General features: G+C 38.6%; 4 protein-coding genes and 1 long non-coding RNA gene across 9 annotated transcripts; 3 read left to right on the forward strand and 2 right to left on the reverse strand.

Annotated features, from left to right (window-relative positions):
* Positions 1-649: 649 nt before the first annotated feature.
* LOC113061759 (sialic acid-binding Ig-like lectin 13) lies at positions 650-24,531 on the forward strand. The gene is made up of 8 exons (XM_026231173.1): positions 650-848; positions 1,005-1,069; positions 1,472-1,834; positions 13,910-14,218; positions 14,318-14,575; positions 23,261-23,354; positions 23,437-23,458; positions 23,643-24,531. The coding sequence occupies exons 2-8, from the start codon at positions 1,015-1,017 to the stop codon at positions 23,802-23,804; spliced, it is 1,263 nt and encodes a 420-aa protein (XP_026086958.1). The 5' UTR covers positions 650-848; positions 1,005-1,014; the 3' UTR covers positions 23,805-24,531.
* Positions 24,532-31,526: 6,995 nt separating this feature from the next.
* LOC113061782 (uncharacterized) lies at positions 31,527-39,643 on the forward strand. 5 transcript variants are annotated; one of them, XR_003278423.1, is made up of 11 exons: positions 31,527-32,022; positions 32,744-32,785; positions 33,250-33,453; positions 34,528-34,642; positions 34,761-35,123; positions 35,267-35,333; positions 35,502-35,666; positions 36,149-36,215; positions 37,730-37,842; positions 37,905-37,992; positions 39,554-39,587. It is a non-coding gene; the product is annotated as an uncharacterized LOC113061782 (long non-coding RNA). The 5 variants fall into 5 exon arrangements; XR_003278422.1 differs by lacking the exon at positions 39,554-39,587 and adding an exon at positions 39,606-39,643 and having other exon boundaries at positions 34,528-35,123; XR_003278421.1 differs by having other exon boundaries at positions 34,528-35,123.
* Positions 39,644-51,114: 11,471 nt separating this feature from the next.
* Positions 51,115-53,813, forward strand: LOC113061776 (myelin-associated glycoprotein-like). Its single transcript, XM_026231210.1, has 8 exons — positions 51,115-51,181; positions 51,303-51,354; positions 51,514-51,876; positions 52,320-52,628; positions 52,730-52,987; positions 53,158-53,251; positions 53,342-53,363; positions 53,568-53,813. Exons 2-8 carry the CDS (start codon positions 51,312-51,314, stop codon positions 53,673-53,675), a joined length of 1,197 nt encoding a protein of 398 aa, XP_026086995.1. The 5' UTR covers positions 51,115-51,181; positions 51,303-51,311; the 3' UTR covers positions 53,676-53,813.
* Positions 53,814-57,240: 3,427 nt separating this feature from the next.
* On the reverse strand, positions 57,241-58,843 carry LOC113061774 (N-acetyllactosaminide beta-1,3-N-acetylglucosaminyltransferase 2-like). Its single transcript, XM_026231207.1, has one exon. It carries the CDS (start codon positions 58,556-58,558, stop codon positions 57,293-57,295), a length of 1,266 nt encoding a protein of 421 aa, XP_026086992.1. The 5' UTR covers positions 58,559-58,843; the 3' UTR covers positions 57,241-57,292.
* A 7,365-nt stretch (positions 58,844-66,208) lies between these two features.
* LOC113061239 (alpha-soluble NSF attachment protein-like) lies at positions 66,209-68,235 on the reverse strand. Its single transcript, XM_026230276.1, has 4 exons — positions 68,146-68,235; positions 67,986-68,054; positions 66,629-66,679; positions 66,209-66,463 (listed from the first exon to the last, which is right to left on the reverse strand). Exons 1-4 carry the CDS (start codon positions 68,233-68,235, stop codon positions 66,209-66,211), a joined length of 465 nt encoding a protein of 154 aa, XP_026086061.1.
* Between the last annotated feature and the right edge of the window lie 3,854 nt (positions 68,236-72,089).

Raw genomic sequence — 72,089 nt, forward strand, 5'->3', positions numbered from 1 at the left:
CATCATCTGTTAAATAATTTGACTTTTTCTTCTGTTTTATTTTCTTCATAAAATCATGCTTGAATCTCCTTTTCTCTGCTCTTGAAATTGTGTGTGGGTAGTGTTTTTTTTTTTTTTTTATTGTGGGGGCAAAACCCAACCACATTAAAGTCAAAGTAAACAAAGCGCAACATTCATTACATTCTCACCAACAGCTTCCTGTGTAAGTTGTGTTTTTAAGCTGTTGTTGCAAGGACCACAGCTGGGCTTTTTCCCCTCAGAAGCCCCTCAGTATTAAACAGTTTAAAACAAGAGCAAGTTCAGAGTAAAGCAATATTAATTTATGCATAATTACTAATGTTACACTAATGTTTATTAATCTGAAATACAAGTATTAACATATTTAGCTACAATGTATCATATTATAGGTTATTTTTCATCCAGCTATGTGTATCTTTTTCAGGTTTCTTGTTCTTCCTGATGTTTTTATTTCTTTAAATGGGGACCCTTGTTCTTACGCAAACAATTTAATTAATAAAAAAATTCATGCCTGAAACCCAAACATTATTATCAGTTATTATTTTTTTTTATTATTACATTGTATACAATTGTTTAATAGGTTGTTTAGAATAACATTTTACTTTACTTCTGCTTTTTGGATTTAAGACCAAATCTAATCACAATCTAACATAGATTTTAACATCTTTCACTTCTTCATTAGATATGCTGCTGGTAATAAAATTAGTTGTATTGGTGGTAAGGGGCAGATGTTGAACTGCAGTTTCCGTTGAGACACTGTGACTCCACCACAACTGAAGCAACAGGTCACTGTCTGTGCTGCTGTTAAGTCTCATGAAAAACTATTGAAGGTAAAATTCCATAATTGTTTGAAATTTGAAATTTATTTAATTGTAAAGTGCTCAAATAAATTTACGACAGACAATCAATTAATAAATGTTTATATAATGTCATCATGTACATTTAAACTAATTTCTAACTAATTAAACTGATTTCTAAATACACAGCTCACTTCAGATGACTCTCAGAATGTTTGCTGCAGATCTTCTTGTATTCAGCTCTATTATATCAGGTTGGGCTTTTATTTCTTGTTTGACAACCATGAAGTTAATTTTATTCATTTTATACGTAAACACATACACCTATATACCTATATACCTATATATATATATATATATATATGTGTGTGTGTGTGTGTGTGTGTGTGTGTGTGTGATCCTTTACCACAAAACCAGTTTTAAGTCGCGTGGGTATATTTGTAACAATAGCCAAAAATACACTGTATGGGTAAAAAAACAGTTTTTCTCAATGTTTGAAAATTTTTGCACCCTCAGATTCCAGATTTTCAAATAGTTGTATAGGTATGTGTTTGTGTGTAAAATGAATACAATTAAATTAACTTATTTAAATGTGTGTGTGTATATATATATATATATATATATATAAGTCTAAATATAGCACATTTGTATTCCAGCTGCTTGGTGTCAGTCAGCCCTGAAAGTATCGATCCCCAAATCCCTCAACACCACCAGTGGCTCTTGCCTTCTGATTCCTTGTCTATTCAACATTTCAAAGGAGAGAGAAAACATTCTTGAAAGTTCACCAGAAGTAACATGGAGACGAGGATCTCTGTGGTCACTCTACGACACAGATGGTTTCACCATCGATCAACGTCAGAAGGAGCCTGTGATGGAAGTGGTGGGTGACCTACGAAATAAAAACTGCACTTCTGTCATGAGGAACCTCACCAGCCTGCATTCAGATCGTTACTTCTTCAGGATTCAAGCTAAGAACTTCCAAGTGACTGAAACAAAAGCTGTGCAAATAAGTGTGTCAGGTAAGGCAGAGCAAATGTTTTAATAATACACCAAGATATTACCAAAAACCAAAAGTCTTTGAGTGGCATCAAATCTTTGTGTTTTGACACTATCAAAGAAAGGATTTTTAGAAATCTTGGCCAACTAAAAAGTATGAAAATGAAAAGTATGAGCCTGTACGGCACTCAATACTTAGTTGGGCTCCTATTGCCTGAATTACTGCAGCAATGCAGCTTGGCATTGAGTTGATCAGTCTGTGGCACTGCTCAGGTGTTATGAGAGCCCAGGTTTCTCTGATAGTGGCCTTCAGCTCTTCTGCATTCTTGGGTATGGCATATCACATCTTCCTCTTCACAATACCCCATAGATTTTCTGTGGGGTTAAGGTCAGGCAAGTTTACTGGCCAATTAAGAACAGGGATACCATGGTCCTTAAAACAGGTACTGGTAGCTTTGGCACTGTGTGCAGGTGCGAAGTCTTGTTGGAAAATGAAGTCTGCATCTCCATAAAGCTGGTCAGCAGCAGGAAGCATGAAGTGCTCTAAAACTTCCTGGTATACAGCTGTGTTGACCTTAAACCTCGGGAAAACACAGTGGACCAACACGAGCAGATGACATGGCACCCCAAACCATCACTGACTGTGGAAACTGGACCTCAAGCAACGTGGGTTGTGTGCCTCTCCTCTCTTCCTCCAGACTCTGGGACTCTGACTTCCAAAGGAAATGCAATATTTACTTTCATCAGAGAGCATAGCAGCAGTCCAGTCCTTTTTGAAGTCTTCTGACTCTGTCTGTTGTTCAAGAGTGGCTTGACACAAGGAATGCGACAGCTGAAACCCATGTCTTGCATATGTCTGTGCATAGTGGTTCTTGAAGCACTGACTCCAGCTGCAGTCCACTCTTTGTGAATTTCCACCACATTTTTGAATGTTTTTTTTTTTTCATAATCCTCTCCAGGGTGCGGTTATCCCTATTGCTTGTACACTTTTTTTCTACCACATAAAAGTGTTCCTGTAGCTCAGTTGGTAGAGCATTGCGGTATTAAGCACAAGGTTGGGGGGTCGATTCCCCGGGAACACATGATAGGTAAAAATTTAAAGCCTGAATGCACTGTAAGTGACTTTGGATAAAAGCGTCTGCTATATGCATAAATGTAAGTGTAATTTTCCTTCTGTTCGCCTCTCTATTAACGTGCTTGGACACAGCTCTACAGCTGTCACATTCCTAGAACCAAGCCACTCCTGAACCAGAAAACACGTCAGAAGCATCTCACCTGGGGTAAGGAGAAAAATAACTGGACTGTTGCTCAGTGGTCCACAGTCTTCTTTTCAGATGAAAGTAAATTTAGCATTTCCTTTGGAAATCATGGTCTGGAGTCTGGAGGAAGACTGAAGAAGCACATAATCCAAAGTCCAGTGTGAAGTTTCTGAAGTCAGTGATGATGCCGTGATGTCTGCTGGTTTTGGTCCATTGTGGTTTATCAAGTCAATACAGCCATCTACCAGGAGATTTTGGAGCACTTTATGGTTCCATCTGCTGACAAGCTTTATGGAGATGCTGATTTCGTTTTGCAGCAGGACTTTAGCACCTGCCCACAGTGCCACAACCATTTCCAAGTGGTTTGCTGACCATGATTTTACTGCGCTTGATTGGCCAGCCAACTCACCTGACCTGAACCTCACAGAGGATGTGACTATGGGGTATTGTGAAGAGGAAGATAAGGCACAACCTGATTTTACCAAGTGAGACATGTTCCTGGGACAACATCGTTGTTGACCCTGGAACAACATTGTGATTAACCAATCAGATTTGAAGAACCAGTTTATAGATTTTGGGAAGTTTACGCTTAAAATCAGTGTTTGGTGCTTGTACATCAGTGTCATTCATCTATCATTTCCTGTGATTTTAGGGATTACTCATGGTTAAGGTTAGGTTTAGGTGTAGGGATATGGTTAAGAATATATTTTTGGAGTAAAATGTTGTTCCAGGGTCAACAAAATATGTTGACCTAGGAACACATCGAACTTGGCAAAATCAGGACGTGCGAAGATAAGAAACATCTGACAAACAATACAGAGGAGCTGAAGGCCACTATCCAAGCAACTTGTGCTTCAATGATGCCTCAGCAGTGCCACAGGCTGATCGCCTCCATGCCACACTGAAGCAGTAATTCATACAAAAGGAGCCCCAACCAAGTATTGAGTGCATAATTAAACCTACTTTGGAGATCTTGAACATTTCTGTTTTGTAAATCTTTTTTTTTTTTTTTTTTTTTTTTTTTTTTTTTTTGATTGATCTTTGAATTCTTTTTTTTTTACATTTTTTTTTGAGGTACTGAATGTTTTATTTTTCTAAGCTGTAAGTCGTAACCATCAGAATTAAAACAAAAAACTCTAGAATCTAGAATATAAGAAAGTTTGCTTTTTACAAATAAATAAAATAAAATTTTTGAGATGCACCTGTATATGATCACTATGGTTACCGATATAGCCACAATTGCGGCAGCTACCAGCTCCTCGTTGGACCCCAGGGTCAGGAGTCGTAGCACATAAACACACTTAGAACATAAACATCGTCATATTTGTTTACTGACAACAGAACAGTGTGTAGTGAGAACGTGGGTGAAGTAATGGTTCGATTATTATTGTGGTTCAGCCAGACCCAATTCTTTAGCACCAAAATAAACACGGCGATACACCAACAGGACCTGCTACGACGGCCGAGAGCTAAACGTGCTGCAAATGACAAAAAACATATGCAAATTAAGAGAACATCTTCATCAATTTGACAACTTGCACTATAAATACTCACAACACAAGAAAAGAAAGAAACATGCTAAAAAAAAAACAGACTACATCGGAAATATTTAAGGGAACCGTAAAGTGACAAACATGGCTGGGACATATTTAATCAGTTTTTGCTCTGAAAAGATCTTTGTTTATTTTAATATCCTGGTCATACGATTCCTTAGCCTTTTTTTTTATAAATTAACCATGGATTTACTACTCTAACCATAGTTTAACCATGGTATTTGAACAACTGTGGTTATACAAATGGTAATCAATATGCAAAAAAGAGAAAAAAGAAAAAAATGTTTTGTTGGAGTAATTTTGTTTGTGTTCAGTATTTGCAGCTTGTTTTTGTATTTCGTCGTGTTGTGAGTATTTGCAGCACTTGTGCTGTCAAACTGATGAAGATGGTTTCTTAATTTGCTGGTGCTTTTTCTATTTGAATATGTTTTGTGAAGTTGGAGCGCATTGAGCTCTCTCAGCCATCGTACCTCGCCCCTATTTTGAAATCTTCACCCCACATGTATATACGCAACCTTGGCATTGACGATTGCGGGAAAAAAGTGAAGATGATACACAAGCATATTCAAACAAAAACCAACATGGATGGGTTGTGTGAAACAAAGCAAAATCAACGTTACTCACTTATCAAAAAGAAAAAAAGCAACCTCGGCGTCTGATTCAATCCCTTCCCACCACTGGAAAGCTCCTCCGATATTTACGAAGTTCCTACATCTTGCCTGATCATAAACCTTCTTTTTAATGTTTTGTTTCTCAAAAATGTTACGCTTTTCTCTCAAAATTAGTCTAATATGCTAATGATAAAAGCATCTGCTAAATGACTAAATGTTAATGTTATGTAAAATGCGTTCTGTGCACTCAAATTGAGCGCTCTATTCACGCTATCAGGACAAGACACACCCCTTACTGCTGATTGGCTACAAGTATGTTTAGGGACTCGGTCAGACACTGCAGTCAAAAGCGTGTTTCTAAAATCACTTAGTGCACGTTTAAGGAGCAGCGGGCCGGGTCACCACTATTTAGACTAATATACATTGCGGAAACCCTGATTAATCCTCTGTTTACCATTAGAGCCTTTCATCAAGACAGTGAGGGGGATGGATCAGATTACTTTGAATCTGGGGGGGGGGGGGTTATGTAGATTAGGTCATGAGATCAGATTGGGTTGAGGGTCGAGGGTCGAGGGTGATTGTTTTTAACAAGGCGGTCTATGCTGTAGGAAGTAGGGCAATGTATCACCAACAAAGTCATGATATGATAGATATCACGATACAGGACTGCACTGAATTTGTTTACCTCAGTAGAATTTTGTAAAACAGCTGTTTATGAAACACTGAATACTTTAGGGCCAGTGCTATACGCAATTGACCTCTGCAATATGAAGGGCCTCCATAACTATACCACAGTACAATATAGATAATGGGATATGTTTAATGTTTAAAATGGGCACTCCCCACCACGTACAACATTCTGATTGTTTGCATTCTGTTTTTAAGCCCATAAATAATAATTTACTCATTCTTATAATTTTCTATTGTAATGTACTCCTATTAATATATATAAACATATTAACATTGATGGTAGGTTATTATTGCACAAATTAATGCACTCTCTACTTATACACTACTTGGTTCTAAACTAACTTTTTTGTATCTCTCACACACACACATGCTCAGTCACACGCCTTGTGTGCAATCAGACATTCAGGAACAAACTTTTTAGCACTGCCCTGCATATTTTTATAAACTATAAATAGCTTAATCGCTCAAGAGCTACATTATCTTTTTCAACAAGGAGCTGGTAACATCATTGTTTCTAAAGGAATTAAAGCCACAGCTTCACTGTTAATAGAGAAATGCGACAAAACGGAGGTAATCCAGATGTGCACAGCCTCTCTCCTTTCTTTCTCTCTCTTGTGTGAATAAACACCTGATGAATTACAATGTTCGGAGAATAGAATATTGAAGTGGAGATCGCTAAACTGCAAGCTAACAGGTGTTTTCAGAAAGCTTTTAATTTCTTTTAGTAATTTCTTTTTTTTATTCACACCTAGATTTTGTAAGCTTCAACACAAACATACAATGCAAATGCAAAGTACACACACAAATATAAAATCACAAATACACACACAACATAAGCATACATGGAAACATACACTAGAAATGCAAACAAGTACACACACACACAAACATATAATCACCATAAGCATACATGCAAACAAACACAAACTAACAAATGCAAATATACAGACTAAAAATTACAAACAAACACAAATATGCACCCAAACTAAAACAAAACTAAAACAAAAAGTACACAAACAGACGAACTAATGTACAAACACAAACATACACGTAAAAACAAACTCACACACACACACAAACATATATACATATATATATATACACAGACATATATATACAACCACAAACATATATAAACATGCATACACACAAACACAAACATACAGCAAAACCACAAGCAAAAAGATATCGACTGACATACATGCAAACACAAACAAACACGCAAACGTGCACAAACACACACAAAAAAAGGAAACATACACACACGCACAAATAAACAACCCCTGCACTTAAACATTTCAGCTTTTATGGTGTCGCATACAAAACTTTTACAAATAAAAACTTTTAGCCTCACATTAGGTCTCTACAAGATGATGGAGAGCATCTTTACAACAGATTATTACTCATTTTAAAACGGTATTGTTATCCACAGCGTTTAAATGCAGCACATTTATTTTTCACAGTATAATGTTTTATTTTATTAATAAAATATCTGGTCTATATAAGTTTAGATTTGATCAAATAATGGACAGTTGAAATAATAAAATAATCAATAAGTCCTACTTATCATCCCCAAGCTGATGTGTCTGATGGTTTTTGACAAATATCTTACTGATACAGATGTGTTAAATATGTGTAAAGTACAATATAATTAAAAATAGTTTAATAGTCTCATAAAAAACATTTAGGTACAAATAAAAATGTTTAGCATCACTATAAGATGATGGAAAGTAGTATGATTGAACAATGATGTACCTTTTGTTTTAACAAATAAGTTAAATAATCTTTCAAACCTAAAACCATGATGCTCTAAAGCAAAGATTAGAAGCAGTCCAAATGTTTACAATGATTTAAACAAATAATTGATATAACAAACAATTAAATATTTAGTCCATCTGATCACCCCAAGCTGATGCATCTGACGGTTTGTAATGACATTGATATCTCACTGATGCAGACGTGTTAAGATTTTAACTACGTGTTAAATATGTGTAAATTTCAACATTACTGTTTTCAAAATGCATTATAAAACAAAACCTATAATACATTGTATCATCTCATAAATATTCATAAGAACATTTTTTTTAAATATAATATTTACTTATTAGTGGTTATAGCTTTTAACAGTATGATGATTTATAACACAATGAACAGATTGCATCCACTTTTACAATGGATTATATTTCTCATAGTTATAATGTATTATAAGTCTCATATCTTGCCATTTTTCTGATGCTACTTAAAGCGGTCAAAGAGCAGTTATAAGTAATAATAATAATAATAATTTAAAAAAAATATATTTCAAACAGCCATAAGATCAAATATCAGATCAGAGGAATGTGTAATTTGACACGTTTGCTTTGAAAACTTTTTTATTGTAATATATCAGTTTGATTATTTTGATTGTACGCTTTATACAAATGATGATAAGTAACTCTGCAATTATATATCATCTAGCAGTCATTAGAGTATTAGTATGTCTGCTACTGTAAATATATGCCAACACTTTATTTTGATGGTCACAGATAAACTGGCTGTACTGTAAGTGTCTTTGCAAATACGTCAACTTATTGAGCATATTCTTGAGCATAATAATACTCTAATGAGAGTTATATGGCATGTAGTTGCTATGACAGTTTTTTTAATACCTTTAACAAGTTTCCTAAACTTTTAACACAGTTAGCACAACATCCGTCTGTGCAGGCTATACATTTAACACATTTCTTGTTGCTTTGATACAAAATGCATACAGTAAACACACATTTAAAATTTGTGAACTTCTTTTACAGACATGTTCAACCAAGACCAAAACAATGTAATTTTACAGTCAAATTTACACATGCCTTCACACTGTATGTCAGAACAGATAACATCATGTTCTAAGACTAACTTACAACTAACTTACAAACTTAGAAGTTTGGGCAGATTAGACCACATTTATTTATTTACTTTTTATTCTAATGTGGCTTTTTCTGTTCTGTAAATTTTGTATTTTCACATAATGACATAAATTATAAATAAATGACAAATTTATTTACTGCAGCAATTCTGTTTCTGTATTTTATTTTATTTTTTTACACAAACTGTACATTTTATAAAGCTACTCTGAGATGGTCATTAATTTTTTGTATTGAATTTCTGCAGCAAAAGAAACAAAATGCATGCATTTACTAAACTAAACAAAAGTTCAGAACAAAAATGTAGAGAGGCTTCAAAAGAAACTACAGTGCAAAACACAATCTATGATCAATACAATATACTGTCTATTGTATAAGGGCAGACATGACACATAAAATAATGCAGTTTCTGTAATTTCAGCTTATATTTATTTATATTTATGCAGACTTAAATGTTCCTGTTGGAAGAGAACGTGTGTTAGTGTTTTGAATAATTATTTGATTTTGAAACAAGTTTGCAGTGTTTTGTTAGACATAGTGTATTGTGTTAGTTTATTATTGTATTTGGAAGATTAGTTTTGGGGTGTAGTTTACAATGTGTGATTTTGAGCATGAAATTAACCGTTTAACCGTGTTTTAGGTGTGTTGGTGCGTTAAGAGTTTAGGAAACTTGTTAAATGTATTGAAAAAAACAGTCATAGCTATTGTTAAGAACTGTAAATCTGGTGTTTTATATTCACTCTTGTCTGATAATTTTCCGATATTGCATTATTCTGTAATTAGGGTTAAAGGGTTAAACTCTCAAAAGAACGACAGCAAAAGAATGGATTTTTATTGATCAATGAAATGGCAGTCGTTCTACGAGTTCCTCCTTAAGACTAAACAAATTATAGATCTTTTTGGTCATCTTTTTGGCCTGTCTAAAAATTGGGGAATAACACGGTACCATAAACCAAACATGAAATTATTTTAAAAGTATTTGTGTTTTTCTGTTAGCTATGCAACTATTACACTTCAAACTTTTCTAACAAGACTCTGATAAGGCATTTCAAGTGAAAGGTGTGATGATTTGTGTCTTTTTAATTCAGTCCACACCAATACTTTGATACCGGTGTTTTAGACATCTGTCTTTTAAGTCTGATCCAGCAAACACGTCTTAATATTTTGTTCTTCTTTTTATGAAAATGCTCGGTAAGCAGTTTTTGTCCGCATGTATAGAAATATGTTTTAACATCATAAATTCCAATAGTTAGTTAGCAAATGTGAATGTTTATTACAGAGATAGGTCACATCAGAGCCGCATTCTAAATCGAATATTATATATTGAACGTTCATCTACCGTCATATTTAATGGTGCTACTGTGTCATTGTGAGATATAAAGAGTAACATTTTTCATAACCTTATGCTTTAAAACCAGAACAATTGTATATGTTTCCATGACTGCTTACTCTTTTCTTTTTGAATTTGTTTACTGCGGTTTCACCATTCTCATCTTATTTCCCCCCCTAATTGTAATTGTTAGGCCTTATGCTTTGTCTCCTAGTTTTTACTGTCATGTTAGTACCTCTAGTCTGTGTTTGCATTTGTATGTTTGTGTGCATGTTTATATCTTCTGTGTATGAAGTGAGTGAGTGAAGTGACATTCAGCCAAGTATGGTGACCCATACTCAGAATTTGTGCTGTGCATTTAACCCATCCGAAATGCACACACACAGAGCAGTGAACACACACACTGTGAACACACACCCGGAGCAGTGGGCAGCCATTTATGCTGCGGCGCCCGGGGAGCAGTTGGAGGTTCGATGCCTTGCTCAAGGGCACCTAAGTCATGGTATTGAAGGTGGAGAGAGAACTGTACATGCACTCCCCCCACCCACAATTCCTGTCGGCCCGGGACTCGAACTCGCAACCTTTCGATTGGGAGTTCGACTCTCTAACCATTAGGCCACGACTTCCCCCAAAAAAATAAATAAATGAATAAATAAAAAATGAGCATATTGAAAGTGACGTGACATTCAGCCAAGTATGGTGACCCATACTCAGAATTTGTGCTCTGCATTTAACCCATCCGAAGTGCACACACACAGAGCAGTGTACACACACACACACACACTGTGAACACACACCCGGAGCAGTGGGCAGCCATTTATGCTGCGGCGCCCGGGGAGCAGTTGGGGGTTCGATGCCATGCTCAAGGGCACCTAAGTCTAGTTATTGAAGGTGGAGAGAGAACTGTACATGCACTCCCCCCACCCACAATTCCTGCCGGCCCGGGACTCGAACTCACAACCTTTCGATTGGGAGTCCGACTCTCTAACCATTAGGCCACGACTTCCCCTCGAAAAAAAAAAAACATCATGGTAAATGGACTGCATTTATATAGCACTTTCAACAGACCACATGGGCATCCAAAGCGCTTTTACAATTTGCCTCACATTCACCCATTCACACTCTCATTCACACACCGACTGCGGTGTCAGCCATTCAAGGCGCCATCCAGCTCATCGGGAGCAGCTGGGGTTAGGTGTCTTGCTCAAGGACACCTCGACACTTGGTCAGGTGGAGCCGGGGATCGAACCACCAACCTTCCGGTTTGTAGACAACCTACATGAACCACTAAGCCACTGCCGCCCCTAAATCACCATGTATGTTTGTGTGTGTATGTATGAGTGTTTGTTTTTGCATGTATGTTTTTGTACCTTTGTTTATTTGTGTACTTGTTTGAGTTTGGGTGTATATTTGTGTTTGTTTGTTTGTAAGTTTAAGTCCGTATTTTTGCAATTGTATGTTTGTGTTTGTTTGCATGTATGTATATGTTGTGTGTGTGTGTTTGTTTGTGATTGTATGTTTGTTTTTGTGTACTTGTTTGCATATGCAGTGTGTTTATTTTGAGGCTTGAAAAATCTAAGCGTGAATAAAAATAAATGTAACTAAAGAAAATAAATCAACAAAAATAAAACATCTTCCTACAGCATAGACCGCCTTGTTAAAAACAATCACCCTCAACCCTCGACCCGATCTAATCTCAACCTGAACATCTGTGAAATCCCATTCACCAGCTCTATATTATATATTTTTTAAAAACACGTATAAAAATATTATCTTCAAGAACTTTATCTAACAATCCACCCGATGCCCCTATGTAAATTCTCCAGATGTTTGTCATTAAAAAAGGTTCAAGAGGTTTCACATCCTTTTCACCAGTCATTGATCTTTTGGCTAAACTTTATCAAAGTTCACACTTGTCATAAAATAGTTTAAATTGATACCCTTTGATCACTGAACATGATCTGTTTTTAACCACTGGACTTTAGCTGACACACAAAACCAAAGTTCACAATGCAAGATCCCTCAAAACTCATTATCCTGCAAATGAGTTACAACCCCAGAAAACCCTTTATATGTTTTACTTTTTTGTTTTAAAATACGGTAAGATAAGTCACTATTTTTCTTTTCTAACTAGTAACAAACTCTTAAATATTTTTTCAATTGCAATGACAAGATTTTGACTGTCACGTACTGTTTAACAAACATATCTGATACTTTTTTGTTAGTTTGTTTTAGATAGATGGTCAGTACCCTACTTTTCTTTTTATTTAACTTGTAACCAACTCTATCTAGTTTCTAAATTGTTTTAACAACACTTAAATACATACCTCGACCCGTTTTTACTCTTTTCTGAAAAAAAAAAAAAAAGTTTCTATTTCCTTTATGTTTTAATGTTTTTCTGGAAATGTGTTGTGTATGTAAAAACTTTAAATAAAAACTTCCCTTATCTCCTTTAATAATCTTACCAGGTTTCACATTTTAGTTTAAAGCACTTTTTGAACAGTTTTCAAAGGCCCCCACAAAAAAAAAAAAAAGAAAAGAAAAAAAAAGAAAAACACATTCCCCAACAAACATAAATTCCTTTAGATCATTGGGATGGATAAACAGGAACAGGTGTTTATTGCCATAGCATTACACATTTATAGTTGTATGCATTAATAAAGAACCCTTTTCATTAGTAAGGTATCTTTACATGTAAGTAAAAAGGTTTTTAAAAAGCAGTCTTATGTGGACTAATTTCGTTTTCTCCCACCCTCTCTGACACACACACACACATACATCACATGCACACAGACTTACTTATAAAGTCAGTTTCATAAAATGGTAGATTTGTCTAATTTGAATCTGAAAAGTAAGACTGATAACCACTTGGTTCACTGTTAATCAAATTAGCTCTTAAAGACACTCTTAACATAATGGCCATTTTTATTAAACTGACCCCAGCTCAGTAAACTTTCACAGAAGACTATTATGATTTATTTGTGTCTTGATTTTGATTAAATTGATATTTTGTAGTTAAAATGTATTGTAATACATGTAATTAATTAACCAAATGTAATTAATCATGGATGTTACTTGATTTCTTTTTCATTTACTATTCTTAGTTTTTATACAGCCAGTTTAACTTATTTAAGACCCTGTCTGTAAACAAATAAAATGAGATTAAAAAAAAATTGCAAAATTATATTTAAGAATGATTTTAATTACATTTTAATGAATGTGACAATTGCCTCTGTGGACTGTTGCAGCCGTCCCTATTATGGGGTTCGCTGCAACATTTGACTGTCTATTTAAGAGTTGTTGTATATTATATATTGTATATTATGACACATGTTACAGCAGTTTGGGTGAGTAGCTGAAAGATGTGGCTTTACTGTATAAACATTTTGGCTTTCCAATAAAAAATGCCTCTGAGAATCTGAAGGAAATGCAAAACATGTTTCAATCATCCCCACTCTCCACTAAATTTTTACCTTCTGCTGCATTATGTATCTTAAAGTATGGAAGCTTGATAGCACAGGATTTAAAAAAATCTGACCATTTTCTCACAATCTTAAATTTATATATATCATGATTAAAAAAAATTACAACAAACAATAACTAAAAAACTTTTGATTTTGGTTATACTGCAGACATGCAATAAAGTTAAAACATCTGTGACAACTGCACTTACAGTTAAGAGAATGTTAAGACTGACTGGAAAAAAGCTTTCTATAAATGAATACCATTACTATGTTCTCCTCTCAATATTCTGGTAGATTCCTTGGCTGAGCCGGATGTGACTGTGCCGGTGCTCAGGGAGGGTGAGGAGGTGAATCTGACCTGCACTGTTCCCGCTCCCTGCCCCAGTCACCCTCCAAATGTAATCTGGGATCCTGCATTAGGTGGGAACGTAACACAGAGGACACAGATGAATGCTGATGGGACTCAGAGTGTTTCTGCCATCTTGAATTTCATCCCATTGTTACACCATCATGAGCTGAAAGTGAACTGTGTTTCTATTCAAAATCTACACAGAGAGGACAGACCCCTGCTCAGCCACAAGATGGTCATCCTCAGTGTGGAGTGTGAGATTTTAACCAAACACAGTTTGTAGCTTTTTTCTTTTTATTGTTGTTTGTTTTGAAAATAGCCTACACACTGTTTCTTTTTTTTTCCTGGCCCAGATCCTCCGAAGGACACATGGATCTCTCTCACAGACTTGGTCTGGCTTGGTGATAATGTGACCCTCACCTGTCAAAGTAAAGCCAACCCTCCTGCGGTCCACAGATGGTTCATGAAGAGAGCAGGTTTAGAGGAAGAATTGGGCATCTCACATGTGATTTCTTTCACTGCTTCCCATGATAACACTGGGGAATACATTTGTGAGGCACAGAATCTATACGGTGCAATGAACTCCACAAACTTACAGATCAATGTCCTAGGTCAGTCTGTGCTTGAAACTATAGAGTTTCACCATTATTACACTTCAGTTTTTCTCAATCATTTTGTCCCAAGTCTTGAATCAGAACACTTTTTCAGTAAGTTTAGATCTCTCCAAAATTGTTAATTTTAACAGTTTTTATGTTTATGATCACTAGACACATTTCTTAAATTCATCACATCGTGAGCACAAAAGCAGTCTATGTGGGATAAAATCTGGATCATTAAATAACAATAATAATTGTAAAATGACAATGGAGGCAAATGATGTCCAAGTGGTGATAAAAAATATTAAAGGGCTTAATATCGGGCCCTGAGGAACACCAGTGAATACAAAACTGTTCTCAGACCTGTTACCACCCAAATGAACTGGTGATGGTCAGTAACATTTTATTTTAGATTTAAATCAGTTTAAGGCTGTCCTCAAAAAGCACTATCAAGATAAGAAAGTAAAAGTCTATGATCCTATTGAAAGAGGAACTGAGATAGAGAAGGAGGAGGACAGATATTGAGCCAGAATGAGATGCCATTAACAAGTCTTTGGTAATTTTGTGCTTACTAGTTAACTGTGGCAAAACAGAGAAACAAATAGAGACATAATTAGCGTAGCTGCCGTTCCAACCAAATAAAATTAATTAGTTTAACACAAGCTAAAGAATAATAATGTGCATTTGATCAGATATGACTGCAGTCACAAATTATGAGATGCATTATTTGAATGCTTGGTGAAAGAGATGTGTTTTTAATCAAGATTTAAACAGAGAGAGTGTGTCTTAACCCCAAACGTTATCAGGAAGGCTATTGCAGAGTTTGGGAGGCAAATGCAAAAAAGCTCTACTTCCTTTAGTGGACTTTGCTATCCTAGGAACTACCAAAAGTACAGCGTTTTGTGACCTTAGGGAGCGTGATGGATTGTAGCGCGGTGAAGGCTAGATATGTATGCAGAATCTAAACCATTAAGGGCCTTATAGGTAAGTGTTGTGAGTTCGTATGGGTAAGGAAGAGGACAAGGGGTCGGCTGGACTGCTGACGTATATTTATTAACAGAAATTAAACAAACGTTTTCAAACACCATATGGTGACTTCTATTTTGCTGCGTTCACTCGGTGCTTTCGCTTTCCGGCTTCCGGTTTCGACTCCCGTCAGCAGTCCCGCTCTCTCTCACTTGCTTCCGTCTCTCCTGGCGTTTTATACCCTCTCCACGCCAATTACTAGAACAAGAAACAGGTGATAATAATTTCTGCCCAAACCACTCACTTACCGCTCGTCTCCTGATCCTCTCTCCCGCTGCAAACTTCGCTAAACCACGCCCCCCCTGCCACATATCCCCCACCGCCCGACTCAGGCCGGGGAGCCGTCCGGCCTGCAGCCCCCCCCCTCCCCCCATTCCTGGAGAGGAAGTCAGCCACCGCCATCTGAACACCCGGCCTGTGGATCACCTTGAATTTAAAAGGCTGAAGAGCTAGATACCAACGAGTGATCCGCGCGTTGGTATCCTTCATGCGGTGGAGCCACTGCAGCGGAGCGTGGTCTGAACAGAGGGTGAACTCCCGTCCCAGGAGATAATAGCGGAGGGTGAGGACGGCCCACCTGATGGCCAGGCATTCTTTTTCAATGGTGCTGTACTTAGCCTCTCTCTTTGAGAGCTTGCGGCTAATGTACAGCACCGGCCGTTCCTCCCCCTCTATCTCCTGGGACAGGACTGCCCCCAGCCCCCTGTCCGACGTGTCTGTCTGCAACAGAAAAGGGAGAGAAAAGTCAGGAGAGTGTAATAACGGCCCGCCACATAGAGCAGCCTTGACCTGGGTAAAAGCCTGCTGACACGGCTCCGTCCACTGGACCGTATCTGGCACCTCCTTTTTAGTGAGGTCAGTCAAGGGGCTGGTGAGGTCCGAATAATTAGGAATAAACTGCCTATAATATCCCGCCAGCCCCAAGAACTGCCTCACCTCCTTTTTGGTCTTGGGACGTGGGTAGGTCGCAATAGCGGCTGTCTTATCAATTTGGGGACGCACCTGTCCATGCCCCAAGTGGAAGCCCAGATACCTTACTTCCACTCGCCCAATCGCACACTTCTTTGGGTTGGCCGTGAGGCCCGTTCCTCTCAGCGACCTTAGAACAGCCCTCATATGCTGCATATGCCGCTGCCAATCATTACTGAATATAATGATATCATCCAGGTAGGCAGCCGCATATGCCGCATGGGGCCGCAAGATTCTATCCATGAGGCGCTGAAAGGTTGCAGGCGCCCCTAGCAAGCCAAAGGGAAGGGTAACAAATTGGTGTAAACCAAACGGCGTTGTGAAAGCGGTTTTTTCTCGGGATAATGGAGACAAGGGGATCTGCCAATAACCCTTCGTTAAGTCCAATGTCGAATAAAAGCGAGCCGTGCCTAACCGATCAAGCAACTCGTCAACCCGCGGCATTGGATACGCGTCGAACTTCGACACAGCATTCACCTTGCGATAATCCACACAGAACCGGACTGAGCCGTCCGTTTTCGGAACTAAAACTATCGGGCTCGCCCAGTTACTGTTGGATTCTTCTATTACCCCCATGTCAAGCATAGCGCCTAATTCAGCCTGAACTACTTTTTTCTTGTGCTCAGGTAAGCGATACGGCCGGCTGCGAACTACCACGCCCGGCTCGGTCTCGATATGGTGCTGAATTAGGTTAGTACGGCCCGGTAGGGGCCAAAAGACATCGGCAAAGTCTGCCTGTAACTTCGTTAAATCAGTGAGTTGGCACGGCGAGAGGTGATCTCCACCTGGAGCCAGGGCGAGAGATTGTGGTTTGAGATTCGCCTCTGGCCCGAGATCATCCTCCCCCCCCAATCACCGTTGCCAACATCACTGATTCCGCCTCATTCCATTTTTTAAGGAGATTGAGATGGTAAACCTGATGCGCCCCGTTCCTATCGGACCGTATTACCTCATAATCGAGATCCCCGACTTGGCGTGCCACCTCAAACGGCCCCTGCCACTTAGCCAATAATTTAGAGCTCGACGTTGGGAGTAATACAAGTACTTTCTCTCCCGGTGCAAATTTTCGTAAGCTAGTTCCCCTGTTATACAGCCGACTCTGGCGGTCCTGGGCTTGTAACAAATTCTCCCTTGATAGCCGCCCCAATGTGTGGAGTTTTGTTCTCAAGTCCAGTACGTATTGAATTTCGTTTTTGCCCTGAGATGGTCCCTCCTCCCAAGTTTCTCTCAGAACGTCAAGCACCCCCCGGGGCTGGCGTCCATAGAGAAGCTCGAAGAGGGAAAACCCCGTGGAGGCTTGTGGGACCTCTCGCACAGCGAATAACAAGGGATCTAGCCACCTATCCCAATTTTTGTCGTCTTCCTGAACGAACTTACGGATCATGGATTTAAGAGTGCGATTAAATCGTTCGACCAGGCCGTCCGTTTGTGGGTGATAGACGCTCGTTCGAATCGACTTAATGCCCAACAATCCGTATAGTTCGCGTAGCGTACGTGACATAAACGCCGTGCCTTGATCAGTAAGGATTTCTTTCGGAACCCCCACCCGGGAGATAAGACGAAACAGGGCATCCGCAACACTTTTAGCCGAAATGTTGCAGAGGGCCACTGCTTCAGGATATCGTGTTGCATAATCAACTATGACTAATGCAAAGCGATGTCCTCGTGCCGATCGCTCTAATGGCCCGATGAGGTCCATACCAATTCTTTCGAAGGGGGCCTGCATTAATGGAAGAGGGCGCAACGGCGCTTTTGGGGCGGCCGGTGGGTTCACCAACTGACATGCCGGACAAGACGCGCACCACCTGCGCACATTGTCATGAATGCCCGGCCAGAAGAATCGGGTCATGAGGCGATTTAGTGTGGCTGCCTGTCCCAAATGGCCCGCCATAGGATTAGAATGAGCCGCATGGAAAAGCATTTCCCTGCGGCTCTTTGGAACTAACAACTGGGTTGTATTTACTTTTGTCTGAGCGTCTTGGGTCACTCGATACAACCGGTCTTTTAAAATGGCAAAATAGGGATAGGAGAGCGGAAGGGCTGGTCGGAGAGGCTGGCCATCGATGGTGCGGACCTGCTGGAACGCATGTTTTAGCGTCTCATCCTGAGACTGCTCCAGGGGAAAGTCATCGTGGTCCGAGAGAATTAGTCTCCCGATTCCACTCGGTTCCCCTGAAGCCGGCCTCAGCGGTCCTGGCTCAGTTTCCCCCACCTGCACCCGCGCGGTCCCCTTCCGTGCCATATTTCCCCAAGAGGCATCCGCACATAACGACCCCAATAAAACTGTAAACGCGGGCCAATTCGTCCCCAAAATGACTGGATGCCGGAGGTGGGGACTAACCGTTTTGTTTGTTTGTATGTTTTTGTCCCCGAAATTGAATCAAAATTGGGACGACCGGATATTCCACCACATCCCCGTGTACACACCGCACCTTAACCACGCGGCTTGTATCCAATGCCCCGGTTGAACCAGGCTTTGATGGATTGAGGTTTGGTTGCATCCTGAATCCACCAAGGCCAGGTATGTACCCCCCCTTGATACTCACGGGAATTTGGTACTCGTCAGCCTGACCGGGGGTGGCCCGTGGGTCGTCCGGGACCCGGACCATCATCTCCACCTCCATCACTGGACACCTGTCCACGAAATGCTCCGGGTCCCCGCAATGCCAACAGGCCAGCCCAGACCTACCCGCCGCCCCAATGGCAGGGAGTGGAGAGGTGAATTGGCGTGGAGAGAGCGGAGAGACGGAAATACTGTCCCCTCCCGCAGCCCCGAGGCCCGCCCCCCTGGGCGGGGCCCTTGTATACGCGAAGCGGCCTTGGTCCGTCCCGCTCTGCCCCCGGGGCGGGACACGAGGAGGGCCAGGTGGACGGGACCTAGGGAGAGGGACAGGGTGAGAGAGAGAAGGGGGAGAGAGAGAAGGGGAGAGAGAGTTAGTAGGTGGGGGTGTGCCGACCCCTGGGCACGCCACCATGTGGTCCTCCGCCAGGTGGATGGCCGATTCCAGCGACGCGGGGCGGTGGCACTGGACCCACTCGGCCGTCTTCTTGGGGAGCCGAGTGATGAACTGCTCCAGCACCACCAGATCGATGACACGCTCCACTTCGCTTCCCTCGGCCAGTAGCCACTTGCGGCAGGAGTCCCGGAGCTGTTGGGCCAACGCGAAGGGTCGGCCGGCCTCGCCCAAGTCCAGGGAGCGGAAGCATTGCCGGTGTTGTTCGGGCGATCGGCCGACCCGCTGGAGGATGGCACTCTTCAGATCGTCTAAGACCAGGAGGTTCGCCACTGGCAGTTGTTGTGCGGCCACCTGGGCCTCGCCGGAGAGCAGGGGAATCAGGCGCACCGGCCACTGCTCACGGGGCCACCCACAGGCCTCAGCCGCCTTTTCAAAAAGTTCCAGGAAGGCCTCCGGATCATCCTGGGCCCCCATCTTGTGCAGTGGCAGGTGCATGGCAGGCGGCCCGGCGGCCTCAGTGCGAACCTCCCGATCGAACCAGCCCCGGAACCTCTCGCGGTCCTCCTGCTAGGCCTGGACGATGGCCTGGAACCGTCGCTCCTGGTCGGTCCTCAGATCCAGCAGCGCCTGGTGTTGCTCGCGGTGGAGGACCGCGAGGGAAGAAATGATGTCCGCAAGCGGCGTGGAGGACGGGCTTTGCATGGCGGCGGCGTCAGTCCGTCTTCCTTCCCGGGTTTCGGCACCAGTGTTGTGAGTTCGTATGGGTAAGGAAGAGGACAAGGGGTCGGCTGGACTGCTGACGTATATTTATTAACAGAAATTAAACAAACGTTTTCAAACACCATATGGTGACTTCTATTTTGCTGCGTTCACTCTGTGCTTTCGCTTTCCGGCTTCCGGTTTCCGGTTTCGACTCCCGTCAGCAGTCCCGCTCTCTCTCACTTGCTTCCGTCTCTCCTGGCGTTTTATACCCTCTCCACGCCAATTACTAGATCAAGAAACAGGTGATAATAATTTCTGCCCAAACCACTCACTTACCGCTCGTCTCCTGATCCTCTCTCCCGCTGCAAACTTCGCTAAACCACGCCCTCCCTGCCACAGTAAGTAATAATCATTTGTAACTGATATGGAACGTAACTGGTAGCCAGTGCAGAGATGGTAAAATTGGGGTAACTACCTGTAGCTTGTTTATTGAAGATGCTGGACAACCACCTAGAAGTGCATTACAATAGTCCAGTCTAGAGGTCATGAATGCATGAACTAGCTTTTCTGTATCAGAAACAGGTAACATGTTTCGTAGCTTGGCAACATTTCTAAGATGGAAGAATGCAGTTTTTGTAACATGGGAAATATGGTTTTCAAAAGACAAGTTGCAGTCTAATATAGCACCCAGATTTTTGACTGTAGAGAAAGTAACAGTACATCCATCTATTTGCAAACTGTTATCTACGAGATTCTGTATACTGTTTTTTGGTCCAATAAGTAATATCTCTTATCTCTTGTCTTATCCGAATTTAACGTGAGAAAATTATTGGTCATCCAATCTTTAAAATTATAAATTTTAACACACTCTGTTATCTTAGATAATTCAGAAGGTTTATCTGGTCTCGTTGAGATAAATAGTTGAGTATTATATTTTCTAATATTACCATGGGGCAACATGTATATTGACAATAGCAGAGAACCTAGGACAGATCCTTGTGGCACTCAATATTTTATTGGTGATAAATGAGATGACTCCCTATTTAAATACAGTAAATAAAATGGTAGCGATTGGACGGGTAGGATCTAAACCATCTTAGAGCCTGCCCTTGAATACCTGTATAGTTTTGTAATCCATCTATGAGCATGTCATGATCTATGGGGTCGAACGCAGCACTAAGGTCAAGTGAAAATAGCAATAAGACGCAGAAAATCTTCATAGAGATCTTTTTTTTTTTTTTTTTTTTTTTTTGCAGGAAGGAGCACAATTGAGCAGACTTTTTTCAAAAAATTTAGACATAAATGGAAAAATTTCAAATGGGCCTTTAATTTGACAGTTCACTAGGATCTAGTTGTGTTTTTTTTTAATAAGAGGCTTAATAACCACCAGCTTGAATGGTTTTCGGACATGACTTAAAGATGAGAAAGGTTCTTCAGCTACAGGTAACAACTCTTTCAGTAATTTACTGGGTACAGGATCTAATAAATATGTTGTTGGTTTAGATGAAGTGATAAGTAGAAATTCATTACTATTAAAGTCGTAAAAAATCAGTACTATTAAACGTTTATGGAATATTTGAATCAGGTGGCGTCTGGTTATTTGCTAATCTAGCCACTGTGCTAAATAAAAACCTTGGATTATGAATGAGTTCATGGATTTGCTCGACCCTGGCAGTAGCTGGACATACTGTTTTAAAAAATAATGTGACGTACCTCAAACTCAAGACACAGGCAGCAACATACAGGAATTGTTAACGACTCTTACCATACTGTAAATCCATCTCCTGGCATGATGAGACAAAACCAATAAATCCCATTACAAATTAAGCATTTGTTGCATCCAGTGGGGACATAATTACTGTTTATAATGACTGGCTCGACTCCACTTTTTCCATGGTGAATGTCAATCCGGTGATTCACAACACAAAGTTGATGTATTTCTTCAGCGACCAGTACGGATCAGTTCTAGGCATGACAAAGTGAATAGCATCCTCTTTTGGAAGGCCAAACAAAGTAGATTCACTTTTATAATGAAACACACAGCATTTCCAAAACATGGTGGCACGACAACAACATTACAGCGAGATGTTAGATTAACAGTTTTGCCTTCTTTCTTTGCGTGAACATTTAGACGGCACAATACAAATCTTCCCAGACAGTGACATAGACATATGGGGGCATGTTAGAATGAGCCGTGTTAGGGGTGTGTGGTCGAGTCTTAATTTTTATAAAGAATATCTTTTTGGATTTGAGACTTTAGTCTTTGCAACTTTACAGATCTTCTTTATGATCCAAGAGCATGTAACACTCCAAAGAGAAAGGAAAAATTGTAATCGCATCATATGACCCCTTTAATAGTTTTCCAGGTCAGCTTTGATATATACAGTACAGACCAAAAGTTTGGACACACCCTTTCATTCAAAGAGTTTTCTTTATTTTCATGACTATGAAAATTGTAGAGTCACACTGAAGGCATATCAAGGGCTATTTGACCAAGAAGGAGAGTGATGGGGTGCTGCGCCAGATGACCTGGCCTCCACAGTCACCGGACCTGAACCCAATCCAGATGGTTTAGGGGTGAGCTGGACCGCAGACAGAAGGCAAAAGGGCCAACAAGTGCTAAGCATCTCTCGGGGAACTCCTTCAAGACTGTTGGAAGACCATTTCAGGTGACTACCTCTTGAAGCTCATCAAGAGAATGCCAAGAGTCTGCAAAGCAGTAATCAAAGCAAAAGGTGGCTACTTTGAAGAACCTACAATATGACATTTTTTTGCAGTTGTTTCACACTTTTTTGTTATGTATATAATTCCATATATAATTCCACATGTGTTAATTCATAGTTTTGATGCCTTCAGTGTGAATCTACAATTTTCATAGTCATTAAAATAAAAACTCTTTGAATGAGAAGGTGTGTCCAAACTTTTGGTCTGTACTGTATATATATATATATATATATATATATATATAGAGAGAGAGAGAGAGAGAGAGAGAGAGAGAAATTTAAATTTAGAGTTAAATCTTAATACTGCTCCTTTGTTTTTGCAGGCATATCCTTCACTGCTTTTCTCTCAATTTTGGCAGCTTTATCACTACTTATGTTTGCACTTCTTGCAATGACTATTGTTATGATTTACAGAAGGTAGGATCTTGCTACATTTAAAAAAAATTATTATATATTTTATATATTATTTGAGATAATGTTTTCTTTTTTGGTTATGCAGGTGTAAAGAGGCAATCATGAGTGTAAGTATGATTTCTGCCATGCTACAGTATGTTCTTCATGAAGTTATATATATATATATATATATATATATATATATATATATATATATATATATATATTAGATTTTTTGTATTGTGCCTGTTTGAGAATTATCACAAAACTATCACAATAGGCGTTCACAGCTCATTTATCAATGCATTTCAGGAAACGAACCAAGATCAGAACATTTATGCCAACATGTCTGCAAGTGCAGTGAAAAATAAGCAGCTCCAGTCAAAGCCAAATGATGAGAAAACCTGTACCATTAACCCTGTATACGCACTCAAACATGATCTCCCCGACGAAACCATCTACGCAAACTGTTGAAGTGAAAAGTAGTGTGTTTAAAACATCCATTCATTGATCCATTCATTGATCACCACTGAACAATTAGTCTCTGGATGTCAGTAGTGATCATTTGAATCAGTATTAGCTGCATATACATGTATAAACTTCTCAAAAGTCATTTATATCTATTATGTTCAGAATCATATCCTCGCTATTAACTTCAAATAATGAAAGTTCTCCAGTACCTCAACACCAAATGTCAGTGAACTACCTGTATCTTCATTTTTAATTTTTATGTGATATAATTCTCGTTATGCTTTTACAGATTTTAGCGGATGCCGTGGTTTGAATTTATTTGAATTTATCCGTGTTAAATAAAATAAAAATAAAAAACACAGCTTTTCACTTCATAAGATATTAAATAATAGACTAGAGTTAAATACAGTATTTAACCAGCTGCTAACATGCCCCATGTCCTTGTTGTGTTGTCAGACAGCCAAATGCATGGGTTGAGTATGTTTGGACTTTAATTTGTGTTTTATTAATTGTCTGGAATGTTTATATATATATATTATTGAGTTATTGTGCTGATATATTCTTGTTATTTCTTTTGTTATTTTAAAGTATTTAAACATCTTGCCAAAGGACTGCAGTTGAGAATTAGCCAGCTGGCTGACACTGCCAAATTTTAATCTTACAGTTTTTTTCAATCGCTAACAAGCGCTTAACCATACTTCAGATACTTTTTCTAAACTCTTAACACAGACTAACACCTGCAAAACACAATTGGCCAAATGGATAATTTTCTTCTCAAAAACACATTTTGTTAAATATATACTAAATCTTCATTTCAAAATAGAACACATCTTTCTCTGCACACACCAACTTTACCAAAACACTGGAAATCTGACTCAAAATTTAATTATTCTTTCAAAGAATAACACTTGTTTTCACCTCAAAAGGTACATGCAGTCAATCAAAGTACACCAGGTTTCAAAATACTGGCTATTGTTGACATTACAAAAACTGCATAGACTTCAGTCTCAGTTTTACAGGTATTTGGATGCAAAACATGCAATTCACTGTTTTACACTAAATTTCTTGGTTAGGAACTGTATGTCCAAATCTACAGTAATGTTCACATTCAAAAGCATTGCAGTAAAAAGCTTTTTTTTTCCTTTACTGTTTACTGCAGGAGGTACAGTATAAACACAGTATGATAGAACAGAAAATGTTTGACAGTATTGCTTACAGTGAACAAAATATCCATGAAACACATAAGAGCATTCTGAACAAAAAACAACAACAGCAAAAAGCCCAGATAAAAAAGGTGGGGGGGGGGGGTAAAATAAAAACAATCTCTCACTGCCCCTGCACCTCTCACTGCTCCTGCTCCTCTCACTGCTCCTCTCACTGCATCTCTCACTGCTCCTGCTCCTCTCACTGCTCCTGCACCTCTCACTGTATCTCTCACTGCTCCTGCTCCTCTCTCTGCATCTCTCACTGCTCCTGCTCCTCTCACTGCTCCTGCTCCTCTCACTGCTCCTCTCACTGCTCCTGCACCTCTCACTGTATCTCTCACTGCTCCTGCTCCTCTCACTGCATCTCTCACTGCTCCTGCTCCTCTCACTGCTCCTCTCACTGCTCCTGCTCCTCTCACTGCTCCTCTCACTGCCCCTGCACCTCTCACTGCTCCTGCTCCTCTCACTGCTCCTCTCACTGCTCCTGCTCCTCTCACTGCTCCTCTCACTGCATCTCTCACTGCTCCTGCTCCTCTCACTGCTCCTGCACCTCTCACTGTATCTCTCACTGCTCCTGCACCTCTCACTGTATCTCTCACTGCTCCTGCTCCTCTCTCTGCATCTCTCACTGCTCCTGCTCCTCTCACTGCTCCTCTCACTGCTCCTGCTCCTCTCACTGCTCCTCTCACTGCTCCTGCACCTCTCACTGTATCTCTCACTGCTCCTGCTCCTCTCACTGCATCTCTCACTGCTCCTGCTTCTATCACTGCTCCTGCTCCTCTCACTGCATCTCTCACTGCTCCTGCTTCTATCACTGCTCCTGCTCCTCTCACTGCTCCTGCTCCTTTCACTGCTCCTGCTCCTCTCACTGCACCTCTCACTGCTCCTGCTCCTCTCACTGCTCCTGCACCTCTCACTGCTCCTGCATCTCTCACTGCTCCTGCACCTCTCACTGCTCCTCTCACTGCTCCTCTCACTGCCCCTGCACCTCTCACTGCTCCTGCACCTCTCACTGTATCTCTCACTGCTCCTGCTCCTCTCACTGCTCCTGCTCCTCTCACTGCATCTCTCACTGCTCCTGCTTCTATCACTGCTCCTGCTCCTCTCACTGCTCCTGCTCCTCTCACTGCATCTCTCACTGCTCCTGCTTCTATCACTGCTCCTGCTCCTCTCACTGCTCCTGCACCTCTCACTGCATCTCTCACTGCTCCTGCTTCTATCACTGCTCCTGCTCCTCTCACTGCATCTCTCACTGCTCCTGCTCCTCTCACTGCTCCTGCACCTCTCACTGCATCTCTCACTGCTCCTCTCACTGCTCCTGCTCCTTTCACTGCTCCTGCACCTCTCACTGCATCTCTCACTGCTCCTGCTCCTCTCACTGCTCCTGCTTCTCTCACTGCTCCTGCACCTCTCACTGCTCCTGCTCCTCTCACTGCTCCTGCACCTCTCACTGCTCCTGCATCTCTCACTGCTCCTGCTTCTCTCACTGCTCCTGCTCCTCTCACTGCTCCTGCATCTAATATTCATGAAAACACTATACAATGCAATGAATTGATGTCATTGATGCAGCATCTATGATAATACCAATTCCCAAATTTTTGAGAAACATACCCCTCTTAAAACTAGACTGGTTCCACATGTTTCATCTTGGTTCGATCCGGAACTCCGAGCAATGAAAGCTATGGGGCATCGCTTGAAAAGACAGTTTAGGAAAACTGGATTATTGCACACTCTTTGGCTTTGAAAGAACATTTGCTCAATTACCACACTTCTTTCAATGCTGCAAGATCCTCATATGTTTCTTTTACTGTTAAGAATTACATGTGCAGGCCCAAATCTCTGTTTGCTATGGTTAACAAACTCACTAACCCTCCACAACATGTTATTTCTGGCTCTGGGGTGTTTGTGAATTACTTTTTACATTTTTTCTCAGATAAATTAAAGTTAATCACTGAATCCTTTTCCAGTGACACCCCTCATACAACTGACTCAAATGTTTACTTGTTGTCAGCTGTCTCGGCTCACTTTACATATTCTCTTTCTGCTTTTACTCTCTCTATTTCTGCTGACATAGATCTAACTGTGAAGTCAAATTCTACATCCTGCCAGATTGATCCTACACCTACTGTTTTGCTTAAGATATGTGTTCCTGGGGTTGAATCTTACATAAACACATATGATCAACTAGTTTAGAATCTGCTATTGTTCCAGCAGAATTCAAAATGGCTGCGGTGACCCCCATACTTAAAAAAAAAATGGCTCTTGACCATCTACAGTAGACATGAACAATTATAGGCCAATCTCAAATTTACCATTCTTAAGTAATATTCTTGAAAATAATTGTAGCTTCACAATTGAGATCTTACATAAATGCAAAAAATAAAAAATAAATGCTAAAACCTTTTCAGCCAGGATTTTGTTCATCACACAGCACTGAAACTGCTGTTCTTCGTGTGGTTAATGACATTCTGCTGTCTGTAGATTCTGGTTTAATAAACATCATGATTCTTCTAGATCAAAGCTCTGCATTTGACACAGTCTGCCATGAATAACTCATCTCTCATCTTTATGATATTGGTATCACTAGTTTAGCTCTTTGCTGGCTCATTTCCTACATCAGCAATAGGATATATTATATCACCACACAAGGGTATAAATCTGCCATTGCTCCAGTCTCACTGGGTGTTCCTCAAGGTTCAGTTGGCCCACTTCTGTTTATCATATATATATATATATATATATATATATATATATATCCTCTTGGTGACCTCATAAACATACATGAACTTCAATTTCATTGCTATGCTGATGACATTCAAACTTAACTAACCACCAGCTCTGACAGGCCATCTTTGCCTGACTTACTTACTGCATGCATAACTGATATCAAACAATGGATGTCTTTGAATTTCCTCGGATGAGGGCTGACCTACAAGCATAGATCTACCTGAGGGCTCGGAGGAGCCACAGCCTACTTGATTGAGAGGCTGTGAAACACTCAACCTACTGAAACCTTACAGAGCTCAGGGGAGCGAGTACTCAGGATACCAATGTCACAAACCGGTAGGCAGGACATCTATCTGAAGATCTATCTGAAGCGCCAGCGTCAGTCTAAATCTAAAGCAAAAAAGTTTTTTTTTTTTTTTTTAGGAAGACCAACTACTCTACCCCTGGGTGGCTAATAGCCCTGAGGCTAAACAGAAATGAGCGGTGGCCCACCACGCATATAAAATGTTATGACAGGATGGCCATCACATACTCAGCACAGAAGCCAAATCTTCTTTGAGCTTCTTCCTAATTCGTTCTAGCCACCAACTGGGGGAGGCTTCAGGGCCCTAAAGTCCAATACTTTAATTGCTCCTCTAAGAATGACCCCCTAGGTCTATACAGGGAACAAGGTCTGTAGAGAAATACAAATCAGTGTTAGTTATATACACAGAATTTTACAAACCAAAAAGTTCACCTACGGTGTGCGGAGTGAAGACTCACCAGAGAGTTCTCAATGAATCTGGGGTCCACCACTTTTACATGCCTAAAAGAGGCGCTCACATTAACCAGTTCCTACGGCGGGCCATCAGAACATAGTTCTCATTATAAGGCCCATCCCCAGGGCTGGTATAACGTAAATGCCTGGGGAGTCAAGAAGAGAGAGAGGGCTGGTAGAAAAGGCCCTCCATGGAGGGGGCGCACGAGAGGCAACACTAGACCTCTGGTCCTGTCTACGGTCCTCAGACCAAGACGGACCCGGTCCTCCCGCCTGCCTGGGCTGGGGCCCGGATATCAGCGGTATACAGGTCTTAAATGCGGCTGAGCGCGCCTTCGCTTCCCTAAAACTTTCCAACCACCGCCTCAACGGAGGTGCCAAAAAGTTTAACAGGTGAAACTGGTGAATCAAGGAGAAGGACTTTTTCTTTCTCCCCGATATCAGCCAAGTTGAGCCACAGATGCCTCTCCGTGGCCACCATCGCCGCCATTGATCGGCCGATCGTGGCAGCAGTCTGTTTAGTGGCCCGGAGAGATAAATCTGTGGTCCGGCGCAACTCAGCGACCGCCTCAGGGGACAGCCCTGCCCCCTGGTCGAGATCCTGCAGAAGGTCAGCTTGGTAGGCATGGAGCACTGCCATGGTATGAAGGGCAGCACCAGCCTGACCTGCTGCCGTGTAAACTCTGCCATTCAAGCGAGCCGTGGTTTTAAGGGGCTTGGATGGCAGAGTCAGAGCTTTTAGTGTCGACACCTGCCCAGATACGAGATAGTTCGCAAACATCTCGTCAATGGGCGGCATCGACACATAACCATACTCCCCGATCCCCTCAACATCAGTGAAATTACCACGTTGATGTCGATGAATGCGGGCAGAGTATGGTTTCTTCCATGCTCTCTCGATCTCTGAATGGAGATCAGGAAGGAATGGCAGGCTCTGCTGAGCTGGTGGTCTATGTTCAGGGAAAAAACGATCATCAAAATGACTGTGAACGATCTCTCCCTGAGCGCGCCGCCATGGCAACTGAAGTTTGTCAGTGGAGCGCTCCATAACTTCCACCAACTCTGTGTACACGGGGCAGGATGGCTGACGAGGTTGAGGATCTAAATCATCCTCTTCAGCCATCTCTTGCCCAGCCCGAAGAGCACTCGCTGCAGTATCAGTAGGAGAAAAGTCTCCATCATCCACCTGCAGCTCACTCTCATCAGCCGATGACACATCCGAGAGGTTAACGCCCCTCTCGAGACTGTCAGCGAGCTCCATCTGCCTCGGCACGAGCGGGACCCGATCCGCGAGGACCAGATGCGGAACTCTCTTCCCTCGAGAAGAGAGCCGGACGAGAGATGAGCGTTCTCATAGAAAAACGCTCACATTTTGCACAGGACGCTCCCTCAAGGAGCTCCATCCTGTGCGTGCTCTTCAGTCCCTGAAGACGAAAAGGATATTGTCATAGTTTCAAGGCGCCCCTTTTTATATCCAGGTCGCACGTTCATCATTCAAGCTGATGATTCACGGCTGTCACCGGTCAGCATGATTGCTGTGAGTTGATATTTGATTTCAGACACCTGTCACACCTGAGGCGTTCCCCGTAGCGTCGATGACGTATTGTCGAAGTTCCCTTCGAAAGGGAACTAACATCATGGTGCCAGGACAATTGTCTCACTCTGAATGTGAGCACAATTAAAGAGATTGTTGACTTCAGAAAGAGACAGCAGCAGCCCTATACTCCTCTTATGATCAGCGGGACTGCTGTGGAGAGGGTGAGCAGCTTCAAGTATACCTTGGTGTAAACCTCTCAGAGGAAATTTACTTGGACTACCCACATTCAAACACAGGTTAACAAAGCCAGGCAAAGACTGTGCCATCTGCGACAGCTGAGGAAATTCAGGGTCTCCCCAGCAATCCTGAAAACTTTCTATTCAGGGGCCATAGAAAGTGTATTGACTCAATGTATAGCCGTGTGGTATGGGAACAGCTTCAGTCAAGACTGCAAAGCCCTGCAGAGAGTTGTGCGCTTAAATAAGGGCATCTCAGGGTATGCTCTCCCCTCTCTGCAGGATATCTACCTCAAACGCTGCAAAAGCAGAGCTGTAAAAATCATCAAGGACTCCATTCACCCCAGTAACCATCTTTTCAATTCGCTGCCATCTCGTACGCCCTTCCGTAGCCTGTTGGCAAAAACTGAGAGACTCAGGAGGAGTTTCTTCCCCCAGGGCATCAGACTCATAAACTCAAACTCAGTCTCTTACAGTTTTTCTCAGTCGCTTTGGTACATTTCTCGAATCATCCTTGAGATTTGCAAAACAGTAAGTGCATTTCTCAAAACAACTCGTACAAATAGCAAAACACAATGTATTACCTGCAAAAGCCAATCTCTTGCTCAAAATCCTTAGTTCATCTCTCAAAAAAAATATATGTGTCAATGAACATGTCAGTGCCATCAGAATGACAAGTCCTTGTGTCATAGTTTACGGATAAGACAGTCAAATTGCTTAGTCATGTTGTCAATATAACAGTGTACGCTGGAGGGATGTTCTGATGTAAACTATGGCAACATTTTGGATGATAGTTGCTGTATTGAACAGTATGACACATGCTTATGTATGCCATATCAATTTCTAAAGTACAAATTTACACATTACTGTATGCGGGATAATGATTGAAAGAGACTGGATAGAATTCCCAGTTACATTTTTACTAGTGGTCTGACCCCAAAAAAATAACCTTTACAATGCCATTGTGATATAGAAAAGGAAAAAGAAATATGGGCACAAAGATGAAAATAAGTCAATTTTCAGATGTCCTCTGTCTATACAGTATAAGCAACTGAAGATTCATGAAATGTACCTTTGAGCTATTTCAGAGAAATGGTTTATCAGAGGTTTATCATCTACATTCTCTTCTTTAGTAAAGATTCACTTGCACAATTCATGCCAAATTGACAGAAAGTCAGTAAGATAGTAAGATATTCATCATTCTCTACCTCACACTGACACACTGAAAGTGTCACAACCTGTTTGCACATTTGCCTCTTGCACATCCTTGTGTCTCTTAATATTTAAGAGTACAGTGTTAAATGACTGACAGCTAAATCCAGTGATGCAAATGTTGTATGCTGAAAATATAGAATAAACCTAATCCCTACCCCAAAACCTAACAGTACACTGTTAAAAATTACCAGCATTTCACAATAATTAACAGTATTATTTTACAGTAACTTGTTGTAATTAAGTTTCCCTGTAATATCCCAATGAATACCTGTAAAAAACTAAAGTATCCTTGGATTTTACAGCATTTAACTCTTATTTTACAGTAAAATCTTGCTATCTAAAACCTACTGTTATATCACAACAAGGTCTGTAATATCACAGCAACACAGTGTAAAAAATAAGTATTTCACAGCAGTAAACAGTATTATTACAGTGAAATATTGTATTGAAATGTGCCCTGGGAAGTCACATGACATAACCGATCTGTTTTGAATTGAAAGCGCTGTCGTCGTGTCCCTCTTCTATTCCGGGCTGAATGGAGAAGGTGAGCAGCATGCATGTTTGCAGCACTTACACCCATGTTATTTTAATATAATTATAATATATACTTTCAAATAAACGTTTATCGCATGACACAGTTCACATTTTGTTAGCAAGTGCCCGGAATTGTTGAAAGTTCTCTCACAGCATTTGCTAATAGTAGTAACTTAATGTTTCGCTATAATGTTTCATGTCACTATTTTATACTAGTTTATAAAACCATTGATGGGACAAACATTGCTATATGTGCACATTTCTGTAATTAGTCAAGTTTATCATCGATTAGCAGGGCTAACCGTTAGCTGTTTAACTTTAATGACTTAGTGATTCAAACCATAGACATATAAATATTATTTATATGATTCAAACGGTCCATGATTTTTTTCCCCAGCGGATATAACTTACAACCGTTCACATTTTGTTAGCAAGTGCCCGGCTTTTTTTTTTGAAAATTCTCTCACAGCATTTGCTAATAGTAGTAATGTTAGTAATGACGAGAGTTTCGCTATAATTTTGCATGTCAATATCACCGTTAAGACAAATTTGTTATTTGTAAAGTTTATAAAACCAGTAATGGGACAAACTTTACTATTTATGTGTGCACATTTCTGTAATTAGTTAAGGTTATTATAGATTAGCAGGGCTTACCGTTAGCTGTTTAACTTTAATAACTTATTGATTCAAACGGTCCATGAATTTTTTTTTTCTTTTTTTCTTTTTTCCAGCAGGTATCCTAGTTACAACATGACTGAGCTAAGTTAATTGGAGTAAGTTATTCTCACGTTGTGTTAGACAACGGGAGGGTTTTAACACTAGGGTTCCCACTTGTCCTGATATGAATGAATAATAATTGTAAAAGTTGTAAATGCAATTTACATTGAGTTAGAAATCTCAAAGTGCTACAGAAAAAACAAAACAAAAAAAACACTATATATATATATATATATATATATATATATATATATATATATATATATATATAATCATCTTTTATTTTTGACATCCGGCTAGAATTAAATTACAATAATAAATGATCATATTCTGCATTCAAACTGAAATTCTTATTGTTGGTTGCCTTTGTGTAATTTCTCCTTTTTCTTTCTCCTTTTTCTTTCCCTATCTTTCCTTTTATTAGTTATTTCCTTTAGGTAATCCTTACATTAGCTGTAAGCTTCTGTCATAAGTGCCACAATGGTGACATGTTTTCTAATCATCCCACCCACATTTTCAGGAGCCATCCAAAATCATTTGGCGACACTGGCAAGCATGGTGATACTGCTGGAGACGGATGTCACTCTCTTCTGCAACATGTAAAAATGAGAGTGGAGTAAAAAAATAGGAATAAAGCCCTTGCTCAACGCTGCAGAGAAAGAAGACCGCGCACTGGAATGGCAGGAGAGGCCAGACTGGCAAGAGGTCCTGTTGACCAATACGGGTATGTGGCAATATGTATATGGGAATATACATGTAAAGTCTGTCAATATTTGTTTGAAAGCATTGTATATGACCATGAATAACACTGAAACAGGACAAAACATACTTTTCTCTTGACTAGTTTATTGATACTTTGACATGGGCCCTTTTCACAGCAATCATGTTGCGATGTTAATAGTGTAGTAAACACAGGTGTAATTACCTGTGATTATGGACTTGTTCCATTTAGGATTTATCTGAGCCAGGGCTCTGATTTTGTGCATAGTAGCTCTCTGGCATGCATGGTTGTGGTACACTAATTACATTGACCTGAAAGGGATATTCCACCTCCCCTTGAGTAAAACAATTGATTTTTACCTTTCTCCCGTTCATCCAGTCATTCCCTGAGTTTGGCGATACCACTTATAACTCCAGCCTAGCATAGATCATCGGATTGGATTAGACCATTAGCATCTCGCCCTAAAGGTGACTAAGATTTCAAGAATTTTTCCTATTTAAAAGTAGTTTCTTCTCAAGTTAGAACATGCAATAAAAGTAAGCGAAAATGAAATGTGATGATTTTCTAGGCTGATCTGACATGGAACTATACTCTCATTCTGGTGTAATAATCAAGGAACGTTGCTAACTTACCATGGGCGCAGTGATATCACGCAGCAAGAGACAACTTTTAAATAGGACAAATTCCGGAAATCTTAGTCACTTTGCGGGCGAAATGATAATGGTCTAATCCGATCCAATGATCTATGCTATAGGCTGGAGCTATACCTGGTATCGCCAGACTAAGGGAACTGCTGGATGAACGGGAGAAAGGTAAAAATCAATTGTTTTACTTGAGGAGAGGTGGAAAATGAGCTTAATTCCCCAAATGGTAGAATATCCCTTTAATTAGTTTGATAAAATACACCTGTGTTTACAACACTATTACAATGTAACATAACTTCTGTGGGATGGGTCTATTTAAACAGTCACAACAGGGAATCAAACTGCTGACCATTCAGTCATGAGATGACTTGCTCCAACTTCTGAGTTATAACCATCCCCAATAGTATTGTTACTCTGTGATGCCCACTCCTAGGTGTGTCAGGTGGGGCCCAGTAGATTTGCCAGGGGGGAGACCGAGGCAACATCGGAGAATATAAAGAGGGATCTGCTGAACATCTACTCAGGCATGCCATCTACTCTCTTTTTGGGTAATTTTGTTTAGAATTTAGTAATTTGTCAAGATCTGAACACTGTGTGTGTTGGGCGGCTACAAGACCAAATTGTTACTTGGGTACTAACAATACATTTGTATGTCTGTGTACACAGGGGAAGGAATGAGTGGGGCAGAGAGAGCAGAACCAATGATGGAAAAGACATGCATCATCCTGCGGAAATACCTTAACAAAGTGCCTTCTGCAGCGATGTCTGAGATCAAACAGGAATGGCCATTTCTCTTCTCTCAGAAATGCCTATTCTCACACTTAGACCTCCTGATGGACGTTGATGTCCTTCAGAAGCTACAGGAGGCAATTATTCGAAGAGGACAGACCATCCTGGATTACTGTGCAACACTGGACAACCCAAAGATCCGTGATGTTCTGGCCTGCTATGATCCAGACTCTGACAAGGCTGCCTGCATCCTGCTGCTCCTAATGTTGTACTTCAGAGAGTTTGATGCTTGAAGTTCATGTAAGATTTTTTATTCAAATATTTAAAATGCAAAATTAGTGATTACATTATCAACATTTACCTTGCATGATTTACTACCTCTGACCAATGAACAATATTTATCCTTTATCCTAAATCCATGCTATTGTGTGTTAACTATACAGCCATGTGCCACTGCTGTGGACGTCAATACTGCAGAACTCCCCGGAACCCCCTGCTTGATCATTCAAGGTAATGTTACTTTGATCTAGTACCGATATTTCTAACTCATTATTTTGTTTTCATTCTAGAAATCTAAATGACCACAATAAATAATAATAATTGCATTTGTATAGCCCTTTGTATCTTAAGCAGATCCAAAGTGCTCATAACACATAATGTTGTATCTGTTCATTTCAGGTGACATGATGAAGCCCACTGGATGGCTTATATCCATCAAGGGACATGTCGTGATGGGCCCACACTCTTTATTTTTACACGGAGTAGCACTTTCTTCAGCAGCTATTACGTATTCAACCTTGAGTATCCTACCGCTGGATCTTCGACACTGGAGTTCATTCAAAGGTATTTTATAAAGATCACATTTAATCTTGTAATTCACATTATAGTACAGGCTTCCAACTCAATGATTGTCTTGAGGGCAAAAATGCTGACAAACGAGGTACATGAGGCTAGCCTGGTGAGACCATCCTGATCTCGCAAACTCATTCAATTTCGCTCTGCAGATCCATCTGGGTTTCTACACATGTTATGCTGACAAAAACCTGCCGGTCCAATCACAGCTATTTATTTAGTTTTGCTACCTCTCATAGTAAAAAATCAACCACTTTGCCTAATGCTAACCTAACCTGAGGCACCTTGGCTAAAAATGGCAAAAAAAAAAAAAAAAAATTATGGCGAGAGTAAGATCTAACAAGTTTTTAATTATAAATCTATTAGGGTTCTGTGTGGGGAAAAAGCACAGCAAAAAGCACACCTTGATAAATGCTGTCTGCATACATACTGTAAGTCTATTTAAAACTGAAACTATCTTTGCTTATAAACAGGTGCTTCCTGGGCATCAATCCTGAAAGAGGCTCAAAGACCAAGAAGCGGACAACTATGAACCCTCATGTGAGCACCCTTTTGAGGAAACTTGTTGACTTTGAGTGGGCACCATAGGTTTTTTTTTTTTTGCAGCGGTAGTTGTCAGGCTCAGTTTTGAGTAGCCTTGTTCTTTTTGTAATTTTTCCAGACAACTTTGCACTACAATGCTGTTGCCTGTGACTCTTGAAGTACTTGGCATCTGCTGTACAATTGAAAAATATTTTTTTCTTAATAAATATGCCATTGGGCTAACGTTGACTTTACCTCAGAGTTGTTTGTTGGGGGGAGGGGGTTAATTGTACAATGATTGTAAATTCACAGTAAATGGAAGCTTCATCTGCATTACTTTTACAGTAAGTTATTGGACAATTTTAGCATGACTTCCACAGTATACATTGTAAATTCACAGTAAAGTATTGTCAAATTGTACATTATTTTCACACTACACACTGTAAAAGTAAAGGGCCTTGTTGTAATGATGTACAGCAAAAGATTGTAATTCCCCAGTAATGTACTGTAATATCACAGTAATTGCTTTGTCACTGAAGCTGTGAAGTTACAGTATACAGTTGTGCTTTTACAACAATGCATTGTAATATCACAGATATAAAATTACAGTAAATTGCTGTGACTATATTTCACAGTATATTGCTGTAATCCTTACTGTGAAAGTCATGCAAAATTTATCCAATTATTTATTGTAAATTTACAACGAAAAATTTTGCAGTGTACACGTAATTTATTCCTATGATAATTCAATAACAAGTGTGTAGAAGAACCTAACCCTGATCATAAGCCCAAAACAGATATTTCCTGAAAAGATATCCCTAAATTCTGATTGGTTAATTGGAATGTTTATCCAGGAACATGTTGTACTTGGTGAAATCATGCTCACCCGATTTTACCCCACTTCTTGCTGAGAAAAATTATGTAGCGATTCAGTATTGATTTATAAAAGTAGTGTGGCAGCTCTGACAACAAGTTTATGAGCTTCTGAATGTTACTTTTTGCACAGCGTGAGATTTCTGTGTGCGAGTGGTGTGTGTGTATGCGTGAGCAAGCGCGTACCAATTAAAGCACAATATAGAACTGTGATTAAACTAAATGGTTTAAATCCATGACCTTTAAAAAAAAAAGTTAAATCCTTTAGGGTAATTATTTAAAAAAATCTCCATTAATATATTTTCTGGATCAAAAATTACTTAAAATTGGACATTCAATTAAAATGTGTTTTATACTCAAAATATTTTTTTACACCTTTCACAGACTGGTTTCTCTTCCCCTTTCAATAGATAAGAATGAGTGAGTCTTGTATGAGCAATTCGACACCTCGTATACACAGCCTGATCATATTGATTTTCAAAATTATAATACTTTATCAGAAACAATATGCATAAAAATCAAATAGGCCTAGTTATTTACAAAACCGATTCCAAAAAAGTTGGGACACTGTACAATTTGTGAGTAGAAAAGGAATGGGATAATTTACAAATCTCATAAACTTACATTTTATTCACAATGAATGTCTCCACTCTGTGCAGCTCGAGCTCGAGGCAGTGGGGAAGCAGATCGCGACCTGGTGGTAAGGCAGGCCCAGCTGAGAGAGCGGAGAGCTGCACTGGAATCATCCCGGGCTGACGGCCACAAGTCCAGGGTAAGTATACAGCGTGCTGTTAACAGTCCCACCACGTCTACTCCATGTGTTTCTCTGCACAGGCCCGGTGCACCCAGGACGCGATCTTCCCAGATGTCCTTCACTGCGATGCCGGGACACCACAGACCCTGGGTGCAGGCACGTGCACAGGTAGGGCTCAACCTGTGCAGAGCACATGCCCTTTTTGCCCTTACACTCCGAAGTGCCCTTTTTTGGTGGTGTTTTTCTTTTTTTTTTTTTATCAATGCTATTGGTCACCCTTTACGTCTGTCTGTCTGTTTTACCAAATGAAAGTTCTTAAAACGAGCTTGTGTAAATCTTATTGGATCCTCAAGCTGTCAGTAAGCTGATAACTCCGCCCCCTCTATATTCATTGAATCAACTGAAGTTTTACAGCAGCCGCACAGTAGACAACAGCTGAGCTGAACAAAGTTTTGCGAAGGGTAAATAAATATCTTGTTGTTTGAATAAGTACTACTAAACACTGTCTATAAAGGCTAATGTTTTATTTATTTGATGTCTGACTGACTCACTGACTCAGACATGTGGGACGTCGCCTGAGAAAGAGGGCTAGCTTTTGCCATCTAGTCTAAGCCAATATATAGCCAACACTTAAATAGCCTGTGCATACAGTTGCATTTCATCTTTTATAAAATGCTAATTTGGCCAAATGCATTTTACCACAGGAAAAACTGAGCGCTCCGTCTATATAGCTACAAAAACTAGTTTGTAACCTAGATGAAAATGTAATGTGATGCCCGCAGCGGCAGGCGCCGTCGCCGTTTTAATGACGGACAGAAAAAAAAAATCACATTTGCACACATTCGCTGGTCAAAAACGATATATTGATAAGTAATACAACAACATATAATTTGTTTTTACCATCGGAAAATCATAACAGGTGCTCCCCCCGCTGTTTCTTACTGGAACTTACACAAAGCGCAAGTGATCCTCTTCACCTAGATAACATATTTCTAAGAAATTTCTTCTTTGATTTATGATTGCTGATACACTTAATTTATTAACATTTAGGCTAATCATGTTATGGTATACTCTCTGTATACTCTCTTTATAAAATGTTGTAAAACATGGTTTTACTACAGTAATGTAGTAGTAACTAAAAAAAAAAAAAAAATTACAGAAGATCACTGAAATCTTTATATTTTATCATACAGAATGTAATTCATGATTCATTCCAAGGCTTCATTTATTTGATCCAAAATACAGCAAAATCAGTAATATTGTGTAATATTTTTACAATTTTAAATAACTGTTTTCTATTTTAATATTTTAAAATGTAATTTATTTTTGTGATCAAAGGTGAATTTTCAGCATCATTACATCAGTACTCTTCAGTGTCACGTGATCCTTCAGAAATACTTTTCACTGCAACTGTACTTTTCACACTATTTTTATTTATTTTTTCATTGCTGGCTTATTTTAGGGAAAGTTTAGTGAATAAGAGACCTTCAAGAGACCAACATCCCTGCCCACCACAGTATAACATTTTTGCCAGATACATGGCTCACAGAAGGTTGCTGTTGTATTAGGTTTAAAGAAGCCCTTAAACCCAGTTTATCTATATTATCTAATTATCTAATATTATTATTATGGTTGTTATTAATCGTTAATAAATCTAAAGCTTTTGAGACTATTATTTTGTGTTATTGAATTTGTCATAAAGATGTGACCATTTCTTCCTTTTATGCAGGCTTACTAAATAATCTTGATATAAAAAAGGGGGGGGGGGGGCCCTTTTTCAGTTTCAGCACATGCCCCTCAAAAGGTCTGTGCACGGCCCTGCCTGGGTGCATCCACAGTGGAGGATCGAGCCGGGTCCCGGGCGACGACTTCTCCCCCTCCTCCCTTCGAGATCTCCATCCGGAACCGCTTCGCTCCCCTCCGCGAGACAGGACCTGACGCTGTGATCATCGGAGACTCCATTGTCCGACACGTAAGTGCTACGTTAGCCGAAGGTAAAGTGCACACTCATTGTTTGCCTGGTGCTCGTGTCCTCGATGTTTCTGCACAGATACCCGCGATCCTGAAGGCCGACGAGAGCCCCAGACCAGTCGTGCTTCACACCGGGGTTAACGACACCACGCTGCGGCAGACGGAGATGCTGAAGAGGGACTTCAGCAGCCTGATCGAGACGGTTCGCAGCACGACACCCGAGGCGACGATCATCATGTCAGGACCACTGCCCACGTATCGAAGAGGACACGAAAGGTTCAGTAGACTTTTTGCTTTAAATGAATGGTTGTTGTCATGGTGTAAAGAACAGAAACTGCTATTTGTTAATAACTGGAATCTTTTCTGGGAGCGTCCTAGGCTGTTTCGCGGTGATGGATTACACCCCAGCAGAATCGGATCGGAGCTGCTCTCTGACAACACTCCGAAGTGCCCTTTTTTGGTGGTGTTTTTTTTTTTTTTTTTTTATCAATGCTATTGGTCACCCTTTACGTCTGTCTGTCTGTTTTACCAAATGAAAGTTCTTAAAACGAGCTTGTGTAAATCTTATTGGATCCTCAAGCTGTCAGTAAGCTGATAACTCCGCCCCCTCTATATTCATTGAATCAACTGAAGTTTTACAGCAGCCGCACAGTAGACAACAGCTGAGCTGAACAAAGTTTTGCGAAGGGTAAATAAATATCTTGTTGTTTGAATAAGTACTACTAAACACTGTCTATAAAGGCTAATGTTTTATTTATTTGATGTCTGACTGACTCACTGACTCAGACATGTGGGACGTCGCCTGAGAAAGAGGGCTAGCTTTTGCCATCTAGTCTAAGCCAATATATAGCCAACACTTAAATAGCCTGTGCATACAGTTGCATTTCATCTTTTATAAAATGCTAATTTGGCCAAATGCATTTTACCACAGGAAAAACTGAGCGCTCCGTCTATATAGCTACAAAAACTAGTTTGTAACCTAGATGAAAATGTAATGTGATGCCCGCAGCGGCAGGCGCCGTCGCCGTTTTAATGACGGACAGAAAAAAAAAATCACATTTGCACACATTCGCTGGTCAAAAACGATATATTGATAAGTAATACAACAACATATAATTTGTTTTTACCATCGGAAAATCATAACAGGTGCTCCCCCCGCTGTTTCTTACTGGAACTTACACAAAGCGCAAGTGATCCTCTTCACCTAGATAACATATTTCTAAGAAATTTCTTCTTTGATTTATGATTGCTGATACACTTAATTTATTAACATTTAGGCTAATCATGTTATGGTATACTCTCTGTATACTCTCTTTATAAAATGTTGTAAAACATGGTTTTACTACAGTAATGTAGTAGTAACTAAAAAAAAAAAAAAAATTACAGAAGATCACTGAAATCTTTATATTTTATCATACAGAATGTAATTCATGATTCATTCCAAGGCTTCATTTATTTGATCCAAAATACAGCAAAATCAGTAATATTGTGTAATATTTTTACAATTTTAAATAACTGTTTTCTATTTTAATATTTTAAAATGTAATTTATTTTTGTGATCAAAGGTGAATTTTCAGCATCATTACATCAGTACTCTTCAGTGTCACGTGATCCTTCAGAAATACTTTTCACTGCAACTGTACTTTTCACACTATTTTTATTTATTTTTTCATTGCTGGCTTATTTTAGGGAAAGTTTAGTGAATAAGAGACCTTCAAGAGACCAACATCCCTGCCCACCACAGTATAACATTTTTGCCAGATACATGGCTCACAGAAGGTTGCTGTTGTATTAGGTTTAAAGAAGCCCTTAAACCCAGTTTATCTATATTATCTAATTATCTAATATTATTATTATGGTTGTTATTAATCGTTAATAAATCTAAAGCTTTTGAGACTATTATTTTGTGTTATTGAATTTGTCATAAAGATGTGACCATTTCTTCCTTTTATGCAGGCTTACTAAATAATCTTGATATAAAAAAGGGGGGGGGGGGGGGGGCCCTTTTTCAGTTTCAGCACATGCCCCTCAAAAGGTCTGTGCACGGCCCTGCCTGGGTGCATCCACAGTGGAGGATCGAGCCGGGTCCCGGGCGACGACTTCTCCCCCTCCTCCCTTCGAGATCTCCATCCGGAACCGCTTCGCTCCCCTCCGCGAGACAGGACCTGACGCTGTGATCATCGGAGACTCCATTGTCCGACACGTAAGTGCTACGTTAGCCGAAGGTAAAGTGCACACTCATTGTTTGCCTGGTGCTCGTGTCCTCGATGTTTCTGCACAGATACCCGCGATCCTGAAGGCCGACGAGAGCCCCAGACCAGTCGTGCTTCACACCGGGGTTAACGACACCACGCTGCGGCAGACGGAGATGCTGAAGAGGGACTTCAGCAGCCTGATCGAGACGGTTCGCAGCACGACACCCGAGGCGACGATCATCATGTCAGGACCACTGCCCACGTATCGAAGAGGACACGAAAGGTTCAGTAGACTTTTTGCTTTAAATGAATGGTTGTTGTCATGGTGTAAAGAACAGAAACTGCTATTTGTTAATAACTGGAATCTTTTCTGGGAGCGTCCTAGGCTGTTTCGCGGTGATGGATTACACCCCAGCAGAATCGGATCGGAGCTGCTCTCTGACAACATCTCCAGGACACTTCGCTCCTTGTGACTAGTAAGACAATTCACAGATAACTATTATGATGAGTTTTGTTCCACCCGCTTAAATGATAAAAGTACTTGCGCTGTAAAAACTGTTTAGACTGTGTCTGTTCCCCGAATACTGAGGTCTAAATATAATGTAGGATCTAGAAAAAATCTTATCGTAATTAAACCAGAAAAATGTAAAGTAAATGAACAAAAACGATTTTTAAAGTTTGGGCTCATAAATATTAGATCACTCACACCAAAAGCAGTTACTGTAAATTAAATTATCACAGATAATAGTTTTGATGTACTCTGCTTGACTGAAACCTTCTAAATGAGTCTACTCCACCAAACTACTGTTATTAGCATGAGCCCCGTCAGACTGGTCGTGGCGGAGGTGTTGCAACAATATATAGTGATATTCTCAATGTTACCCAGAAAACAGGATACAGGTTAAACTCTTTTGAAATACTTCTGCTAAATGTTACACTGTCAGACATGCAAAAGAAAACTAAAGTATCTCTTGCTCTGGCTACTGTGCATAGACCACCAGCGCCGTATACAGAATTCCTAAAAGAATTTGCAGATTTCCTCTCAGACCTTCTAGTTACAGTTCATAAGGTGCTAATCGTGGGAGATTTTAATATTCACGTTGATAAAGCAAATGATACATTAAGACTTGCGTTTACTGACCTAATAAACTCCTTTGGAGTCAAGCAAAATGTCACCGGGCCCACTCATCGTTTTAATCATACACTAGATTTAATTATATCGCATGGACTCGATCTTACTGCTATAGATATATTGTTCCAGCCACCAAAGAAAGATTCGCAAATAACCTGCCTGATCTATCTCAACTGCTATTTATACCCCAAAATACACATGAATTAGACGAAATTACTGACAACATGGGCACTATTTTCTCTAATACATTAGAAACTGTTGCCCCCATCAAATTGAAAAAGGTTAGAGAAAAACGTACTGTACCATGGTATAACAGTAAAACTCACTCTCTCAAGAAAGTAACTCGTAGTCTTGAACGCAAATGGAGAAAAACTAACTTAGAAGTTTTTAGAATTGCATGGAAAAACAGTATGTCCAGCTATAGACAGGCTCTAAAAACTGCTAGGGCAGAGCATATACACAAACTCATTGAAAATAACCAAAACTATCCAAGGTTTTTATTTAGCACAGTGACTAAGTTAACAAATTACAAGACGCCACCTGATTCAAATATTCCATCAACGTTAAATAGTAATGACTTTATGAATTTCTTCACTGATAAAATAGATAACATTAGAAATACAATAGCGAATGTAGATTCTACAGCGTCTAACACTTCAGTTTCATCCATCGCACCCAAAGATAAACTGCAGTGCTTTACAAATATAGGACAGGAAGAGCTAAATAAACTTATCACTGTATCTAAACCAACAACATGTTTATTAGATCCTGTACCCACTAAATTACTGAAAGAGCTGTTACCTATAGCCGAAGAACTGCTTCTCAATATCATTAACTCGTCGTTATCTTTAGGTCACGTCCAAAAACCATTCAATCTGCCGGTTATCAAGCCTCTTATTAAGAAACCAAAACTAGATCCTAGTGTACTGGCAAATTATAGGCCTATTTCAAATCTTCCATTTATGTCTAAAATTTTAGAAAAAGTTGTGTCTGCTCAATTGAGCACCTTCCTGCATTAGGCCCCACCATAGCACAGAAACTGCACTTGTTAAAATTACAAATGACCTGCTCCTTGCGTCAGATCAAGGCTGCATCTCATTTCTAGTCTTACTTGATCTTAGTGCTGCGTTCGACACCATAGATCATGACATACTCATAGATAGATTACAAAACTATACAGGTATTCAAGGGGCAGGCTCTAAGATGGTTTAGATCCTACCTGTCCGATCGCTACCATTTTGTTTACTTAAATGGGGTGTCATCTAATTTATCATCAGTAAAATATGGAGTGCCACAAGGATCCGTCCTAGGTCCCCTTCTATTTTCAACATACATGTTGCCCCTTGGTAATATTATTAGAAAATATGGAATTAGCTTCCACTGTTATGCTGATGATACTCAGCTATATATCTCAACGAGACCAGATGAAACTTCCCAATTATCTAAGCTAACAGAGTGTGTTAAAAATGTAAAAGATTGGATGACAAATCATTTTCTCCAATTAAATTCGGATAAGACAGAGATATTAATTTTTGGACCAAAAAACACTACACAGAATCTTGTAGATTACAATCTGCGACTAGATGGATGTACTGTTACTTCCTCTACAGTCAGAAATCTGGGTGTTATATTAGACAGCAATTTGACTTTTGAAAATCATATTTCCAATGTTACAAAAACTGCATTCTTCCATCTTAGAAACATTGCCAAGCTATGAAACAAGTTATCTGTTTCTGATGGAGAAAAGCTAGTTCATGCATTTATGACCTCTAGACTGGACTATTGTAATGCACTTCTAGGTGGTTGTCCTGCTTCGTCAATAAACAAGCTACAGATAGTCCAAAATGCAGCAGCTAGAGTCCTTACGAGGTCAAGAAAATATGATCATATTACCCCAATTTTACAGTCTCTGCACTGGCTACCTATTAAGTTCCGTATCAGTTACAAATTATCATTACTTACCTATAAGGCCCTAAATGGTTTAGCTTCTGCATACCTAACTAGCCTTCTACCACGCTACAACCCATCACGCACCCTAAGCTCACAAAACGCTGGACTTTTGGTAGTTCCTAGGATAGCAAACTCCACTAAAGGAGGTAGAGCTTTCTCACATTTGGCTCCCAAACTCTGGAATAGCCTTTCTGATAATGTTCGGGGTTCAGACAGACTCTCTCTGTTTAAATCTAGATTAAAAACACATCTCTTTCGCCAAGCATATGAATATTGTATCTCTTAAATTGTGAGTGTAGTTGCATCTGATCTAATGTGCATTTTTATTCATTAGCTTGGGTTAAACTAATTTTACTTTGTTGGATCAGCAGCTATGCTAATGATGTCTCTATTTTGTTTCTATGTTTTGCAATGGGATTTACATCCTGTGGTAACTAGGATTTACACAAGCTCCAGTCTGGATCCAGAAAACCTGAGAAGAGATGATGCTGACCCACAGAGGACCTCAGATGATGCTAACCTTGAATCAACAAGCAGAACTAACAATTATTGCTACATGTGTGACTGCATCATATAATAACTATTAATTAATAATATTGATAGTTCATCGTCTAGCTGACTACGTCTTGTATTATTATTATTATTTTTTTTTTCTAAAATCCTGTGAAACATGCACAAACTACTTGCTACTACTAAATACTGTAGAAACATAATTTTCTGTAAAGTTGCTTTGTAACGATTTGTATTGTAAAAAGCACTATACAAATAAACTTGAATTGAACTGAATTGAGATAGCAATAAGAGACCGGAAAAGTTAAATGTACATATAAGGAACAGCTGGAGGACACATTTGTAACTTATTAGGTCAGTTGGCAACATGATTGGGTATAAAAAGAGTCTCTCAGAGTGGCAGTGTCTCTCAGAAGTCAAGATGGGCAGAGGATCACCAATTCACCCAATGCTATGGCAAAAAATAGTGGAGCAATTTCAAAAAGGAAAATTGCAAAGAGTTTGAAATTATCATCATCTACAGTGCATAATATCATCCAAAGATTCAGAGAATCTGGAACATTCTCTTTGCTTAAGGGTGAAGGCAGGATAACCATACTGGATGCCAATAATCTTCAGGCCCTTAGACGGCACTGCATCACATACAGGAATGCTACTGTAATGGAAATCACAATATTGGCTCAGGAATACTTCCAGAAAACATTGTTTAAACATTGTTAGCCGTTGCCGGCTAAAACTCTATAGAAACCATATCTAAAAAAATAAACCATATCTAAACATGATCCAGGAGCGCAGGCGTTTTCTCTGGGCCAAAGTTCATTTAAAATGGACTGTGACAAAGTGGAAAACTGTTCTGTGGTCAGACAAATCAAAATTTGAAGTTCTTTTTGGAAAACTGGGACGTCTAGTAATCCGGACTAAAGAGAACAAGGACACCCAAGTTGTTATCAGCGCTCAGTTCAGAAGCCTGCATCTCTGATGGTATGGGTTTGCATGAGTGTGTGTGGCATGGGCAGCTTACACATCTGGAAAGGCACCATCAATGCTGAAAGGTACACTGTAAAAAATTGTGTAATTTACTGGCAGCAAGGGTGCCAGTAAAGTACTGTTAATTTACAGCTTTCAACCATTAATTTAACACTCATTGTCAGCTATAGCACACATATGTGCTGAAGTTCTTAATACAAAGATCAACACTGTATCAGCGACTCCACATTTACTGTCTTTATATAAAGCAGCACAAAATCAGAATTTTTGGCTCATCATTGACTGAAGCACAGGCTCTACTCTCCAGCACAATGGTGACCAACAAAACTACATTAGACTTAACAGATCTCTTATGTGCAAACACACATTAGTACATTTGAGTTCAGTATTTACTCTCAATATCAGTGTATGACTTTGCATAAATTATTTTATATGGATGTTCACAAATATTTTAGTTAAATTAACTTTTTTTTTATTATTTGGTAAATCTGACATTTACATTTTACAGTATATTACTGTTTTTCCTTGACTTAACGGCAACAAACTGTAGAAAAACACTTTTTTGCTGGCAACCCTTAATTTACGGCAACAAACTGTAGAAAAACAGTTATTTACTGGCAGCAGGGGTGTACACTTATAATGTGTGCACACTACAGAGTGTTTGAGTAACACTGAATCAGTGAAATTAATGAGATAATTCTGTGATTAATTGATGATTGAGCATTAGTGATGGACACCTGCTATTAACAAACAGAATCACTAAAGGAAAGAGAAACACAAGAACTACAAATGACTTCAGCCACAGCATTAAATGAAATCAATTGAAATAAAATAATTCATCGTTTTTTTTTTCATTACCATGATGGAGATCAGTGTTTACTTTAGTTGGGCTCTTGGACGTGAGTTTTCAACAACAAAGTTTTTTTTTTTTTTTTTGCTGCATGCTGTAACAATGCATCTTTGGAACTTTAAAGAAAATTTACTCATTAAAAAAAAAAACCTTTGCTGAAATTTCGACAGAAACATCAATAATCAGCATATGAATCACAACAATGGTGACAATCCACAAAATAAATAAACAGATAAGTTCTGAACATTGCAAAACATGCTACTAAAACTTAAGACAAATGCAAAATTATAAGCACATAAGAATTCAAGAAAATAAGTGAACAATTCAAGGGCATAGTTTATTCATGCCGCTATGCATGCTGGGAGTCATGGATGAGTTATATCCTGTGCTGGTACCCAGCATGCATTGCTTTATGAACCTTTTGATTGTCACCATTGTTGAGATTCATATGCTGATTGTTGATGTCTCTCTATGAGTGTTGCAGACACCATGCTGCCCAAAATATTTACAACTAAAACTCATTAAATCCATATGTTCTGGTTATCACAATACTACTCAATCTCATAAATTTGAAGAAACAAAGAAGTTGTGTAATTCACTAACAAATTTCAACACCAAATTAACATTTGATTACTATAACAACACTTTAAGTCAGTCTAATAGATCACTCCTGACAGAAACAACCATAATCCCTTGAACATCAAAACTAATATTGCTGGAACAGTTGTATCATAAAAATACAAATATAGCAATGAAACAAAATGTTAAGTACAAAAGTCAAGGGTCAGGAGCCCAACTAAAGCAAACACTGATCTCCACAATGGTGATGTCAAACGAAACAGTAAAATTATCATCTAAATCTCTGTAATTCTCAATAATCTGATCTGATAGAAATAAAGTCAGTCTGGTTAGTAATGAGTGAAGTTGGTAAAGCTGTTTGTTGATCGTTTAAATCTTCAGTTGATTTAATCTAAGGCTGTGTCTGAAGTCAGTTGTATTTCATGTGTTTGTCTTGTTTTTTTCTTCTTCAGTGATTCTACTCATTAACAGCAGCTGTTGATCAGTGTCTGAATTCGCTCATTCATTTTCATTCTCTCTGTCAGGTGGACTATATTAGTAAACTCATGTAGGGAATAGTGAGTGAGGGTGTAGGGTGTGATTTGAAACACAGCCGCTGAGTATCGACTTTGAACGTTGTTAATTTACGATATATAGCAGCAGGCTACCTTCTCGAAAATGATGAAAATTACCCAGAATGCAGAATGTTTTAATGAAAAACAGTATGTTACTGTCGAAATTTGGCCATTTTTTACAGCGATTTTTAACAGTGTATGTCCAAGTTCTAGAACAACATATGCTCCCATCCAGACGTCGTCTTTTTCAGGGAAGACCTTGCATTTTCCAACATGGCAATGCCAGACCACATACTGTAACAATTACAACATCATAGCTGCGTAGAAGAAGGATCCGGGTACTGAAATGGCCATACTGCAGTCCAGAACTTTCACCCATAGAAAACATTTGGTGCATCATAAAGAGGAAGATGTGACAGTTGAGCAGCTAAAAGCTTGTATTAGACAAGAATGGGACAACATTCCTATTTCTAAACTTTAGCAACTTGTCTCCTCAGTCCCCAGACGTTTGCAGACTGTTATAAAAAGAAGAGGGGATGCCACAAAGTGGTAAAAATGGCCTTTTCCCAACTTTTTTTAGATTTATTGATGCCATGAAATTTTAAATCAACCTATTTTTCTCTTAAAATTATACATTTTTTCAGTTTAAACATTTGATATGTCATCTATGTTGTATTTTGAATAAAATATTGAAATTTGAAACTTCCACATCATTGCATTCTGTTTTTATTCACTATTTGTGAATTTTTGGAATTGAGTTTGTATTTATTTATTTATTTATTTTGTCGTATGACTTAAAAATATGTAGAATGCATTAAGGGAGGGAAGGGGTGGCACCGTGTTGTGTGTGTTGGCACAGTGGTTAACCAGAAAAATTAAAAATGCCATGTCATGCCGAAACCGTTGTAGACCCCGTAGCAAATAGCATGTAAATTGTTTGTAACATGTCTGTAAATTGTTTAACACTATCTTAAATAAAGCATTATTTTTAGGTGTAGACCAGCTAAAACTGCCAACCAGTTTTGGATGGTTTTAGCTGTTTGTTTGTTTGATTTGTTTGCAGGGAAAGTGAATCATTTTATGAAACAGATGATTCAGTTGATTCAAAGTTTTAAAAGCTCAATTTCTCCCATACAGCCCTGGAAGGTGAAGTTTAATCGTTAAAAAATATTTCTAGCACGTCCTGATTTTGCCAAGTTCGATGTGTTCCTAGGTCAACATATTTTGTGACCCTGGAACAACATTTTACTCCAAAAATATATTCTTAACCATATCCCTACACCTAAACCTAACCTTAACCATGAGCAATCCCTAAAATCAGAGGAAATGATAGATGAATGACACTGATGTACAAGAACCAAACACTGATTTTAAGCATAAATTTCACAAAATCTATAAACTGGTTCTTCAAATCTGATTGGTTAATCACAATGTTGTTCCAGGGTCAACAACGATGTTGTCCCAGGAACATGTCTCACTTGGTAAAATTAGGTTAGGCATATTTCTATGCCAAAAAAGTATTAATGTGTAATGGTGTGTAAAATATTGATGAAAATTTCACTTACAGGTTCTTTGCATGCCATGTTTAAGATCACATCACATTCACTAAATGATAAGGCCTTTGTGTGGTTTTAGATGTTTGTTGATAACTATGAGAAAAACTGTAGTTTGCCTGCTCATGGTAATGCTCATGCTTTGCGTGATAATCAGTGAACTGCTGTTTCCTGTCGTAGATTTATTTCAGTTAGTAAAGGCTGCCCGTTTTTTTGTCTGTTGCATAACTCCTTTAAAATGAAAACAAAAGTTTAATTTATCAGTATTTAGTTAGTAAATTATTTAATTTACTCAACATTTTTTTATATATAAAAGTATCTTTTAGATGGTTTGAAATAAACTTGAATATTTTCTTTCATTATATAACAGTGTTAAATGTATATATTTTCATGTGTCTTTCTGCAGTTTCATTATCTTCACAAAATCTTCTTTTTTTATCTGCTACCTTTCTCTACTGTTATCATATTTGTAACATTATGTGAAAGCATGTGTGAATTTTTATCAACCATATTAAAGGCAAACTAATCAAAACACTCATCACAGCCACACCAAGATGTGCAAGATGTGTGAGCTGGGGATTTTACCATAGTTCAGAAGCCTTGGATCTTAATCTGCAATAAAAGTAGTAACATATTCAGCTACAGTGTAACATTTAAAGATACGTTTTTTTTTATTTGGCTCTTTGTATCTTTTGCTGGTTTCTTGCTCTTTCTGATGTTTTAATTTCTTTAACTGGGGACTTGAGTTTATTGCACAGAATAAAATGAATACTAAAATTATGTCTGAACCCTAAACATGTAGTATAAAAAAATGAATTAATAGATTGTTTAAATAAATTAGAATAACATTTTACTTCTTAAACCACTTAAAACATAGATTGCAACATCCTTCACTTTCTCTTATTACGGTAGATTTTCTGTCGATGTTAAATGAGTTGTATTGGTGATAATGGGCATGCAGATGTTACTAAGTGATCTGCAGTTTTCTGCTGAGACACTGTGACTCCACCACAACTGAAGCAAGGACAGGTCATTCTTATCTGCGTTGCTGTTTAGTCTCATGAAAAACTATTAAGGTAAACCATAATATTTGTTTTGAAATTTAAATTATTTAATTGCAAAATTGTTTTTTGTCCAAACAGACAATAAGAGATGCTTAGCTATATGCTGTACAATTAAACTTTTTTACATACACAGCTCATCTCAATGTTTGCTGCAGATCTTCTTGTGTTTGTCTCTATTCTATCAGGTTGGTTAGGTTTTTCTTCCTTGTTTTCAAGTTTAACAATCAGAAAGATAATTTCATTCATTTTACACATTGATTATTTTGATATATAGTGCAATGGCACACACACACACATTTATTTTTTTAATTATTAAGTCTAATTATAGCACATTTGTATTCCAGCTGCTTGCTGTCAGTCAGCCCTGGAAGTATCGATCCCCAAATCCCTCAACACCACCAGTGGCTCTTGTCTTCTGATTCCTTGTCTATTAAACATTTCAAAGGAGAGAGAAAACATTCTTGAAAGTTCACCAGAAGTAACATGGAGACGAGGATCTCTGTGGTCACTCTACGACACAGATGGTTTCACCATCGATCAACGTCAGAAGGAGCCTGTGATGGAAGTGGTGGGTGACCTACGAAAGAAAAACTGCACTTCTGTCATGAGGAACCTCACCAGCCTGCATTCAGATCGTTACTTCTTCAGGATTCAAGCTGAGAATTTCCAAGTGACTGAAACAAACGCTGTGCACATAAATGTGTCAGGTAAGGCAGAGCAAATGTTTTAATAATAAACTAAGACATTACCAAAAACCAAAAGTCTTTGCAGTGGCATCAAATATTTGAAAAAAAAAGTTTAACAAGGTACATATTAGTAAACTATAGATATACAAATTTAATTGAGTTCAATTGCAGTAACTTTCACATTCAAAATGCACTAAAACGCTACGTTATGGTTGCACGATATTGGAAAAATATTTTCAATATTTTGTTTTTCTGCCATATATGTATTGTGATATTAAAAATATACAGGAATTTTCACAAGATGTCTTGAACAGATTTGTGTAGAAATAATGAATTAGAGTTAGTGGGGTGAATTTGTTCAGAAGTGTATCTGCATACAAAGGCTGCATTCATATTAAAACCTAATGCTCTGCAGTGAATGGGTACCATACCATTACTACGTTCTCCTCTCAATATTCTGGTAGATTCCTTGGCTGAGCCGGCTGTGACTGTGCCGGTGCTCAGGGAGGGTGAGGAGGTGAATCTGACCTGCACTGTTCCCGCTCCCTGCCCCAGTCACCCTCCAAATGTAATCTGGGATCCTACATTAGGTGGTAACGTAACACAGAGGACACAGATGAACGCTGATGGGACTCAGAGTGTTTCTGCCATCTTGAATTTCATCCCATTGTTACACCATCATGAGCTGAAAGTGAACTGTGTTTCTATTCAAAATCTACACAGAGATGACAGACCCCTGCTCAGCCACAAGATGGTCATCCTCAGTGTGGAGTGTGAGATTTTAACCCAACACAGTTTGTAGCTTTTTTCTTTTTATTGTTGTTTGTTTTGAAAATAGCCTACACACTCTGTTTCTTTTTTTTTCCTGCCCCAGATCCTCCGAAGGAAACATGGATCTCTTTCACAGACTTGGTCTGGCTTGGTGATAATGTGACCCTCACCTGTCAAAGTAAAGCCAACCCTCCTGCGGTCCACAGATGGTTCATGAAGAGAGCAGGTTTAGAGGAAGAATTGGGAATCTCACATGTGATTTCCTTCACTGCTTCCCGTGATAACACTGGGGAATACATTTGTGAGGCACAGAATCTATACGGTGCAATGAACTCTACAAACTTACAGATCACTGTCCTAGGTCAGTCTCTGCTGGAGACTATAGATGTTGAGACAGTTTTAAAAAATGAGCCCTAGCACATGAGAAACACTATTAGTTATGTTGAGACATTAAACATATAAAACGTGATGTGTCTCAACAGGCACAAAAGCAATGATTTTGATATTTGTCTGTTCTCTTTGTTTTTGCAGGCATGTCCTTCACAGCTTTCCTCTCAATTTTGGGAGTTTTCTTACTGTTTAAATTTGCACTTGTTGCCATTCTTATTTCTATGACTTACAGAAGGTAAGGTCTTGCCAGAAATTTAAATGATATAAAGTATTTCATACATTATTTGAGATAAATGAGAATGCATTCGTGTTTTGGTATACACAGGTGTAAAGAACCGATCAGAAGTGTAAGTATCTTTTGTGCCATGGCATGTTTTTCATGAAATGAGTTTCATCAATAGAGAGAGAGTATCAATGTTAATTAAAACTAATAAGCACTAAATAGAACTAACTAATACTGTACTGTGCTGTTACTCGAGTGTTACAATATGGTGAGTGTATCATTAATATCAGAATAAGAAGTTCACAGCTCATTTATCAATGCATTTCAGGAGACAAGCCAAGATCAGAACATTTGCATCAGTGTTTCTGCAAAGTGCAGTGAGAAGCGAGCAGCTTCAGTCAAAGCCATGCGAAAAAGAGGACAACTGCATCATTAACCCTGTATATGCATTCAAACATGACATCTCTGATGAAAACAACCATGGGAACTGTTAAAAGTGAAAAGTAGCATGTTTTAAATGTGGAGTATAGGCTGTTTCTGTGTTAATACTGTCACCTAGTGTGGAACTATAAGAATAAAGCATGTTTTTAAACAACCTTTGCAAACGCCCCTTTCGTGCTTCATGCCTCCAACTCAAGCATTGCAAATTAAAAAAGGAAGGCATGTCTAAACAGTTAAAAGTGGGCTACTTTCAATAAAAGATACACAATGCAACGTCAACATTTACAGAAACCTATAGCCTAATGAGTGAGTATATCATGAATCCGTCTTCCAAAATGTGTTTTAGTCTTATCCTTAATCACTATAGTACACCTATAATAAATGTTCTTATTATTTTAGACCAAGTGTTGCAGGGTAGCGAAGTGTTAAAAATGAACCAAGCTAAGCAGCTATGAGTAGAATCACAACAATACAAGCTTTAATTTGAAGCTAAAAGGTAAATGAATAATTGACAAAAAGATAAATGCAAGACTTTACAGCTTTAGTGGACTGCAATCCCATGAAGCACTGCGAATGACAATTCAATTTAAAAATAAATATAAAACGATTAATTTGAAGTTGTTGGTTGTGTCTGTCAAACCAATATATTTTCATTTTATTACAAAATATGCATAGGCCTATATATATTCAAATGTTTGAGAATTTTGAGAGGATTCATTTTCAGCGCATTCAAGCAATTCTGAACCATTAAACAAACAAGTAGACGCTTCAGAGGGTGAATTAAGTTCTCTTTTGCATCTTACTGCGCTTGAACGGACAAAAAAACAAAAGGTGTTAATTAAATTAGTTGGCAGACAAAATGTGTCAGATCTGTGGTCTGAGAGTGAAAGCAGCTTAAAGGCGCAAATCATTTACTCGTTGTTCCAAAAGTTTTTTTCTTCTGTTGAACACAAAATAAGATATTTTGAATGAATGCTGAAAGAATGTTGGTAACCAAACCACTGACAGCATTAAGCTGTTGTATTCAATATTTTTTTCCCATAGGCCTACTATGGACGTGAATACCATAATTACAATTCTTCAAAATACCGCATTATTCAAAATTTCTCGTGATTAAAGATGCATTTATAAGAAGATCCAACCATCAAGACATTTTTACATTTAAACAGTTATGTCCATTTATCCAAAATATCTATTAAAAAATGTTCTAGGCCTATATATGTATATAATATTACATTTATTTTGAATTTAATCCACTTCACAGCTAGGGCACTTAAAAACACTCTAGTCTTGAACATTCTGGGGAATTGCATTAAATATTGTAATTCTTCAGCACCAGGAGGCACTATAACTACAAGAATCATATTCTTACTGCCAAAAAAGTTATGTTAGCATTTTGTCTATACAAATCATGAACAATTTTGTTTAATTGTCTGTGGTTTATATAGACTAAATGCTAAAATATTTAAAATATCAATATGCAAACCAAAACAATTTCAAAACACAGTCATTCTGTGAATAAACATCTAGTTCACTTAAAGACAAGAAGAAGAATAAATAAAGTCAGTTTGATTCAATTTTGCTGTATTTCAAAGTGAAACCCACACCAATAATAATTATAGAATAATGATAATTGTGCATTCTGTAGTTAATCAACACAGTAAGACAAAAGTTCTCATTGCATTTCCTCCAATAATTTCTTAACATAAGCCGAGAACAATATGGATTATAATAAATGTATTAATATCTCTGAGACTGCGTGACATAGCTCACACAACAGTAACAACTATGGTTTTCATCCACACAGTTACACTCACACAAACTAAAAAATGTTCCTCATGAAGATAAAGACATTATCAGGATCTATGTGGAAAGTGCAACATACAAAACCCAACCACTGACAAAATGAATATACAAATGTTTAAAATCTTTTGAAAACTGCTGCAAAACTTTGTCTTCATAAAATCTCAACCGCTTGACGTCATAAAACTGTAATTACTTCATGCAGGTGGGAATTTTCTTGACTCAAAGTTGTCCTGAGGGCAGAAACGTTTGTGGTTGGTTCAATCTGACAACCAATCGCAAGAGGGGAGAGAATTGCAGAGGCGGGGCCACCATTTCCAATCTCAACTGTCAAAAAATCCCTCCTTGGTGCGCAGGCAAGAGGAACTGGTGGTTATCATTTCAAAGTATGTTTTTTAAAAACACCTACTTACTTCATTGCCTACACATATCATGGAAACAAATGTTATAAATCAATGTCATTTGGATTACCTCAAGGCTATTCATGCAAATACAGACAAGAAAACAGCAATACTACCTACTATTGCAACAAAATGTTAACAGCAGAGGCATCCCAAAAATTCTGAATGAACCTTATATATAAATACTTTTGTAAGTTAACACTGCATTTCTCAGAAGAAAGCAATTCTTTTCCAAGAGAATCCATAATGCAAATGCTTTGTTAGCCAACACAAATGCATTGAAATATGTTTTTATCTTTTTTTATTCACCTTGATTTATTTTATCTATTCTCATAAGCCTGATGCTTGATAATATATATATAGATAGATAGATAGATAGATAGATAGATAAAAGCTTCCAAAATGTGATAAAACTTGTTAAATAGTGTGTCTGTCTTTCTCAAATTGAACACCTAACATATTGTAAAGAATGGAAAAAATTAGGTCTAATCTTATGCGCTGCATAAACGCAAACACGCCAGACATTTTTGTAGAAAACATTCTGAACATCTTTGCGGAAATTTATGTTGCTGGGAATTTAAAGTCAGGTGCACATAGACTTGAGATTTCTTACACCCTTAATACAGTGACTGAAGTAAGACCCTTGAGCAAGGCACCGAATAAAGCTGGAATATGGCTGCCCACTGCTCCAGGTGTATATTTACTACTGTGTGTGTACACTTAGATGGGTTAAATACAGAGCACAAATTCTGAGTATGGGTCACGATACATGGCCACTCGTCTCTTCACTTCGCAATGTAAATGTAGCTAGTTTGGCTTTAGATAAAGGGATAGTTTACTCAAAACATAAGAAAATTCTCTTGTCTTCATTTAATTAAAAACCTATAAGGCTTCCTTCTGGGAACCACAAAATGGGGCATTTTAAAGAATGGTAGCCATTGACTTTCACCAAGTAGAGTACATGATTTCTACTTTCTGGGTAAACTATCCCTGTATCATTTTAAGGTTTGTGTCTACATGCCTTTTTTTTTTTGGAGAGAGAGTGAATAAAATAGCACATTTTAAATCGTGATTCACTCACCATACAACAACAAGCCACTTCACTATTTCTGTTGGGGGGGGGGGGTGTAAAGATTTGGATTCTATTCATTTTCATAAGAACAAAAACATCTAACACACACTTCTAAATATGTTTTCCAATCAAAACTTGTTTTGTACGAGTTTGGAATGACATGAGCATGATGACTTAACCCCACCCAACTTTGTTAGATAACCTGTACAAATTAAACCTAGAGTAAACCTCACGCATTGTCAATTGTACAAAAAATTTCACCAGCTTGTTATTTTCTGACAAGGGTTTAATCAACCATAACAGCTGAACATAATGGTGTTTAATAGTTTACAAATATCAGCAGGTCAGCATGGTGCTGTGCATATTTCTCCACAGTCTTATAGTCTGGCCAGGGTCACGTTGGTGCACCAGGAACAGGTCTTTGTGTACACAGGGGTTCTCTCGATCTTCTTCCCTAATGTCAAAGGTCTTGAATCCGTCGTTTTGCGTTGCAGTGATTCCAAGTGCCTTGAAGCACATCCCGTTGTAGACATCATCAATAGGGAAGAAGGGTATGTAAAAGGAGACTTGGTAAAGAGATGGAAGAAGGTTTCCAGAAAATAGGAATCCACCGCCACCAGCATAAGGAGGGTAAGGACCTTCATAGAATGACTGAGGAACATAATATTTGATTTTAGGGTCCCGTAATGGGTTGGCATTAAAAATGATCTGCCCCGTGTACAATGCCGTGACCTGTTCAGGCTCCAGAGTCTTTAGATGATTCAGAATTGCTTGAGTGTTAGCAAAAACATCATCGTCACCCTTAAAAACGAAAGATACGTGTGGACAGTTATCAAGCATCCACTTGAAGAACACATGCTCTTTTAGAGTAAGGTTGTAAAAAGAGTCCTGAAAATCCCAGACGAGAAGGTCTTGAAACTGCTGGGCTTCAAATGAAACCAGTTTATCGAGATTGGGATCATCCGCAGATGATCGTCCCAGCAGAAAGACAGTTCGTACCTGAAGTCTTTTTTCATACAAGCCTCCTCTTCCCCAGGTCTCTCGGATTGCTTGGCGCCTCTCGAAGTTCCTTGGGATAGATTTGATCGCAAAAAGGAGGAAAATTTTATCCTCTTTATTCTCTGATGCGCACTTGTCAGGCTGATTGATAAGAAGCGGTGGGTCTCGACACTCCATGCCTCTAAGGAAGTCTCCATAAAGTGGAGGGTACAAATGGACATCTTGAATGTTGGTTTTTATCAACTCAAAACTCTCAGGCTGACAGAGAAACTTGTCATGTGGGTCTTTCTCTGTTTGATTGGCAGTGGAATCAAACTGCCTGAGGAGAGAATGAAGCTTCCGGTTCCAGAAAGCACCATTTTTGGGAATGTCTTTTCTGAAAGTCTCAGAAATTGTAAGGGGTGGAAGTTCATATGGCATAACACTTTTGGTTTTCTTTTTGGTATTGCTGATAACTACAGTTGTAGTTGTATCTGGAAATGAAGTGATCTTGGCCAGGTCTCTTTGTTTGTGTTCCACATCCTTTAGTTTGGAAAAGAAAAAGAACAGGCAAAAGCTGCTAGCTAGTGCTATGACGAGTAATTTCAAATGCTTCTTTTTCATTTTGCAACAACTCTGTTAAGAGAAGTGCACTCTTGAGAAGCAAGTAAGGATGTTGCTCTTTACAGGAAGTGGTGGGGATTCACAAAGAATGTACTTTAAGCACCGCTCTGTCTCTTAATTTGTTCTTGTGGAATCAATGTTACTGTAGCTGATCATATATGTGCTTTTTATAAGAATAACAAAATGCCTCTTCCACTGAATTCAGTTTCTTTGATTAAATTCCCACTGATGTCAAGTTGAGCTGTGAGCCTAGCAGACACAAGAAGGAGTAATGCTAGTGAGTTCACAAAGTGACAGTTAAACAGTTTAAATGTTTAAATAAAACACATTCTTCATCATACCAGATAACAGTAGATAGCTTCCTTTAAGAAATTCATGTGGCTTGTGTGTGTGAAGAATGCTGTCTGTCACGAAAAGGCTGACAGTTAAGGTGCAGTTCACTGAGAAAGGAAAATATATATATATTTTTTTAATTCAACTTCATGTTGAAGAAACAAATACATTTTTCCAAATATCATCCTTCATGTTTCCGAGAAGTCAGTCAATCAAGCGTGGAACAACATGAGGGTAGTTAATGACAGAAATTTCATTTTTGAGAGTACTATTCCTCATATAAAATCTTACTGAACCTGAGATAGAGCTGTCAATGCCAATATCACCATACAGAAAATGTATTAATACAACTAGCATGTTTTTATTGTTTGCATAATCACCAGACATAATTTTTGTATGTGGATCTAAAATTAAACAACCTTTTAATTTATTAGAAAATTTAGTCTTGGGTGATTAATTAAACAGCAAAGTTTATAGTCTACATTAGGACACTGCGTTGAGCTCAGGGAAAGATAGTATACAGTCCCTGAGAGAAAGTGTGCGCTGTGATCTATTTCCATACAAGATGGATCATTGAACTTCTGGAGGTATATTCAGAAAGTTATTTGATCTGGCATATGATCTATGAAGTTCAAACCCTATACCCTGATTTGTAGTATACAGCAAAACATAATATTTGCCTCATTTGTAATTGATAATTCAGATTTTTAAAAAGGCAGATTGTGGCTGTATCCCAAAGCCTTCATATTTGTATAACATGTATCAGCCATAGTAATCAGCTAAGATTTCTACCTGTCTTGAATTATTAGTTGATTGAAATATTATACATGCTTCCCAAAAATTCAACAAATAAGAAAATTACGTTTTGATTTCCAAATTTAACATAGGCTAAAGGACAGTTTGAAATAATCATGGTGGAATGATGCCTGCTGCTTCACTTACTGTTTTGTTGAAAGTACACATAATATAAAATGCAGCATTATTCATTTTTTAATACCTAACCTAGCTAGACTACCTATTTGTACATGCAAGTCCAAGAAGGCAATGCACTTGAGGCACAGTCTATTTTTTCCAGATAATTCCTAAAACTAAACTACTCCTTTAAAACAAGGAGACGTTTAGAAACTGCACTAATTTTGTATTTTTATGGAAAACTAACAAGTCAACATGTATAACTAAAGCATAGTTTCCGCCAAAATAATTAGATAACAGGACTTACCACGTGAGCGTCTATTAACTTTCTGAGTCCAAACTGATCTTCTGAACAAAAGTAAACCACTGTGCACTCTGTTTCTTACCAAGCAAAAGCACTAAGTCGACTCCACCTTTATTACATCAGCACCTGTCTGTCTATGATTGGGGCTTATCAGCTAAGACATTTGGGGACCTTTTTATTTTATTTTTATCATAAGTTATTTCATATCAATCTTTGCTTCGATGTTCATTGACAAATGTACATAACTGATACAAACAGAGCCGGATTATCCATAAGGGCACTTGGGCCAGTGCCCAGGGGCACCTACCATTCACAACAATTTTTTTTATTATTAACTTGAAATTCTTAAAAGACCATACATAACTCGTTTATGAACACTAACTTAACAACAATAATAATAAATTATGAATAAATAAAGATTACATGACCACTCTCAGTCCCCCCCTTCCGTCCCCAATCTGTCAGATTTGGTCCACAACAAGTTGAGTTGGTCCACAACAAGTGTGCGCAAATGTGTAATGTTTTTAACGGCTACAGAAATTGCAAAAAGAAAGTTAAAGAAAGACAAGGATGCTAGACGTTTAGCTACAATTCAAAATGTTCCAGAGATTGAACGTTTTTTTTAGAACGATTGAAGAATGATCTCAGGACGACAATGACACAGAAAAGATTGACTGCACTCTTGCTTGCTCTCCCTGTTTACCATTGAAGTTAAATTTAAAACTTTACCGTCTACAGCTGCGAGAGGGCGCTCTATGCTGGTCAGTGCTCCTGTAGTCTACACTGAAAATAGAGCGCCCTCTCGCGGCTCTAGACGGTAATGTTTTCTCTGGGTTCTTCTTTCTAAATAAATGCGACTTATAGTCCAGTGCGTCTTATATATGTTGTTACACCTCATTTCTTTAAAGCTGTTACTCTGAGGGGTTCATCAGATTTGTTACATGTACTGATAAAATGCTCTTCACAACACAAATGATCTATGTATCTTAATTTACCAGTGTACATGTACATACATACATATGTACATACAGGTACAAAAACCAGTAAATAAACCAAAGTCAATTTAAACACCCTTCGTCTTCTAACTCAATCAACAATATGAAATAAACGTATCATTCCATGAAGAGTTGAAGTAAGAGAATTGATGAGTGATAGTCCACAAAGTTATTTGATTGCGATGCAACGTTTTCCTATATCTCATAGTGTCATTGGCGTTCAGTGTGTTGCTGTCCTGTGTGCCGCATTGGATGAACCCAGAGGTGAATTAAAATCATGAGCGTATGTAACCCAGGTCCCATGTAGTTAGAAAATAAAGCTGGAGTGGTTAATACAATGAGACTGGGCCTGGGCTTGTTGTAGGGAAATACAACTTGTTTTGTATGTTACTTAAAGGGGGGGTGAAATGCTCGTTTTCACTCAATATCCTGTTAATCTTGAGTACCTATAGAGTAGAACTGCATCCTTAATAACTCCAAAAAGTCTTTAGTTGTATTATATTCATGAGAGAAAATTAGTCTGTACCGATTTTTCCCGGAAAAACACGACCGGCTGGAGGCGTGATGTGTGGGCGGAGCTAAAGAATCACGAGTGCCAGTAGGCTTTTGCGTTGAGAGCATTTGGAAGCTGTGACATTACCGTGAGGACAAAACCAACCAAAACAAACCATGGCTAACAGTCAGATTCAGCGTATATTTATGATCCAGAATCAGATCCAGAGGCTGAAATTTAACAAGAGCAGCATCAGCAACGACGTCTCTATGTGGTATATACTGAAACTGTATATATTTGCTATATAAAGTTCCACTTTGTCGTCTTTTTTTTTTTTTTTTTTTAAGCTGTACATGTGGAAAGTGCAGTTTGATGACAACATCGCATGTTGTTTACCTGATGTGCTTACGAGCCGATACCTAAGTTAACAACACAGAGATATTTGAAGCAGTTTTACTCACCGCCTGCGGTTCCAACACACGATCGTGACCCTTTTTTGTTGGGACTGCATTATCCTTAAGAAATAAACGATGTGCAAATCCAGCATCAAACTGGGCCTTGTTTGTAAAACAAGCATCTTCGAAATGCAGGGGAACAAACACTTGCACAACTCTGTTGATGCTCTGTAAAAATAAACTCCATCCACTGGTCCCTTAATGCTGTTTTTCTTTTGGTAATCCGTGCAGGGTTGTCTTGCCCTGGCAACCAAAAACACGCTCCTTTTGTGACATTTCGCGACGCTCTCGCTCTGTTCAGTGAATGTCTGTGCTCTCAGTGCTCTGCTATACGGGAGCGCGTGCTCTTCCTGCAGAAGTGCCCTTAGGACCCATATAAGGAAATTCCGCTCCATCTAATGTCACACAGAGCCATACTCGAAAAAAACTTTCCGAAACTTGTGACAAACCGGAAGGAGTATTTTTGGAACAGAAATACTCCTTCAAACGTACAACTTAATTTTTGAAACTTTGTCCATGTTTAGAATGGGAATCCAACTCTTTAACAGTGTAAAAAACTCAGTATGCATGAAATAGCGTTTCACCCCCCCTTTAATAAATGTATATTTGCAATACTCTTGGCTATTCTTATAAAGACCACCACAACTGTATTTTGATTGAAAAAATATTATATTATAAATAAGTATTTATTTACAACATTAAATAAAAGATAAATGTATCTTACTCAGGTGGTATTTTGTAGAAATGTAGAAAGACTTCAGTATAATTTCACTTTGAACATAAGTTGAACATTGTTACTTTTGACCCCATGGGTTGGGACGAAAGTAACACACAGGTGGGTCAAAAGTAACACAACAATATAAGCTAGATTTTTTTCCTTTTAGTCTTATTTTTCTTAAGTATACCTGATTGTGACCTTGTTAATAAGTAACTGCAAACATATTTTGTCCTTTATCTTTGCAAAACAATTATAACATTACATTTTCATATTTTCATTTTAAATTTAAGTTTCATCAGATGTCTTAAAACCTGACTGTATTTTTTTATTGTAAATTTCAAATTTCAGGCCTATTTATGTTTCCATCCAGTTGTTTTTATGCATGAATTGAAAATGAAACGTCCAGAAACGCCCTCTCAAAAACATCTGGATAAAACCAGTCTGTCTTTCTGACCCTCACTCAGATGTGTTTTTTTTTGGTATAAAATGACATAAACATTTGTAAGAAATGATGCAAGACACAGAAATTTACAGAATAGCTTGCACTGGAACAAAATAAATACTTTTTGTGACTGTAGCGGGACAAAAGTAACAATTGTTACTTTCGTCCCGACAGGAACTTGATTTAATTTTATATTAAAAAAAAAATTGAAAATGCAAACTTTAGTATGCGTTAAAGCACTAAATAACCTGTAGATTGATCATTACTGTGACACATGAAACAAGAAAAACAACACGACTAATAAAAAAAAATTACAGCTTCAACAATTTACTTTTTGTACTCGAAAACAGTTTTACGGACCTAACTTCCTGAAACGATGAGGAAATCACATGATATTTCTCAGCTCCGTCAAGGATTGCATGCTGAATATGCTGTCATAGCTGGGAATGCAAATGCAGAAAGAGGCTCGGAGAAAATCGCTTTGTTACTTTCGTCCCACGTTACTTTTGACCCCACTCGCCCCTACGACCTTCCACTGCATCTAAATTTTGTAAGACTGCATTTTAGCTCACATTCTCCAGTGATTTTTTTTTTTACAGGGCATATACTGATGAGCAAAACATGTTTTTTACTTCATAATTTTAACACTGCATTTGTAACTTAAGTAACTTAATTCCATTGGCATAAGTAACAGATTCAAATAACATCAATTTAAAATGTAACGCACTACTTTACTGCCTTACCAAAATCAATAAAATTACAGTGACGCATTATACCCAACTCTGGTCATGGTTTTACGATATGTTATAGTCCACGATATGCTGCAACTGCGCCTCCAATCTTCCATATTGTTGCAGTGATTTCGTCCACAACATGTCTACGTTGACTCTGAGCCCTCATTTCAACATTTCTTGACACTGTTGTTGGATGTGGTAGCATCTCACTGACTCCATTTTTCCAATTTTCCTGCTGTGTTGACCAAATGTTGGGCCAGCTGTGTGAAGCCCGGAGATGGTGTCTTGGCAAACAAATTTGACAAATTTTTCTGTGGTCTCTTTTTTAAACTGCTCCTAGACTTAGTAAATGTCAATTTGGTTTGCCCCTTTGTGATGAGGCATGAGTGCCACCTTAAACCTGCGCTTCCAGACTTTTAGCATTTATCACACTGTGCAAAGGGCCATTTTTTCCATGTGTCTATGAAACAAGAAAAAGACTCCCCCATACATCAGATTTGCCCGACGTGGGTTTCTTAACAGTAACTGACCATTTTCTGGTCCAAGTGGAACGTCCTTCAAGGACGCACATCCACACTGTGCTCTGCCATCCTTCTCTTGGTAGAGCCCGCTCTGTTTCTGAGGAATGTTATGCAAATGCTGCGTGCACAGACCTTGCCCAAAAGGCATGACACAGAAAGCACTGGTCCATGCGTGCATAACAGTCCTGAGCGCAGACTGTACCTGTACCTGTTTCCAAAATTCATACCAAGGGTATTTTAATAGTAAAGTGGTGATTTAATGTGTAGAGGCCCAATTTGGCTCATATATGCAAATATAATTATAATTGTGTGTAATACGATACATTATATTTGCATTTATTTGCAACAACGTTGCTAAGATGTTTTAACAGGCATACTGTTTTAACTCAGTTTATAGCCCCCAAAGGGGCAGCATGTCCTGGGGGATTACAAATATTAAAACAAAAATAATAGAAAACAAAAATAAAAACATGACATTTTATTGTGTCCTAATAAGACTGAAAACAAAAATAATAAATTCATTTTCTAATGTTTTTCATTCTAATCCTTCAATGATCACCTAACTGATCTTTTAACTTTTAACTATTTTCCACATACTGTACATTATTGTTTCGCCTTCTGAAACACGTCGATTTTTTTTTTTTTTTTTTTACAATTCTCATCGGTCTGAAAAGCGAGGTGTGCTCTGATTGGTCAGTTATCCAGTGCTTTGTGATTGGGTGAATGCCTCAAGAATGTGATGGAAATGTTACGCCCCTTGTCATACTGTGATGCATTTCACGATCAAGATAGACCATAGACAATAGACCCTAAATGGATTTATAAATACCAAGTACCAATGGTTTAAGTCTACATGTTGATAATGAGGACCAACAAGCTCACAATGAGTTCTGAAATTTATGAACCCGAGTGCACCATTGAAGAGCGTGTCAAAGAACATTAAAAGCTGGCTCGTGCAAATTTCTACTAATCATCTCCATTATCAATAACTAGCAAAAAAAGAAGCAGGCTTTATTTCTAAAATAAAACCCCAGCTTTAACTTGTGTTTAGAGTGTAATTGATTTACATGAGATTTAAAAGATTAAGCTTTATTAAAGTACCTTGCAAAGCTCTAACCAATGTAGGGTTTGGTTTTAGTCCTTTATTTAACAGAGAAATAAACTTTTGTTGTTAATATTCTTTGAATATTAAAAAGGCTAACTTCAGTTTTGTTAGCTTTATAAATGAATTCATAGCATTAATTATTGGAACAATTAATTCACAGCAAGACTAACTGTATTATATAATTACCAATGAATTAAAAACAATTTTATCCTATTGCAAAAAAAGATGGCAACAGGCCTTGTTTCTCCCATTTTGGGGAGTCAAAAAAAAAAAACAATCACACTGTATAGATTGAATCAGTCCTTTTTTTTACTCTTTTTCTTCTCCATATGTCAAAAAAAAAAAAAAAAAAACTGGTAGAGATGTTAAAATAATTATTCAAGATTAGTCCATGCAGGAATCAGCTAGCAAAAAATAGGCAGACATACAAGGTATGGTATTTCCGATAAGAATAAAATTGAACTAAAGAATTGAACAGAATGAACGAAGGCTTTTTGAGCTCAGTAGCATTTTCTCAGCCAGAGCACAAGGCGTTTCTGAAGCTCGGTGTGCACAGCACTCAATGATACAACTGAGGCTGGTCTCGGCTCTCAAGCCACAATCCCTCAAATCTCATTCAAACAACAGCCTTCCTTTCTTTAGTGTTCTCTGAGGTTTGGCGGTACGGCCGTGTCATAGAAAGAGAGAGGTAAAGCAAGGACGTTAAGGCACTGAGAGCTGAGTTGGTTGTAAAAGGGAGCGAGATGGCGATAGCCAAGTGGCAAAGGGGGCACAGGTGAGGAAGAGGATCTTAGCGAAAGGTCACTTTCATCATCTTGTAAGGCTTTCTTGATACGAAGCAGCATGGTGGTGAGCCACTGATCCAGTCGTGAGATGGTATCATACTCCTTTACCTGAAAGAGAAAGAGCTTGTCTTATGTGACAGGCATTTCATGTAAGTTGCTTAACACGTTTTTAGTGAAACTAGGAAGCTATGGTGAAACTATGCTTCCAGTGACATGAATATTGTTTAAGAGATTTTATAAGCAACAGATAGGGCAAGCAAGTGCTTGTCTTACAGCATCAGTATAGGCATCCACGTTCTGTTCCTCAAAGGCATCTAAAAGTTTCTGTAAAAAAAAATGAAACAGGCTCATTTTAAACATATATCCATCCATCATCCCTCGGTCAGAACCACAGTGTGTTGCTGTTACCCAACACACTCCACAGACAGAATGGTTTGTTCACAATTCTTTTACTTTACTGACATGATTATTTTAGACAAATGAGAATAAACACTCTCAGCAGGTATCATCTTTTTTACTGAATTCAAAATTACAAAAAGCCAATCTAGAAGCATGCCTTCAGGGCAAAGTTTACAAAACTGGTTTAGTGTAAAACTGGTTTGCTTTGTCAATTAAAGGTACAGGTTGTAGGAACTGCCACTAGAGGACGCACTTCCAAAACAATCGCGTGGTTTCATGATGCTAAGGAGGAGCGTGGAATGATGGGATTTGTTGTCTTCTACCCAACCGCTGATGGCCATCAATCAGACGGAAAGATAAATCATGGATTTAACACAAGTTCAACGATTTGCGTGAGTAGATTACATAATGCAAAGACGCGATCAGACTATGGATCAGATGCGTCCTCGCACAGGTCTGGAAACGCGATGCCCCAAATTTGGCGTGTATGCCTCATGATACTAATATTGTTGATCGTTATAATAGCATACGTTTTCTGTAAAGATACGAATCAAAACAACTCACCTGTCGAGTAAAACACAAGCGAGATAGGCATCTCTTTCTTGTTGAAGTTTGTCACAAAGCTACTTCCGCATTTGTCCACGAAACTGTTGTCATGTGGTTTCTACGTCGGTAAAGGCAGTAACAAAGGGTAACTAACATCATTGACAGGCGACTGTACTGCCCCGTGTCACTTTTTAGAATAGGAATTTTCTCATGATTTACAAGTAGTTGAAAACATTAGAGATATTGTTAGTAATTAGCTGGACAAAATATATAACACTAGCCTAGGGTTAAGCCTAGGTTTTTTGGATATTTTACTGCAAATATCTTACAAAGTGTACCTTTAATGATTCACCTCAAGATTGAGGAAAATAACATGTTTTTACAAGCTAAAAATACTAAAAATTACTATTGTAAAAATTATATTTTACACTATTATAAAAACCTTTGATAAGCCATGAAGTTGTATGGAATACTTTAAAAAATTTTTAAACATATTCATAAATAGGAATAAATTAACAGAGTAAATAAAGAATCAAATAAATTCTACATTTAAACAAAACACCTAGGGTTAGGGGTTCAAATCCTCAGTATAAGCAATGAAATGTTCAAAATGTAGAACACATTTAATGTTTTTGTTGTTGTTGTTGTTGCTGTGATCATTTTTTGTGCTGAGATCCAGCCTTACCTTCACCAATTTGCATTCACGTGAATCTGAAAAGGCTGGAAACATTTCCTCATACTTCTGGACAGCAAGCTATAAGGATGGCATCCAGGACAAGGAATTTGAAAGGGAACTGCAAACGACAGCTGTTTTCCATCAGCTTCTTTAAAGATGTGGTTCATACCTTAGCATTCAGCATGTCCACACAGAAGTGACAGAGAGCAGCCTTAAAGAAATAGTCCTTTGCGCTGTATTTCAACAGAGTGCTGTCCATTGCAAGTGTGGCAACCTGGAAACCCACCAACACAAAAAGACTGAATGAGTGACTGATATTTTACCCGACAGAGAAAATGCCTGACTGGTAGAGATTATACAAGTTGTGAAAGTAGACTAGTTCACCACCAACTCCATCACCCTGAACGTAGGAGCCCCACAGGGGTGTGTGCTGAGTCCCCTGCTCTACTCTCTCTACACACATGACTGTTGCTCCACATCTATAATCAAATTTGCTGATGATACTGTGGTTCTGGGCCTAATGCACAACAATAATGAGACCGCATACTTGGATGAGGTAGAGAAACTAACATCATGGTGCCAGGACAATTGTCTCGCTCTGAATGTCTCACCAGCAATCCTGAAAACTTCCTATTCAGGGGCCATAGAAAGTGTATTGACTCAATGTATAGCCGTGTGGTATGGGAACAGCTTCAGTCAAGACTGCAAAGCCCTGCAGAGAGTTGTGTGCTTAAATAAGGGCATCTCAGGGTATGCTCTCCCCTCTCTGCAGGATATCTACCTCAAACACTGCAAAAGCAGAGCTGTAAAAATCATCAAGGACTCCATTCACCCCAGTAACCATCTTTTCAATTTGCTGCCATCTTGTACGCCCTTCTGTAGCCTGTTGGCAAAAACTGAGAGACTCAGGAGGAGTTTCTTCCCCCAGGGCATCAGGCTCATAAACTCAAACTCAGTCTCTTACAGTTTTTCTCAGTCTCTTTGGTACATTTCTCGAATCATCCTTGAGTTTTGCAAAACAGTAAGTGCATTTCTCAAAACAACTCGTACAAATAGCAAAACACAATGGATTACCTGCAAAAGCCAATCTCTTGTTCAAAATCCTTAGTTCATCTCTCAAAAATAAATATATGTGTCAATGAACATGTCAGTGCCATCAGAATGACAAGTCCTTGTGTCATAGTTTACGGATAAGACAGTCAAATTGCTTAGTCATGTTGTCAATATAACAGTGTACACTGGAGGGATGTTCTGATGTAAACTATGGCAACATTTTGGATGATAGTTGCTGTATTGAACAGTATTACACATGCTTATGTATGCCATATATCCATTTCTAAAGTACAAATTTACACATTACTGTATGCGGGATAATGATTGAAAGAGACTGGATAGAATTCCCAGTTACACTTTTACTAGTGGTCTGACCCAAAAAAAAAAAAAACTTTACAATGCAATTTTGATATAGAAAAGGAAAAATAAATATGGGCACAAAGATGAAAATAAGTCAATTTTCAGATATCCTCTGTCTATACAGTATAAGCTTTCCAACTGAAGATTCATAAGATGAACCTTTGAGCTATTTCAGAGAAATTGTTTATCAGTGGTTTATCATCTACATTCTCTTCTTTAGTAAAGATTTACTTGCACAATTCATGCCAAATTGACAAAAAGTCTAATAATAATTTTACATTTAATGATTTATACGATGAATTAGAGACTAGATGTTTTGAGGGGTAAAACTACTGCACAGAAACTGTATAATACATTTTGAGCACCATGACATTAGCAACAGATAATGTAGGAAACCGCAGATAGATGTGCGTAATCAATTGCATGAATGTACAAAGGCAATCGCAACTTGTTCAAAAGAATGAGAAACTGGTTTTATGATGTGTATAAATGACTAATTGATGTGGAGAAATTTCATTTCTGATTTGAGAAATGCACCAAAGTGACTGAAAAAAATGTAACATCTTCATGTCTCCACTTAATAATCACTTAATCAGTAAGATATTCATCATTCTCTACCTCACACTGACACACTGACAGTGTCACAACCTGTTTGCACATTCGCCTCTTGCACATTCTTGTGTATCTTAATATTTAAGAGTACAGTGTACTTTCAAGCACATTATTTTCTAGTGTATATTTAATTCTACAGTATAGGTCTTTTTATATTTTATTCTTACATTTTTATTGTTTACTTTTATTTCATTCTTTTATACCTATATTTATGTATATTTTCATCTATGTTGTAATCTTTAATAATTGAACTGCCCATGGAGTGGACCTGACTCACATTTCAGTGCTGGTTATATATGCTCTATATAATCGTGTATGTGATGAATAAAAATCTTAAATCTTGAACCTTGACAGAGAGAGCAAAGAGTCAGTTTTATCTTAAACAGAACGAGGTAAGAAAAAAAGAAAAAATAATTTAATATTAGTCAACTTTTAACGATACTATTTATGATAGAAATGTTAAATGACTGACAGCTAAATCCAGTGATGCAAATGTTGTATGCTGAAGATATAGAATAAACTTAATCCCTACCCCAAAACCTAACAGTACCCATAATTTATTCCTATGATAATTCAATAACAAGTGTGTAGAAGAACCTAACCCTGATCATAAGCCAAAAACAGATATTTCCTGAAAAGATATCCCTAAATTCTGATTGGTTAATTGGAATGTTGATCCAGGAACATGTTGTACTTGGTGAAATCATGCTCACCCGATTTTACCCCACTTCTTGCTGAGAAAAATTATGTAGCGATTCAGTATTAATTTAGAAAAGTAGTGTGGCAGCTCTGACAACAAGTTTATGAGCTTCTGAATGTTACTTTTTGCACAGCGCGAGATTTCTGTGTGCGAGTGGTGTGTGTGTATGCGTGAGCAAGTGCGTACCAATTAAAGCACAATATAGAACTGTGATTAAACTAAATGGTTTAAATCCATGACCTTTAAAAAAAAAAAAGTTAAATCCTTTAGGATAATTATTTAAAAAAATCTCCATTAATATATTTTCTGGATCAAAAATTACTTAAAATTGGACATTCCATTAAAATGTGTTTTATACTCAAAATATTTTTTTACACCTTTAACAGACTGGTTTCTCTTCCCCTTTCAATAGATAAGAATGAGTGAGTCTTGTATGACCAATTCGACACCTTGTATACACAACCGGATCATATCGATTTTCAAAATTATAATACTTTATCAGAAGCTATATGCATGAAAATCAAATAGGCCTAGTTATTTACAAAACCGATTCCAAAAAAGTTGGGACACTGTACAATTTGTGAGTAGAAAAGGAATGGAATAATTTACAAATCTCATAAACTTACATTTTATTCACAATAGAATATAGATAACATATCAGATGTTGAAAGTGAGACATTTTGAAATGTCATGCCAAATATTTGCTCATTTTGGATTTCATGGAAGCTACACATTCCAAAAAAGTTGGGACTGATATACGTCACTTCCTGTTTGTTGTTGGCGGCTGTACTGCATTTGAGCTCCGTCACTATATTCATTTCATTGACTATTTTTAACTTAAAAATCAATTTTATACATCATCGTTTCCGTTTATATAATGTGTGAATATATCCTCTATTGTATTCAACAACAAAAACAATCAGAGCGCCTCGCTATCACTAGTTTTATTTTGATCTCCAGGGTCCGCTATTAGCTTTTAGCCTGTTAGCATCAGCAAGCGTGGTTGCTGCTAACTGCGCTTACATTGCTAATACTCTATTCACACACATTACCACTGCTGTACTCACTGTTACTTGCTTTAATGGCGGATGAATGTCTCCACTCAGTGCAGCTCGAGCTCGAGGCCGTGGGGAAGCAGATTTGCGAGCTGGTGGTAAGGCAGGCCCAGCTAAGAGAGCGGAGAGCCACGCTGGAATCATCCCGGGCTGACACCCATGAGTCCGGGGTAAGTATACAGCGTGCTGTTAACAGTCCCACCACGTCTACTCCGTGTGTTTCTCTGCACAGGCCCGGTGCACCCAGGTCGCGATCTTCCCAGATGTCCTTCACTGCGACGCTGGGACACCACGGACCCTGGGTGCATCCACAGCGGAGGACGCGAGCCGGGT

The sequence above is a fragment of the Carassius auratus genome, chromosome 43, assembly GCF_003368295.1.
Source record: "Carassius auratus strain Wakin chromosome 43, ASM336829v1, whole genome shotgun sequence".
NCBI classification, from domain to species: Eukaryota; Metazoa; Chordata; class Actinopteri; order Cypriniformes; family Cyprinidae; genus Carassius; species Carassius auratus.

What these genes read in the sequence shown, in the direction of transcription:
- LOC113061776 (XM_026231210.1), top strand. Translation starts at nt 51,312, where the DNA reads ATGTTTGCTGCAGATCTTCTTGTGTTTGTCTCTATTCTATCAG. An exon ending in GGTCATCCTCAGTGTGGAGT is followed by an intron (nt 52,629 to 52,729) that starts GTGAGATTTTAA and finishes TTCCTGCCCCAG; the next exon opens with ATCCTCCGAAGGAAACATGG. An exon ending in GTAAAGAACCGATCAGAAGT is followed by an intron (nt 53,364 to 53,567) that starts GTAAGTATCTTT and finishes AATGCATTTCAG; the next exon opens with GAGACAAGCCAAGATCAGAA.
- LOC113061774 (XM_026231207.1), bottom strand. Translation starts at nt 58,558, where the DNA reads ATGAAAAAGAAGCATTTGAAATTACTCGTCATAGCACTAGCTAGCAGC.
- LOC113061759 (XM_026231173.1), top strand. Translation starts at nt 1,015, where the DNA reads ATGACTCTCAGAATGTTTGCTGCAGATCTTCTTGTATTCAGCTCTATT. An exon ending in ATTCAGCTCTATTATATCAG is followed by an intron (nt 1,070 to 1,471) that starts GTTGGGCTTTTA and finishes TTTGTATTCCAG; the next exon opens with CTGCTTGGTGTCAGTCAGCC. An exon ending in TGTGCAAATAAGTGTGTCAG is followed by an intron (nt 1,835 to 13,909) that starts GTAAGGCAGAGC and finishes ATATTCTGGTAG; the next exon opens with ATTCCTTGGCTGAGCCGGAT.
- LOC113061239 (XM_026230276.1), bottom strand. Translation starts at nt 68,235, where the DNA reads ATGGACAGCACTCTGTTGAAATACAGCGCAAAGGACTATTTCTTTAAG. An exon ending in TGGACATGCTGAATGCTAAG is followed by an intron (nt 68,055 to 68,145) that starts GTATGAACCACA and finishes CCATCCTTATAG; the next exon opens with CTTGCTGTCCAGAAGTATGA. An exon ending in GTGAATGCAAATTGGTGAAG is followed by an intron (nt 66,680 to 67,985) that starts GTAAGGCTGGAT and finishes TTTTTTTTACAG; the next exon opens with AAACTTTTAGATGCCTTTGA.